Source organism: Orbicella franksi, chromosome 4 (assembly GCF_964199315.1).
Source record: "Orbicella franksi chromosome 4, jaOrbFran1.1, whole genome shotgun sequence".
Taxonomy (NCBI): domain Eukaryota; kingdom Metazoa; phylum Cnidaria; class Anthozoa; order Scleractinia; family Merulinidae; genus Orbicella; species Orbicella franksi.
The window spans coordinates 13,501,881-13,573,969 of NC_138148.1; the positions used below are offsets into that span (position 1 = coordinate 13,501,881).

The 72,089-nt window shown below is 43.4% G+C and overlaps 3 protein-coding genes, 2 non-coding genes and 1 pseudogene across 5 annotated transcripts; 3 read left to right on the forward strand and 3 right to left on the reverse strand.

Annotated features, from left to right (window-relative positions):
- The first annotated feature begins 1,751 nt into the window (after positions 1 to 1,751).
- LOC145485525 (uncharacterized) lies at positions 1,752 to 3,144 on the forward strand. The gene has a single exon (XM_081464188.1). It carries the CDS (start codon positions 1,756 to 1,758, stop codon positions 3,142 to 3,144), a length of 1,389 nt encoding a protein of 462 aa, XP_081320314.1. The 5' UTR covers positions 1,752 to 1,755.
- Positions 3,145 to 15,567: 12,423 nt separating this feature from the next.
- On the reverse strand, positions 15,568 to 18,741 carry LOC145485526 (uncharacterized; annotated as a pseudogene).
- Positions 18,742 to 25,780: 7,039 nt separating this feature from the next.
- LOC145485737 (uncharacterized) lies at positions 25,781 to 26,825 on the forward strand. The gene is made up of 2 exons (XM_081464356.1): positions 25,781 to 26,044; positions 26,263 to 26,825. Exons 1-2 carry the CDS (start codon positions 25,800 to 25,802, stop codon positions 26,516 to 26,518), a joined length of 501 nt encoding a protein of 166 aa, XP_081320482.1. The 5' UTR covers positions 25,781 to 25,799; the 3' UTR covers positions 26,519 to 26,825.
- Positions 26,826 to 31,122: 4,297 nt separating this feature from the next.
- On the reverse strand, positions 31,123 to 31,194 carry Trnah-gug (transfer RNA histidin (anticodon GUG)). Its single transcript has one exon. It is a non-coding gene; the product is annotated as a tRNA-His (tRNA).
- A 1,799-nt stretch (positions 31,195 to 32,993) lies between these two features.
- On the reverse strand, positions 32,994 to 33,065 carry Trnam-cau (transfer RNA methionine (anticodon CAU)). The gene has a single exon. It is a non-coding gene; the product is annotated as a tRNA-Met (tRNA).
- Positions 33,066 to 64,936: 31,871 nt separating this feature from the next.
- On the forward strand, positions 64,937 to 70,511 carry LOC145483432 (mitogen-activated protein kinase ERK-A-like). Its single transcript, XM_081461938.1, has one exon. It carries the CDS (start codon positions 67,791 to 67,793, stop codon positions 68,190 to 68,192), a length of 402 nt encoding a protein of 133 aa, XP_081318064.1. The 5' UTR covers positions 64,937 to 67,790; the 3' UTR covers positions 68,193 to 70,511.
- The last annotated feature ends 1,578 nt before the right edge of the window (positions 70,512 to 72,089 follow it).

Genomic DNA, 72,089 nt, shown 5'->3' on the forward strand with positions numbered 1-72,089 from the left:
CGATCTTTAAAAAATCATAAAAAATCACGGTTTGAACCGAATTAAAAAATTTTTGCGACATTTTCCCCAATTCCGTACAGAGATTTAATTAAGCGGAAAAATTTTTTTGGTGTTATAGGCACTTTAAGCACCATAGCTGCCTCGTCCAATGTGCTTGGTCTCTATACTGTTGAAAGAGCACTAAGGACTGCACTGGGCTTCGTACAGCTGGTTAGCCAAATGACGCACAAGGAACACCTGGTGATGCCAACCATTGACGGTTCGGATGTGGCGGAGTGTGCCAGTACTCTTATTAAAGAATTGGATCAAGGGATAGGTGCCCAAGAACGGAACATTGACCTAAAAGCTCTCTTGGGAGACATTGATGAGCAAAATTCCCAGCAGATGGGAGATGGAAAGGAAGAAATAGCGGAGTATGGAGATGAAGTACTGGTGGAAGAAAAGAGGGAGGTGGAAGAAAAGATGGACGTGCAAGGTCTCGTGTCTTCGGAGGATGAAGCTGAAAAAGATGAAGAGGGAGAACATGACAATGATTCCATTGCTAACCCTAGAGATGGAGATGATGGTGGCACCGTGGAGAGCAAAGGAGACCCAAAAGAAAAGACAGAAGATGTTGTTTCCAGGCTAATCCTAGAGATGAAGGTGAAGGTGGCACTGCAGAGAAGAAAGGAGACCAAGAAAAGGAGATGGAAGCAACAAAGAAGGCTCCTAAGAGGAACCACAACAAGAAGAGGAAATGCCCTCTCTGCCCTCACACTAGCACTCTCCTGCTCGCACACCTCCTGAAGAATCATCCTGTAGAATCGCCAGACACCAAAACTGCCAAAGTGTGGGTAGCAAAGGCTGATCTTCTGGCAAAGCGTCAATCCAAAGAGAAGAGTAATAAAAGGCCTACTTCATGGTGTCAATGTGGCTACAGAGGATGTGAAAAAGTCACGCACATATCGCAACACTTGCATCAATTCCACCAGCTTGGAGACCCTGACACCATTGCGACTGCCAAGAAGACTTTTGTTCGTATATCAGGCCCATCTCAGAAGAAGAATAACACGCCATCATTGTCATTGGTCAAATCCAGTGTCAGTATCAAGAAACCCTCTGGCTCCAAACGCCCGCTTCCATCTCCCAGTATCAAGAACAAGTCTTCATCAGTTGCACCTGCGCCAAAAAGAAAACTGCAGCTGTTCCCATCAAAAAGGCCACGTTACTTGACAAGAGCGAGGGTGAAGAGACAGAGACATCAACCACCACTGAAGAGAGTGACTACTCCCTTCATGACGACTCCGCTGAAGACGACACTCCAACTGAGGAGGACAGGGAGGACGGGGATGGCTCAGATGTTCCCAGCCAACTATCGGAGACCGCCAGGCGCTGGAAGGAGTACTACCGCATGACTTCGGACCGAAACAAAACCCAGCGGGGACATTTTCTAAGCCAGTTCTATTTCTTTCTCATGCATGGTGTCGGAGGCAACATTCATGAAGAGCAAACACTGTTACACGTCCGGCAAGTGCACATGATCCTGGAGGCCATGGACCCAGATGGCAAAGACCTCTGCTGTCTAATTTGCAACGACAGCATGGACATCTGGACAGAGTTTCTTAAGCCAAACCTTGACGATGGAACTTTGAAAGGGAACACATTGAAAGCATACTTGAAATCTCTAGAACTCTTCAGGCAGTTCATCGAGAGGCGTCTTTTACAAAAAGACGTACTTGACTGACAAGGAAAAAAAGTCTCTCATCACCTTGCCAAATGTTGTCAGACTATAGCAAATCCATTCGCCGTCTCACAGCCACCCAAACAACCACTAGGAAAGTCGAAGAATCATTTACGGCAGTGGAAACAGCTGATGTGTGCAAATTTGCCCAGACTGAATATGTGCGAACGGCAGTACGGCTGATTGGGGACGTGTCGGATGGATTCAGAAGTCTAAGCAAAAACGAGTTCGTGCAAGTGCGTGATTACCTAATGGTCACTACCTTATTTGAGAATACAGCTCGCCCTGACCCATTAGAGGATTGCTTGCTAGACAGGTTTTGCCGTGCCACGCACGTGAAAGACAATGACCAGTACATAGTGATAGTTGACGAGCACAAGACCACCAAGCATCAGGGACCTGCCGAGCTGGTTCTTAATGCGCAACTCTACCATATGGTGAAAGTATACGCAGATGTTATACAACCAGAGTTTGCTGTCAAAAGTGAAAAACATCTTTTCGTCAAAGAAAATGGCGAACGATTTCCACATGGCACCATCGGGCGTCGGGTAGCTGAAACGTTTCAGCACGCTGGAGTATGTACAGAGCGTCGTGTAACAGCCACAAGTATACTCAAACTGTTCAGCTCAGCAGCAGACAAACTTTCGGGGGATGCTAAGCGAGTTGTCGCATCTCACATGAAGCACAAAACAACAACTGCTGATAGAAATTACGTCCTCAGTCTTAATGCTAGAAAGGCCACTTCAGCACACATCATGAAAAAAATTATACAAGGAGCTACAGACTCTCCCAAAGGCAGTCCAACCAAAGCATCCACTTCTGCAACTAAGGCTGTAGAGTCTGATGATGAAGACGATGATGTCCCCTTTAAGGACCTCAAACTTAAAAAGCAACAGTCTACTGTTCCTGACAAGTCAGATGAGGCATCAACCTCCAAGTCCACTTCCAAACCTGCAAGCCTGACTGCAGAAGACTGTCTTGTGGCGAGGAGCGTATTCAAGAAAGAGATCAAGCGAGGAGAGTTTCTGTCTGAGCAAGAAGTGCTGGCACAAATGCGAAATGACAACCACCTCAAGAGTCTGGTGGTGCAGCCGCGTAAAGTGAAGAAAGTGTACGACTTTGTGCAGTATCGCACAAAGCTTGCCAGGACTCTCAAAGATGTAGTTGATCAACCAGATGATGATGGCGTTAAAACCCTACCTGACACTGGTTCAGTGTCCTCAAAGTCACGTAGGCAATGGGATGCTGATGCCGTGGAGGTCTTAGAAAACTTCTTTCACCCAATTAAGACTATGCCTCTGCGAAGAGAAATAATGCATCTATTTGAAACCGACAATGTTCTCAAACACATCTCTGCCACTGAAGGCTTAGAACGCTGCTACGAGAAAATAAAGACATTGTACAAGAAGTGTTCTCAGAAATAGTAAAATGTAATTGTAAAATTACTCTATCGTTCCTGTACTATCGTTAAGTTTTGAAAACAAAATACAACATTGTACAAGAAGCCTTCTCAGAAGTAGTGAAATGTAATTGTTAAATTACTCTATTGTTACTTTGCTATCGTTTAGTTCTGAAAAGAAGACGCACGATTGTACAACTAGCGTTCTCAGAAGTAGTGAAACCTAATTGTGACATTACTCTATCGTTATTTTACTATCGTTTAGTTCTTAAGAGAAGACACATTGTGCAAGAAGCGTTCTAAGAAATAGTGAAACGTAATTTTGAAATTACCTTATTGTTGTTGTACTATCGTTTTGTTCTGAAAGAAAACAAAAAATATAAGAAATATTGTTCTGTTCTGTTGTTGAGTTCTGAAAAGTAAACAAAAAAATATTATAAAATAAATGTCATTGTTGTTAAAATAAGAATATTAAAAATAAAATAACTGTTGCGTTTTTAACTCCACCATTGCCTGGTCCCAAGTCCAGGATGACACAGGAGGACGGTTGGGTGTTGGCTATATTGATGCCACCCCATAAAAAACAACAGCAAGAAAGGGAGCCATTCTTCGGGTGTCAAAGATCAACAAAAATATAGGTTGAGCTGCGCATAGGCGGCAGAGAAGTAGCGAGACATACCCAATGAAAGCCTGTCCAACATCTCCTTCACTTCCCTGCTCCTTACATTTGAGGTCCTTTTTCTTCCACAATACTGTTTAAGAATAAAATATTAATAACTCATCCTGAAGGCCTGTCGTTCTTGTGCCCTAACAAAAACAAAAATAGGCTTTGAAAGCGCATGTGCGCCCGAAAAATCAACTAGCAAAACAGAAGTGGACGCAAAAAGGGCACTTTTTAAAAATTCATAAAAATTTCAGATTACATAGGAATGGAATTAAATTAAAACCATAGCAAGTCACACAACAAGCACTACATAAACCCTAAAAACCAAGCCATTCCAGAAAGGATTATGGGTTGTTAGGCAAAGCGCACCTAAAGGCAAAGTGCACTTAGGCATGGTGCAGTAAACGATTAGGCAAAGCGCACCTTGGAGGTTAGGCAAAGCGCACAACTCAGGCAAAGTGCACAGATGTAGGCAAAGTGCACCTGACACTAAGGCAAAGCGCACCAGGAACATGGCATATTACCTGAGAGTGGTAGAGTTCCAAGCAGCTTGTCCTAGTGTTTGATACCGAAAGTAGCCCAGAAGGACCCAAAATTATTAAAATTATCAAAATTAAAGCGAAGTATAAGTGAAGTTTGGTAGAGCACAATAATGGCCGTCCACCCACCATGAGCACGTGGACACCTTAGGGGCAGTCTAGTACCTGCTGGATACACCCCCTATCCCTTCTGGAGTAACACAACCGCGTCGCTTCTTGACAAGCTCCGGTCAATTGTCTACATACACTTTCTGCATGAGGGTTGCAGAGCTCAAGCTACAGGGTGTAGATTTCACATCTCACCTTTATGTCACGGAAGTTGATCCTGTCACGGGCCTGGTACACCATGATAGAGCTGACCACAACCACCTTCTCAAAAGGATTGCACAGCATTTAAGGAATGGGAGTTACAGTGCACTCAACTATAAATCATTTTCAGATGTTCTGGCTGATCCCGAGTGGCCTGACGTATGCTGCTTTGGTTGGTAAGCAAAAGCAAAGTGTGAAGGATGCAGAGAGGCTCTTGTCATACCATGTGGTAAATTCTCTTGAGAGGCATGGTCATAACTCAGAAGCTTGTTATGTGCAGACCATTGCACAATGGCATGAGGCATCAGATGGCAGACACTCGAGCCAGCTGCAGAGGTCCCGATATAACTACCAGATGCTCAACTTCATTCTAGATGAGTGGATGCCTTGGCATAGTGAGAATTACCATCTCTACCATTGACATTAACAGGTATCTTGAGAGTTTGGAATTTAAAAAAAACGCTGAACAATAACAATAACAGAAATCTAATGAGACAAACATTTTCGTCTTTGTTATACCCTTACATTTGCCTTAAGTTTTTAAAACCAACTGGGCAATGATGGTGAACAAAAGTGTCACTCAGCAATGCACACATTCAGTTTTTATTACTAAAGAAAGCGAAATACAAATGATTGCAATGACATTGCAGTTTTATTTTTTCCATTTTATATACATGTATATACACTGTATATGAAAGAACCCCTGACCCTGTACACCCCAGATAATCATATTTCAGGGTGAATAAATGTTTGAAAGAAAATTTGCCCCGAGTGGGATTTGAACCCACGTCCCCCCACATACTAGTCAGGTGTGATATTCACTACACCCTATCCCCTACCTTGTCACCTTGAAAGAAAATCTCCTCGGAGACCACGTTCTATTCCACATAAAATCACATCTTCGATTGCCGTGTTGCCAGCATGGTTGTCCTGATGGTGTAGTGGATATCACACCCGACTAGTGTGTGGGGGGACGTGGGTTCAAATCCCACTCAGGGCGAATTTTCTTTCAAACATTTATTCACTCTATATATATATCTAACCGAATTTGCAAAAACATGCCCACATTGACTCAGACAGTCCCAGCGGCCAGAAGTCCTCTGACCACCCCCCTGGCTAGGAGATTGGCAAATCACGCATGCACGTGGCGTGGATCACTCCAGCAGGGTGCCATGTCAACACAGAAGCCTCAAACAAGGTCAAACAACTGGGTAAAATACCCAGAAACACAGTCAACATCAAGCTTATTTAACACTGAAAACTCAAGTTCTAACTAGTTCAGGGTGTTAGTAAAAGACACTCTCCCCTCCCTCCTGCTTTTGACAGCTGGTCCCCAGCAAGCCACCAGCAGATAGGCCAGTCATTGGGCCATGTGCCCAGCCTAGCCCTGATGTAGCCCGCCCTGGGTTTAAGGTCACTGGCTTAGCCTGGATTCAAAAACCTAGCAGGCATGTTTTTGCCAATTTGCATATATATATAAATATATATAAACTCACACAATGGAGAATGGGCTTCCGTTTTCAACACTTTATTCAAGACCCGACACATTTCGGCACTAACCTTCCTCAGGGGTCTTCACATGTAATTGTTACAGAGTCTTAATTGGTTAATTGTGTGACGTAGTACAATGTGTGTAACTTATATATATATAATATATAAAATAGATCTTCTCCTACGGGCCACAAACTGAGGAAAATATTTAACAGAAATACTTTGAAATTCAGGTACAGCTACATGCCCAACGTCAAGCAGTTTATAGATGGCCACAACAAAGCCATATTGAAGAACACCGAAACAGCACAACCACAGCAAGACGAAGGGAAAAAGTGCAACTGTAGGAAAAAAGAAGAATGCCCACTGGATGGAGAATGCCTGGTGAATGAAGTTGTGTATCAAGTCACGGTTAATACCCAAGACACAAAGGAAACATACATCAGTCTCACAGCAAACCAGTTTAAGGCAAGATACAGAAACCACCAAATGCCATTCAGGCATGAAAGGAGAAGAAATGAGACTGAGCTCAGCAAGCACCTGTGGAAGTTAAAGGAGGAAAACAAAGACTTCACAGTCACGTGGAAGATCCTCGCTAAAGCAAAGCCATACACGAACCTTACAAAACGTTGTAATCTTTGCACTACTGAGAAGTTCTTTTTAATAACTAAGCCACACATGGCAACCCTAAACATGTGCAATGAGCTGATTTCAACATGCAGGCACCGGCACAAGTTCATTCTAAGGTACAGTTAATCAAAGCACAAATCAAAGTTTGTAAATTTAGCACGAGCACTCGGTGCGACTTAGGTATTGCAAGCGTGCGCTGTTCATTTCAACTGTTTTCATCACGCGAGCATATTATTTCAACCGTTATGTTAACTGTTGTCATCACGCGATCATATTGTTGATGTAGACCTAACGCTTCAGTGTGAAATGGAGTTTAACTGAGGAGTGGGTTACCTTTTCGGTGACCTACGAAACAGTTCTGTATTAAACATCCATCCACTCACGATTTGAGTAGTTCACCTAATTGTTTATATATAGAAAGTTAAAAAATTGTGAGGACGGACAACTTCTGACGTAAAAAAGATTAAAAAATTTAATAAAAACGTTTCGGTCAGAGACCTTCATTTATTACAACTTTTTAATAAAAACGAGCTTTAAATAAGATTAAGGTGGTAGTGATTATGTAATTACAAGTGACAGCTAATAAAAAAATCTCCTCCGAGCAATTTCTTTTTAATCTTGTGGCTACTTTTGGAGTAGCCACAAGATTAAAAAGAAATTGCTTGGAGGAAATTTTTCTCGCCGAGAGAACAGCTGAGTACAAAGGGTACCTTGTTAACCAGGGTCATCCCTCTAAATTAGTTTCTGATCAATTCTCCAAAGCCTCCACCATTCCTAGAAATGATTTACTTAAGACTCGTGGAAAGGAAGCGAAGAAATTGTTTCCATTTGTGATTACATTTAATCCAAATTTACCCGACGTGGGCAACATAATCAGAAAGCATTTGTTCATTCTACAATCCAACCCCAAATTAAAAGAACTTTTCCCTCCAAGTTCTCTCATACCATCTTGTCATCGGTCAAAAAATCTCAAAGAATTATTAGCACTATCTCGTTTCAAAACTGTCGAAGAGGGACAAATAATTCATCAAAACAATGGTTGTTTCAAATGTGATAGGAATAGATGCGACCTGTGTCAAAATTTCTTTGTTGAATCCAAATCATTTCTTAGTTTTCAGACGGGCAAAAAATACACCATTCATTCTAGGCTTTCTTGTGATTCAAAAAATGTAATTTATTTGGCTTCTTGCAAGAAATGTCCCTTGCAATACTTGGGATCTACCACTACTGATTTTAGAATTAGGTTTTGCAATCATAAGTCTGCTATGCTCACAAACAAAACAACTTGTGAAGAAGCAATACATTTTAACAAAACCCCACACACTCTAGGTGACTTTTCGTTCCAATGTATTGATCAGGTACAGACCCCAAACAACTCTGAGATCGAGGCTCTCCAAAATATCCTCTGATAAAGAATGCTTCGATAATGCTAAGGGCGTCTATCAAGAGGCGCTTAACAAAAGCGTATACCACTAAAACCTATCATTCAATGCCACACCGAACCAGACACCCCGCCCACGAATAAACAGACAACGAAACATCCTGTGGTTCAATCCACCATACAGCAAGAACGTGGAAACAAACGTCGGGAAACGCTTCCTTTCACTTATTGATAAGCACTTCCCCAAATCTAACCCACTTCATAAAATTTTTAACCGTAACACACTCAAATTAAGCTACAGCTGCATGGGTAACATCTAAACAATCATATCTAACCATAACAAAGCTGACATTAACAAATCCACATGCACTAATGACCAAATGAAAAATTGCAACAGCCAGAAATGTACCAAGTGTTCCATGGATGGAAATTGTAGCATAAAAAGCGTAATTTACCAGGCCAAAGTCACCACACCAACCACGAAAGAGACATACATTGGACTCTGTGACACTGCATTCAAATTAAGATATCGTACTCATGTATGTTCTTTTCGAAATGAGTGGTACAAACACGCTACTGAACTAAGTAAATACATATGGAGCCTGAAAGATCAGAACATTAAGTATGACATCAAGTGGCACATAGTTAAACAGGCTAGGTCTTATTCGAATGTTACCAAGAGATGTAATTTGTGTTTGTGGGAGAGATTTCTCACCTTATGTAAACCGGAAATGTCAACTCTGAACAGCAGAAATGAGCTTGCATTGTGTTGCAGACATGCTAGGAAATTCTTGCTGAAAAATGTTATCATCTAATCAGCGATTAAGATCCCACGTGACGTGACACGTGACACACAACACATCTAGTATGTAATTGTATTGTTCTGTATTTTCAAATATCTTTGAATGTAACCGTTTTTTCTGGCAGTCGCCTGATGATTGCCTCGCATGAGGCATGAAACTCGGAGTAGCGATTTAATGACCATATAACCTAGCTCTTAAGTTTTTACTGTTATATATACATATATATACGTATAGCTTATATACTGCAGCTACAAAATTGTTTCAAGGAATTAATGGACAATATACAGAAAAATTTACAGCTGACTTAATAGTGTTGGTTTCAAGGCCTGTTGCTGGTATAAGAGGATTCTCAAGGGAGACTGTTGTAGAAGCTACAACAAATATTGAGAGCCAGGAGCTCAGGCGCACTCAGAATCAAGAAAATTGGGTACGAGGAACACCCCTATGCTGCTGAGACAGATGACTTCGAATCCTACTTCTGTGTCACCCATCGAGACCTTGGTTAAATTTTCACTTTGAAAATGTTCAAGGCCTACTGGCCAAAGAGTGTAAGGTAAAAACATTCATAATCTTTCCTTTAGTATGGTAAAGTGTTAATCAAGATGAGGGTACAGAAACTACTTTGAATCAATAATGATTATAATTGTTCCCCTGCTGTATGTTGCCTACAAAAACACTATACCCATGAGGTCTAGGGTGCAAAAAAAGACAACTTCCCCTCATCACACCTGCATAGCAGGCAACTTTCATGAACACACAAATGTTTCCCTCTGATAAATATCCACAAGTTAAAACATAAATTGTTATTGGTGGGGTGTATGGTCTTATTTGGAACATTGCTTTCTTTTTTAATTTCAGGGAATTTTGCAAGAGGATGAACGCAGATTTACCGTTCTGTTATTGGACATTAAATGAGCGCTACTCTGAAGAGTCCTATCCTTCATTTGACATAAGGCCAGAGTTTGATGAGGATGGAAATGATGCACATAACCACCCACTGCGCCTACAGACTGCGCATCAATCAGAGAGAAGACGGCTCCATCTTTGTAGTTGGAAGAGTCCATCTCCCTGCTCGACATTGGCAGACCATCCATCAGTCATTTTACAGGCCAGGATATTACCTTGCCTCACCCCGGTGAGGTGGCTTGTTTGTACAAGTCAACTTTGTAAATGCTTTGGTTTGTTTTTGTTTTCCTTTGCAATTATAGCTTTCCATGATTATGTATGTAAAAGAAAGGAAAAAATCCAACCAAGAATAAATTAAAATCACAATATAGATAATCTGGTATGTGGAGGAGCAATTTTGTTTGAAGAAATGTTTTGTGTGGGTGGTAAAAGTTGTATATTATGCAAAGACAAAATATAAAGTAGTTGAAATGAAATGTATTTACTCCGCGAGTAAAGGCAGGAACACTTTGATTTGACTTAGACATGTTTATTGTGCTGTGACAAAGGTTGAAATTAAGTATATTTTATTTAACCTTGCAATTTAGATATGTATACACAGTTTCAAGTATCTGTTGCTTTTGTGACACTTGTGATATTTTTTCTTGTATTTGTAGTTTTAAATGCAAACAAGGAATTTGTAATGTGACCCCACCCCCCGGTCCTCACTTTGTTGCATTGCATAGCTGTTTTACTCGGGTAAGGTAGTCTGAGACATAGACAGGAATCCACCAGGTTTGAATTTCTGCTTTTAGGCCCGGTTCAAACGTCGAACTTTACATGTGCCGAACCTAATACCAATTTGGGTCGACCCAAATAATTAAGTTCGGCAGTTGATTCAAACGTCGAACCTTATTTAGTCGAACTTAATTGCAAAAATAAAAGAGACACTAATGCAAACGGCGGTTATTGCTGACCAAAATGGCACGAACAGTGTGGGAAAGACGAATTGTGGAAATGAAGAGCTTGCTTTTCTTGCAAGTGCGATCAAGGAGGGTAGCACAAGTCGAAGAAGGCGACTCCAGATGCAGTTAGCCTTTGACAACCGAAGACGATTTTTAAATTTGGTTTGCCTTGTATTATTGCTTATTCCCGAAGGAACATCACAGTTCAACTGTGACGAGTCTCGTCCAGTTCAATTCGTTCCTGTCGTCGGTTTCTTCAAGATTCATTTATTTTGTCATTTTCTCTCAAAAACATGACTCGCAGTACGCCACCGGACTGCCTGCTTTCCAACCCGCTACACTCTTATCGCTTTCAAATACGGAACACCGCAAACAAAAGTGGTTTATGCACATGAAGCGAGTATTTTTTGTACTCTCGAAGCAAGAGGAACACATATCTTCCCGCTCTTCCCGCCATTTTGTTCCAAAAGATCAAAACAAGCTGTGTACGCATGACAAAATGGGAAACATGCAGAACTCTGGGTAAAAATTAATTAATTTAATGTATTTGTAATGTATGCATTAGGTTCGGTACATGAAAAGTTCGACGTTTGAATCGGAGTCGCCCCGTAGTCGAACTGACCGACTGGCCATGTCGAACTTTATTCTTGGGTCGACCCAAATAACATGAGTCGAACTTAATTGATTCAAACGTCGATCTCGTCATGTACTTAATTGGGGCTATTAGGTTCAGCTCATGAAAAGTTCGACGTTTGAACTGGGCCTTAATCTGCGCATGAGGGATTGTGGAGATTGATCGCAATACAGACTTATTAGTTGCGGTTACACATCGTCCTTTTACCATGGTTAAAAGGCTCTTTACCTCTGGAAACTCATAAATCATGTGTGACCGCCATTTCCCAAGGTAAATTTACTGTGGTCTATTTCCATGGATACATCAAAAAGAACAAAGCTTTTCTTTTTTGCTCATTTTGCGTTTAAATATAACAGAAGCCAAGGAAGATCTATAGTACATTTTCTTACATGTGTTTTGATTCCATCCCTAGGCCTAGAAACAACCAACAAGGAGATTTGTACAATGGATTTTTATTCAATCGAAACCGCCAGCTTGATGGGACCAGTGAAATGCCCAGTTTTCAAGATGCTTTTCAAAGTGCTCCTGTTTTTTTACCCTACGAACTATGGCAACATTTATGGGCCAGGACCGTCTTCATATCCAGCTGATCTCCAGGATTATACATCTTCTTCGCCTGTAGCTTCAGAAAGTTCAGGATCACCTCAGTCGCAAAGTCCGGGAGCCACTGCTCAAGGTGATTTCCGCGCAAGCAGCAAATGCTGGGACAGCGCAGAGGTAAAAATACTTGTGGGAGCATTCAGAACACATTACGATGGCCTTAAATCTGCCAAGAGCAGCACAGGAAAGAAAGCAATATGGGAGAAAATATACGCAGAGTTTAAACAAGCCTGCGAAGAAGCCAGCATCTGCACGGAAAAAACCTTGGCTCAGGAAAAAGAGAAATGGCAGGCACTTTTTGAAAAATATAAAACTGTTTGTCACAATAATTCAAAAACCGGACGAGGCTGAGAGTCCTTTGAATTTTACGAAGTTATGGATGAGTTTCTAGGTTGCTCCGATAACGCAGACCCTGCGTTGTATGTGAAACAGCTATACGAAATACAGATAATGCCAGTTCAAGTGCCTGGGAGGAATCAACTAGCAGTGAGTTGAGTGAGAGGGGCAACACTGAAAATCAGCAAGAAGTATCCCACGATGAAGCACGAAGAGCAACGGCAGCTGCAAGCACCAAACAGCAGAAAGCAAGCGTAAATAAGGGACGGAAGAGAAAGCATGGGCCGACAGATTTAGGAGACCGTGATGAGGAAAGTGAAGTCATCCAAGTGTCAATCGTCACTTCATGAAGATGGTTAATTGTTAAATGTTATGACATCATAAGCATTATATTATCTTTGTACAAGTAACGTGTAATCAGTCTTAATCTCTTGTAATCGCGTTCAAGTTAATTTCGTTAGACCAAGCTCTTTTCTCATGGCTCAAGCAGATCCCTCAGCATCTTCAATGAATCTTCAGCCAGGGCGCTCCACAAGACAGCCTAAACCAGCTAGGAGGGATCCTCAGTTCATTTATACAGATTTTCAATGCCTTTAGCCAACCTAGACGACGAACGTGATCTCCCAGCAGCATCTTTGGTTGCCGACTTCCAGGATGTCTCAATGCTAAAAGGAACTAAAAGGAAAATGAAGCATTCAATCTCCACAAAAAGTCCACAGATTCTAGATCCCGACTTTCCATATGCAGATATCCAAAGTCGGCTATACGGAATTCATCTACCCGATCAAGATCAAGAGGCATCCCCTTCGTCTGATCCTAAACTGGCGGATACTTCTCCATCTACAAGCAACGGCCCAAAGAGCCATTCATTGTCACCAGCACCTCCCAAATGTGACCTCAACCAAGAGATTTGCCTGGTCCAACTTCAAAAAGAGAAGCTCACTATGGAGTGACATTGACCGGCTTTGTCAATTTATCTTACAACATGGCCAGGGTTGTTTATTGTACAAACTTGACCTTCAACGAGCTTACAGACAGCTACCTATCGACCCCAAGGATTACTTTTACCTTGGCTTTCGACACAACATGCTTTACTTTGACACACGCTGTCCTTTCGGATTAAGGACTTCCACAATGATTTGCCAGAGAACAACTAAAGCAGTGCTTTATTGTTTTACAAAATCTGTTTTTTCGTTGATGTTTATCTTGATGATTTTTACAGCGCAGATGTTCCAGCCAGGGCTCCACAGGCTTTCCAGAGGTTAAAGGAGCTGCTACACGAACTCGGACTCCAAACGTCACCCAACAAAGATTGTCCACCTTCCACCAACATGGTTTGCCTCGGCGTGGAGGTTGATGCGGAACATCTTACCCTCTCCGTTACTGAAGATCGAGTTCAGGATCTTCTTGCTGAACTGTCTTCTTGGTCTTCGCGAGAATTTTACACTTTAAAGCAGTTGAAGTCTCTTCTCGGAAAACTCCATTTGTGGCTGCTTGTGTCAAACCAGGTCGCATTTTTATGTCATGCTTATTGAACAGTCTACACGTTTTTCCATCAATGCATGGAAGGCTCAAGGTTTCAGCAGATATGAAAGCCAACATCGCCTGGTGGCTGGATTTCCTACCTATTTTCAATGGCACTTTTTTAATCAAACCCCTGCATTGGGAGTTTGACGATTTGCAGTTCACCACAGATGCATCCTTGCACGCTGGCAGTGCGACTTGTCTCAACAAATGTTTTACTTGCGAGTTCCCAGAAGACATTGTTCGCAGTGCACAGCACATCACTGCCTTGGAACTTTACACCATTGTGGTCGTGGTCAAGTTTTGGGCTACCAAGCTTCACCAGCGCAAATTTATTGTTTCTTGTGACAACGAAGCCACTGTGACAGTGGTAAACTCTGGTAAATCGAAAGATCCTTTCATGCAACGTTGTTTACGCCAACTATGGTTTACAGCTGCTGTGTATGATTGTGAACTGACTGCTTGCCATATTCCAGGTGTTCATAATGTTTTGGCTGATGTATTAAGCTGTTGGCACGCAGACTTGTCTTACCACGAGATCTTTTATGCCTCTGCTGCTAGTTTAAGCAGACAGTATACATTTAGAACTGTGCCTCCTGATTGTTTTACTTTTCAAGTCACGTAATCTCGTAGCTTTTCTAGGTTGTGCATCGATTATTTTTTTTCACTTTCCACAGTTAGTGTTTCAGGCGTTTTAGTGGCGCTATTCGCTCATTTTTTTTCCTTTTCTCTTTTTTTTAGGTAGTCCACAAGGTCTCCAATTTTGGGATGATTTTGCACATAGGCTAATTAGGTTAGCTCATGCTAATTCAATGCATAAAAATATGCAGTTGCATCTTCGAGTTTTTACTGAGTTCTGTCACAGTCTCGGTTTGCACCCGTTTCCCGTTCAAGCGCTTTCCTCTGAGTTACAGGTCGGTCTTACAGCACCGTCCAAAACCATGTTGCCAGTATTAAGCATTTTCATTGTTTGTTAGGTTTTCCTCCTGGGTGGGACACTTTGTATTCCTTTCAGCTAGTGTTACGTGAGTGTAAGCATTTTTTGGGGGTGGCCACAGCGGGCAAACTACCCATTACTCCCATTCTACTTTTGTGTATGGTTTCTTTGTTTGACACCAGCAAGCCACTTCAGGCGGCTATCCAAGCTTTGTTTTTGGTAGCATTCTTTTCCTTTTTACGAAGTCTAATTTAGTTGCTCAATCGGATCGCATTATTTCCCCTAAAGTACCGCTGCGCTCCGACTTTCATGTGTCGCAGTACGGGGCTTTTCTCAATATTCGTGCGACTAAGACCATTCAGTTCTTCCAGCGGGCTTTATGCGTTCCACTTCCTAGTATTCTGGGTTCTCCCCTTTGTCTCGTTGTGGCTCTTGCACACCACCTTCGTATTAATGTGGTTGGCCTATCAGACCCACTTTTTTCAGTTAGGTCAGGTTCTACTCAGTCAACGTGTCCTCTTACTTTTTCTCATTTTTCCAGTTTTCTAGCCCGGGTTGTTGCAGCGCTAGGCTTAGCCTTGCAAGATTACTCGCCTCATAGTTTTTAGCGTGGCAGTGCGACTTTTGCTTTCGATTGCAATGTTCCCGCCGAGCATATTAAGTTTCAGGGTGATTGGAGCAGCGACGCATATTTAGTTTATTTAGAGATGTCTCCAGCTCAGACACATCGTCAGTAAATTCTATGGCTACTAAAATTCATCAGTTGTCATCGCAGTAATTTTGTTCCCGTAAATTTTTATTTTGTTTTCTTTCACATCTCAGTCAATTTCAATATATATTTTTCTTATCATTTTACCTTTAACCACATACCACTTCTTGTTTGGGTTTGGTGTTGGAGTTACATTGTCATCAGCTCTTGTATCTTAGTTTTTAGTCTGACAATAAACTCTTTGTTCCAAACTAGTGGTCTGTGGTTAAATGTAAACAATTGTGTCAATCGTCATCTTAGGAGGATGGTTCATTGTTAAATGTTATGACGTCATAAGCATTATATTATCTTTGTACAAGTAACATGTAATCAGTCATAGTCTCTTGTAATCGCAGTCAAGCTAATTTTGTTACCCTAATTCCCTCCCACCCTAAGGTGTTGGAGTTATATTGTCATCAGCTCTTGTATCATAGTTTTTAGTCTGACAATAAACTCTTTGTTCCAAACTAGTGGTCTGCAGTTAAATGTAAACAATTCTGTTAAAAGCACAACAAGAAGTGATCACGAAATTGGAAGAAAAAGACCAGAAAATTATGGAAGCAATGCTTAAGTTTCAAGGGGAATCCGAACAATACCATCAGCAACTCTTTGTTTCCGTTCTTGGGAAGATTGGAGACATTTTTGCCACTAAAAAATAAACCCATCGCTATGAGTGCTGTCTACAAATTTTAATTGGTTATTGTCCTTGCACTACATGGGATTTGTGAACTTGTTACTAATATCTTGATGATGTAACCATCCTTTATATTTACATGATGATATATACGACACGAGAACATTCATTTCAAACATGACCAGTTACAAGTTAATAGTAAAAAAACGACAGTTCGTTTCGATTTTAGAGATATATTTTTATAAAATTAGTATCAAAGCATTGATATTTTTGGATGAAATATGTACTACTCAGTGCATTAAAAATATAAAACACTTTTAAAATGTTTCTATTTCTTGGGGTATTGTATTTTACCACTAAAGTGTGTTCCTCGTCTAAAGATTAGCTAAGTAGTCTACCAGTGCTCTTCTAATGCCTTGAGCTCCTCGCGAGGGTACTCCATTATCATCATTGTCGTCATCATCATCATCATCGTCATCATTGTCGATTTCATAGCGATCCCCTCTTATAATGCAAATGTTATGAAGAATACAGCAAGCAATTATAGTGTCTGGAATTCAGTCACTGTCTTTGTTTAACCATTTTTGTAGGACTCTGTCTTCCCTTTGTTAAGCCATATGCGTGCTTGGAAACAATTATAGCTTTTGACAACTCCTCGTTAAATTTCTTTTGTTCTCGATTGAGTGCTCCGTTATCTTTAAAGGGACAAAGCAGCCATGGTTTTAACAGATATGCAGAGTCGCCTGTATCACCCATAAATGTAATAAAAACCATGAATGTAATACCAACCATAAATGTAATAAAAAATAACCATAAATGTAATACTAACCATAAATGTAATAACTTTTAACCACAAATGTAATAAAACCACTAACCATAAATGTAATAAAATTTGCCCATAAATGTAACAAACTGAACAACCATAAATGTAATATGGCTTAACCATAAATGTAATAAACTGGCTATGACTTCCAAATCAAGGGGCTACAAACTTGTCATTCTCTTTGTGCACTTCTTACTTCAGGACACGGGCCTCTTGCATCAAGTTAGTATTTTAATTAACCCAGAGACCAAAACCGAAGAAGTTATAATTATGGTCTGCGAACATTAAGGAAGTACCCAAGTATGATTAGAAAGTCTATATACCAGAGCGTTTGAAGTGCTGGTGGTTGATGATATTCCATCCATTTGAAAGAGATTGAGGTTCTCTTAATTTACGCCCACTCTTGAGTGCCTCATTAATTCTTATATATACATTCTGGAATTCTGGAACAAAACGGACTTCATCCGGAAATCACACGACAGACGGATTTGTCCGGAATAAGGTCTACTTTGATCTCTGGGCCGAGATTAAGAGTCCGTTGTCTGTATTATAGAGGTGTCACACACACTATGTCACTCTTTATAGCAAAACCTTACTGGACCTATACTTTGGGGTCTAAATTTCTTTAGTAAGTTTGGTCTCGTTAGGGTGTCTCGGGAAAAACCGCGATATTTCACGCCGTATGGGCCTCGTTTAGGACTGCACACAAAGAAATAGTATTTTTGTTTCTTTAAGGAGTCAGGCCTTTAGGGGTCTTATTGAAAATTTCAAGTCAATTTCACGAAGAATGAGAATGGCAAGTTTGTAGCCCCTTGATTTGGAAGTCACAGCCAGTTTATTACATTTATGGTTAAGCCTTATTACATTTATGGTTGTTCAGTTTGTTACATTTATGGGCAAATTTTATTACATTTATGGTTAGTGGTTTTATTACATTTGTGGTTAAAAGTTATTACATTTATGGTTAGTATTACATTTATGGTTAATTTTTATCACATTTATGGTTGGTATTACATTTATGGTTTTTATTACATTTATGGGTGATACAGTCGCCAACAATGAGTGGACGTATAATAGTACCATTAACATCTACTGTTGGTTCAGTTAAAATCAAGTCATTTTCTGCAGTGTCAAACAGCTGACTTAGTCTGAGGACCCTTCCATCACGTTAACTCCCGGGATACCCGGTTGAAACAGATAAAAATAGTCCTGTAGAATTGACAACACCTTGCAAAACATAACTGTAGAAATATTTACGGTTGAAATAGTCCTCATGGTTTGTTTTGGGAGCTTTTATAGGAACATGAGTGCCACCATCTGCCCCCGTTATATTTGGAATCTTGCTCCATTCAGAGAATCCGTTTACTTTGGCTTGCACTTCAGCCCTAGTAGTTGGAAACTTAATGTAATTGCCCTTCAACAGACAAAGCTGCTGAACAAATTCATGACAGCATTCAACAACAGCTGATTTGGAAAGTCCAATCATCAATCTACATGAGCGGTAACATTCACCAGTCGCCAATCTCCATAAACTTGCTCCCAATCTTTTCTCGACAGGGATGGCATTTCTCATATGGGTATCTTGTCGTTGAAGTGCTGGTCCAACAAGCTGGCATATGTACTCAAAAGTTCCCCTAGTAACTCTGAAATTTTCTTTCCACCAATGATCCAGTGCATGATCGTTCAGCAGCTGCTGAAACCACATGTATGGATGTGGAAGAACCCAAACACTTCTGGGAGCGTGTGCACATGCTTGATTATTTCGCTGTGCTATTAGGTAGTTGATACTGGGCGCTATGGCGTTAATAAAGCGCAAACAGAGTCTTTGCCTTCTAATTCTTCACTGTATAAAAAGCTGATAAAGCAAGGCATTAGAGGACTGTTGAAACAGTATACATAACAGTAGCGAGACGATGCTTGCAAGCTCCCTTGAATTATCCATTTTCGCATTTTGCGCCAAAACCAGTCAAGTTTGTAAGATTGACCTTGGTAAAGTATTTCATGTGACCACAAACACCTCGGTAACATAATTCCTGCAGTAAGTTTACCTTGGTGTTATTTACCTTGGGAATGCTATTTACCTTGGTATGTGTAACCACAACTATTGTACATCCACTTGATGACAGGAGATTTGTTAATACCAGATTCCAAATGGCATTGGGTCTGGTCTGGGTTACCTGGGATGGCCTCTGTTAAGTAACAATTACCCTGGAAATTTGATTGCATTAGAGTATATCTATTTAAAGTGGACAAAGTCCGGGATTTTTTGGGTAAAAGTACAGATACCTTTCAAAGAGAAGACAGAATTTATACTTTGGATAAATACACGTAGGAAATGATAAAAATAAAATTGTGAAATTGAATGCTGTATATGACTTACATTTTCTGTACTGTTCTTTTATTTAACTCATCAACCAGCTCATCAGCTAACATTCATCAACCCTAATTTTCGATCATCACTACACGAAAAATGAAGGCAGTATAAACTGAACAAATTACCACTGAAAATTTCACACATTCTTAATCTCTCAGATACAAGAAATATATGGCGGTTACTGCTAGGAGCCCACGTGACTGATGGTAAAAGTTTAGGGTTTCGGTTGTGGAATAGCAGTTCTTTATCTCTGCATATGTCATACATGTATTTATTCGCTCACGCAACCAAGTGGGTCCCCTAAAAGAAGTGAAAGCCACTTTTACTTGCATTTTGTACTTCCAGAAAATATTCATACCTCCCCCACAGAAGGGATTTTTTCCAAGACCCCTCCACTCCTCTGGAAATTCAGATTAAACTTGATACATTTCTTTAAATTGTTGGTCTTAGAGAACCCCCTACCCCCCCCAGGAAATTCCAATCCCTTCTGTGGGGGGAGTATGCATATTTTCTGTTGCTGCACATTGCAAGTTGGACCTACTATGCTGGTGAAAACCAGAACTAGAAAACTAGAACCAACATCACATGAATGATAGGAAGTCAAATATCCTCATTATATTTATAGTCATCCCTGTTTTTCATCCATTATCCTATCTTGGTTATTGTCACTGTAGCAAAGTACTTGAAACTAGCTATAGGAAAAATGTACTGATATTTGATGGAATTAATTGACATGTTTGTAATTTCCTTGTTCTTGATGGCCTGGGTGGCTTTGGCAACTTTTATGCCAGGAACATAACCAATTGGTTTTCACGAATCTTCAGTAGAAGCACGCACAAGTATGGCATTCTCCTCTCTTCTGTTCACTGGTTCAAAACTTAACTTGACTGGCACTGGCTCCTTGTTAATCATTTTTTGTTTGCAAATTTTAAGGGCATTTTGAAAATGTTCATGAAATGAGCTGCCTTTCAAAGTAAATGTTTCTGTGAATAATGTTTCTCCACAATCACAAACAGTGTTTTCAGGAGCCAATAATTCAGCGGTTTCACTGTCATTGACACGATTGGATACAAGGTCGAATTCTTCATCAACATACTGTAGTTCTAATTCTTCTGCTTCTTCTCCTTCTTCTTCTAAGCCGTCTTCTTTGTTTATATGAGATAAGTCAAATAACAACAGCCTTTGTAATCTGGAAGCAGCTGTTGTAGCTGAAGTAGCAGCACATGACAACAAAACTTTTCCCTGCTTTGAAGACTTGGCACAGTTGCAATTCACTCTGTTCAGGTCTAAATAAGGCATAGAATAGATCTTGTTATCAGAAGATGGAATCTTGGCTTTAACTGAACACTGTGAAGCAAAGAAAGAAAGATTAATTTTATTAAAATCCCAAATCAGGATCACTTCGCCATCATCTTCAACTTCATCTGGGTGAATCTGCAAATCGGTCAAAAAATTGCACATGAACTCACCAACAATATTTTCCTAAACAGGCAGTAAATTTTTTATTATATTTTGAAATTCTTACCGGGTACCTGGAATTTAACACTGGATATAACCTCTATAACGCAAGGTAAGACAACATCTTTTACTTCATCAAGCACTCATTTGCACTCGGGGGAAACAACCATGCGCCGTTCCGACAGAGATTCAGGGAAACTCACATGTCCAAACAAACATTTTAGCTTCAGAAAAGGTAAGTTAGGTATCGTGAGTTCAGAAACATATCCGGGATCGACACAATACAAATAAAATAACTTAGATTTCTGGAACATTGCCACTTACCACATATCCTCCTCGATCGCGTCCATCTTGAAATGACAGAATCGCATGACCTCGGACCGTTAATATGGTTAGAAGTGATGCATTCTGGGATATATGGTTTATCCTCCTTTTGCCTGAAGAGGATAAAACCTTTAGTGGCTCTTTAGTTTTGAATTTGAGAATTTGATGACGTCACGTGCACACACACTGACTTTATCAATATTTGCAAATGGTCATACAAGAGTTTTTTAAATGAAAAAAATTTTGCGTTAATAAATGTCATTGTCTTTTTCTCAGTAAAATGCTTTACATGCAGTGGACGGGGGCACTCCTACAGGGAGTGCCCCTCAGAGATGGCCAAATTGATCATGTCTTGGGGCCTCAAGTTCAACTCCCCTTTCCAGTTCTCAAAGACTTTTAGATTGAGGTTTGAGAAATGTACACATCACTGGTTTTCATTCTCCAAACCATACACCAGTCAACAGCATGTTTTCCTTGGCCATTCACTTCCTGTAAGGAAGCTCATGTATAATTATAAAGACTGGCCAAATGGATACTTGGGATGATTTAAATGCAGAGACACCATCAGTATTCATTATGAATGAAATACTGTCTTTACAATTCAAAATCCCCTTATCGCAAAGTTCTTTATAGAGAACACCATCACAGACATCAGTTATCGTATCATCTGAACTTTTTCTCCTTGAAAAACAATGTTGAATTTCTTCGTAAAAGATTTCCCTTGAGAAAAATGTACATAGCTGATGAATAACAGGGATTTCAATAAAATATGATAAAGCTCCTTTCGTGGTCAAGTCCTTGAGACAGCCGCCATTTGGACAAACAGTCTCAGTGTGCTTGTTTTTACTTACATAAGTTAAACAGAATGAACAATAATAATGAAAGTTATACTTAATAGTGAACAAAACCAATAAAACAATGGTGCTTCCAATTGTAATTTTTGCCAAAGGATAAAGGGGAGCTTTGTCGTCGTCACTGGACTCGCGGGCTTCTTGGTGCGGAGGCAGAGAATTTGAACTCACTTCTCTTAAAGTTTCAGTTTCATGCAGTTCAAAAGCTAGGTTTTCCTTCACATCAACATAGACATCTTCTCTGTTGTACTCTCCACTCAGGCCACATTCACTGCATGAATCACAGTGGCTTGCCTCCTCTTCATTGACATCATTTACGATGAGATAATAGATGGGGAACATTGCTCCCATGTTGAAACGTTTCTAAACAAAGTTTCCAAGACTTCGTCGGAGGTTTCCATAAATTGATCGTGACCTGTGGAGGTTTCCAGTTCACGCAATCTAAACTCGTCACGACAGCCTCCAGTGTCGTCAAGCTTTGGCATTTTGCGCAAAGGCTCTTGTATCTGTTGAAATATTTCTTCGTGGTGATATGAGGATGAAACCCCAGCAATATGACCACTATCTAATTGACTGTCACCGTCAAAGACACCTGCACTGCTGTTAATACTCTTTTCTCTGAAAATAGGAACAGAAACATCTTGAAACAAAGACGGTAAGGTGCCACCGTTACATGTGCCTTTCGTAAGATCATTTCCCGCTCATGTAGAGTGTGTAGGCTCAGTATTACTTGCATCCTCAGTACTTTTCCAACCTGAAGCAACAGCCATAAGGGGTATTTTTGATCTCTTTAAATCCTGACAACATTTCAAACTGGAATAATTAAACTCTTTGTATCAGTTCAGCTCGGGACAGAAGTCTAGATAACTTGGTTAAGCAAGAATGAGCATGGTCTCAATCAACACCTTCTATGAAAGAATGTTTGCTTTGCACGTGTCAACTTACCTTGCATTCCTTTTGTTGGTTGCATCAAATTGCTGCCATTACAAAAAACTTCTGGCGCTTATTTTATAGTTGACTTTATAGTGCACGCATACGGAGGATCACAGCTAGGCTTTAGTCTCACTTCAGGTCCTTCAGAAGGTCGCTCTGCAGCATAATGTACACTTGTCTCTATTTCGATTCGGACAAAAGCATTAGTGTCTTGCCAGAGCAAATGTTAAGTAAGAATTGACTCGACATTTGAGGCAAGAAATGAGGTGGATGTACATTGGTGTGATGGAAGGGAAAAAAGGAACAGCTCATAGCCACCATATTAAAAGTTGGGGACAAAGGTAAGCATTTTGTTTGCAGTAAAATATAGAAGTCATCTAGCACTCAGGTAGCTTGCTTTGAGTCACTATATTTGTTAGATCAAATTTGAAGCAATCTAAAACCGGCTGCAATATATTTTCACTGATATCAACTGCCCCAGTTTCGCATTTATTTCATGTGCTCTCACTGTCAAGTGGACCCAAGTGATCTGTACACAAAATTACATCAGGTGTTCAACTTTTTCTATCTAGTCTTATTGAGAACATTTTACATTTATTGTTTTCAAATCAGCTTTACAATTTTTTCCCATTTTGAGAAGTGTTCTCGCAGACGCGCGCTCTTCAGTATTCACGCTTAATTCTGTAATTATGCTAATTAAGTTCAACAGCTTTGTTTGAGGTCACTTAGGGTCGCACTATCATGCTAATATGACAACCTTTTCACAAAAATAAACGAGACTAGAGTACTGTAACAGTAAATTCCGCTTTACTTTATTTCTTGAGCCGAAGGCTGGCACGTACACAGCATCTATGTGGCAAATGAAATAGATTCTCAAATACACCAATTAAATTGCGATTAAAGGAATACACGGGTAGCTAAAGGTAATTGAAGTTTTCCTTTTTTACATTTTTCAGACCAAAAAAAAGCACTAGAAGAGTATGCAGACCTTGTCGACAAGAATATTCGGATATTGTTGAATGATATAAAAGCCCCCAATGATAATCTCGACCAACTTAGCAACATTTCAATTCCCTGACAAGTCTTGACAGCTCTAAGTGTAAAGGAACAATTACCCAACAGCGGCTCAAAATCAAAGCGGCCTCGCAAGCAAACAGCTCTGATGACAGAAAGTCTACACCAAGAAGAGGAGCCCTCGCCAAAGAAAACACAAAAGAGAAAAGAGCTGACTTCAAAAGATGGTAAAAGACAATCGAAAAAAGGTTTAGCCAAGAAAGCTGAAGAAGGATCTGCTATCCTAGGTGGCATAGAGATACTAAACAGCTTACTAGTACTTCAGATGAATTTTCCTTCCAGGAGCCAGGAATCCACAGCTTTGCAAAATAGTCAGCTATCCTTAGTACGATCATCTCCAAATCTGAGTCAGCTACCATCAGTACATACTACTCCACAACAGAGTCAGTTCCCCTTAGTGTTGCCCTCAGTTTAGTGTTCTACAACAGAGAGAGCTGCCCATAAAATCTGCTCAACCCTCAAACCAGCTGCCCGTACATTCTGTACCACAAAACAAGCCAATTCAATCAGTTCTGCAAAACCAGCCTCCTGTTCAGTCTACTCCACATCCTAACCAGCTGTCCGTACCATATACTTCACCCTCAAACCAGCTGCCCGTATACTCTGTACCACCAAACCAGCCAATTCAATCAGTTCTCCAAAACCAGCTTCCTGTTCAGTCTACTCGACATACTAACCAGATGTCCGTACCATCTACTTTACTCTCAAACCAGCTACCTGTGCATTCTGTACCACCAAACCAGTCTCCCGTTCACTCTACTCCAGTACATCCTAACCAGCTGTCAGCACAATCGACTCTGCCTCTTAACAAGCTGCCCTTGCAATTTCCTAATCCCCAAATCCAGTTGCTATCTCCTAACCCACCATTAAGACGGTCATCGATGCCATTACAGAATGACAATGAATCATCATCATCATATCTTCAACTTCAGCCATCCCCATTCCAAACCCGACTGACAGACACAACAGAAATCTTCTGCGCTGCTCTCAACATGGCAGATGATTTCTTATTATTAGATGACTATCCGCACATTTCTTCCAGTAGGCACAACAAAATCCACAGAGACTGTGGCAGATCAAGTCAACGATGCTTCCCCTCAAGCTATAGCAGCACTGAAACAAGAGTACAACAAGTTGATAAAAGAAAATGAAGACTGCATGAAAAAGTGGCATCTACGTGTTGTTATCCTGGTAAGTTCCCTAATAGCGATTGTTGTGATCTACAGCTGCAGTGTAAATTAAGCCAGACATTATGGGACAAATATCTGAACAACAAACATCTATTTCCTGAAGACCCAAAACAATTATTTTCACAATAGTTTTCATAATTATCTGAAAGTTGCAACAGTGAAGGAGTTGTAACTCAGTTAGATAAATGATTAATTTGTCCAGCGACAACATATATAGTTTATAGTTAGTTATGTTTACTCGTCTTCCAGGGTACATGGTCTTTGATTACCAAAATTTGAAGTGCCCCTGAGATGAAAATCAATACTTTTCTTTTGCGCATGTTTCCTCATACAATATCTATTTATGTTAAGTAGTAACTATATTTGCCAAAAAACACGAACATCAAACCTTCTATCCTCAAAATTTTCGGCTCTAAAAGTCGCCTAAAGAGCGTCTGCCATTACAAAAACTTGTTCCAGATGAGCATGCAATTTTCCAGCGGACTCGTTGGTTATGATGTCAAAGGCTTCACATTCATTTGCAATTGGTCGCTGTTTTAGCTGCTTTTGTCTGTTTTATGGTGTTTTTGTGAAATGGCTTGTGTCTCCAGAGACAAAATTTCGGATCATTCCTTTGAAAGTACTGAGGAACAGTCTTCTGAAGCCTCCGAGGATAACTTTCATTCAACAACTGATGACTTTTTGCCATACGATGAAAACTTGGAGCCGATGGCAAACGAACAAGAAGCAGCCGCTTATGTTGAGCAAGTTGCCCGGGAAGAAGAGGAAGAAGAGATTCTTTGGAGCAGGTTTTCTGGGGAAGAGGGGGTGGAAAGTTGGTCTGTATTACTATTTGTGATATTTTTGTCACTGATAGATGCAAATCTTACTTATGTACTCTTCATTTAATTTTATAGAAGAAAGTGCTTACTTGGTGATTTTATGCAGAAATTAATTTGCTCATAACGCTTGGGCTGCACATGGCTGTATTTATTCAAGCGGTATAAACAGATCTTTTTCAAACCATCACTCTAAATTTTTCCTGCCTCTGTTTTAGGTGCAAATGTTCAAATTGTTCGCTAGAGTTTGTGGTGAAGCACGAAGAGTGTAGATGCTGCATGGAAGCGATCAGATGTGTTGAAAGGATGGAGGAGTTAGAGAGGCAAGGCGACTGCATCACTTCGCATCACAGCTTCTCTGATGTTTGTTTAAATTGCTGGGTGCTACACACTGCGGGCATAGGCATTAAAACCAAGAATAAGAAGTCCTACACGACCATGTTGGCTCAGGGCGACCCTGCTGAGCACAAGTAAGTTCTGTCTCAAACTAATTTTAAAAGTTTATTATCTGTAGCGTCAAACCTTCTTATCTAAAATTCACACTGAAGCTGTTAGTTAATCCAGTACTTCCTACACTATCATCGTAACAATTTATATAGTACAGTGGAATCCTGATTTCTCAAACCTTTGATTGAAACTCCCGATAACTTGAGCCAAAAATCGTTTCACATCCCTCGGTCTTTAATCCCCGATTTCTCGCACAATTATTTTTGTTTCCCTGGCCTAATAGGTTCGAGAAATTGGGATTCCACTGTATATACATGTACTTTGTCCTTGAAGATACTACAGTTGGCATTGTTTTGAAATTTGTTCTGCTGTTGATCAAGTAAACATGCATGAAAAACATGAATAAACATTCATTCACATATTAAAACCTGCATAAATGGTAATACTTTAACCATATAATATCAGTTTGTGTTGATTTATTCCATTTGCATGTCCCCACTTCCAATTCTTGGCTTCTATTTCCACAAATTCCTCCAGTCTGTTGCCTACAGGCAATTTGTTTGACTTGTGTGGGAATATGTTGGGGCATCAAATCGTGTTCCACTTCCCTGTTGTGTATACAACAGTATTTGAAAAACATTTCCAACTGAAACTGAGGGCTATCAAAGATATGAGGAAGAGGATTAATTTATAAGAAAATTAACTTTTATTAAGATGGGTAGGAAGGTAGATAGGTTGGTGGGTACTTAGGTAGGTAGGTAGGTAGGCAGGCAGGCAGGCAGGTAAGGTACAGATAGGTAAATTGGTAGGAAGGTGGGATATTTATTGATTACACCTTCTTATAACTGATTGGGAGTAAAATAATGCACTATGTTGCGCTGGTACTGCTGCATTGGCCCTTTTTATGTCTTCTCCTTGGATTGCCACACTTTCTGCACATAGGCGTCCTCCTTCTGCCAGCAACTGTGGTCTGTTGTGTCAAAGCTTCAAGCTCTGCATCTGTTTAAAAGGAAAGCACACCCCACCAAGGAACTCATCATGTAATGGAGATTCAGTGCATCCATACATGGTAAAATGGAGAAGTTGCAGCAATACATATAGTTAAGATTACTCACTTAAAACATCTTACTGTTGATGTGGTTTTTTTTTGAAATTTGGCCAGTGAAGTGCCTGGTGAACACATCATTCAGACATTAAGGTCAAGTTGCTGCTGAGCACTAAGACCTTTCAATTAGATTATTTGAACAGTTATTTTCAACAAGATAATTTTTTATACCGTTGCATAGTCTTATTATGATATTGTAATTTGGAGGGCCACGGGTTTGTTAGGCCCTTGTTAGCTATTTAGCATCACCCTCATAAAATAAAGATTTCACTTCAAATGCATTATTCCACCTGAAAGTGTATAACACAGTACGTGCGGGTGATCATGCTTCGGATGGGAAGAGGGGGGGATGCTGGAGGTTTTCCTAATTGCATGCTTATTTGCAAAATCAAATTTTCAAATACCAGAACAGGTTGGAGGGCATAAAACTGTTTCCTTTGCTTTTCTTTGTTTGTATTTGTTTTCTGCTGTTTCTTTGTCCTCCTTTTCTAGCAGCATGGTGTGTAGAGCCTGTGGTTCCTCTTCTGCAAGTTCCTCCCTTATTCCTTTTAGCACTTCCCTTGGTGTTGTGGTCAATGTTTCATACAGTTCAGCAACATAGTCTGACAAAAACAGAAAATGAGGTAAAAGTGCAAATGAGAATTTAAGAGCCAATTCCCCTAAATACCGAGAATGAGATGACAGTCATGAAATTTCGGATTTTTTCATATTTTGCTCAGATAACCTCTATAGTCAGTTGTTTTTGAAAATACCATTCAAAGGTCCTGAAGCGCTTTAGTTTTTTCGAAATCGAGGAAAGTTTGAAAATCGCCATTTTAACTCCCAGCGGCTACCGAAAATGGCCGAAAATTGTGCATTTTCGTTTCACTCGTACAGATCAACGTGATGACATCTATCAATGAACTTTGGGTATATCATAGTTCATGTCTTGATGTTTCCAAAGCACTAATTTGATTTGGAAAAGCTGTTTTTATTATAATATTTTAGGCCGATCCAAATACCATTATCGAAGCTCTTGAGCGAAAAGGCTAATTTTAGGTAATTTCAATGCCTTGAAAAGCCCACTGGTACATTGAATTTGAAGTCGAAACTAAAATTTTCTGAAAGCCCCTGCTTTATATTCTGTTGTGTGAAAGTCGCTTTTGCGGCCCGAAAAAAGTACCCCATGGAGAGACATAAATGTGAGGTACATTTTGGAGTATTCGTCATGAGTGAAACGAACATGGAACTTATGCAGTGACTTTCATCAAGAATGAAAATAGGCAAATAAAGACCATTTTTGTCATTTGGATGCCTCAACATTGTTATTACACAAGGTTGTATTCCCTGTAGATAATAACATCGTTAAATTTTTGGAAACATTTGCAGTAAAATGAAAATAGAGGCTGGGTTTGAGTACATGTAATGTTATGCAAATTCTTCGATCAACATTAAACAAAGCACATGCATATATTTCTGGTAAAAAGTTTATTTTCCTTCCGCCAGTAATTTTTCTGAAGGTGAAAACTAGCGCACATATCCTTTAATCAATATCGGCAGTTCTAATTTCTGTGGAAATCCACAGACGAAACCTGACTTCAAGAAAAAGGAAATTTGAAACATGAGCATGAAGCTTGAGTAAACAATAGATTGCATTTGCATTGATCATGTTTGGGGTAAATATTCGAACTCGACCATTTTATGTAAACTTAAAATCTACTTTAACAATAACAGTCAGTCCTGCTCTGTGACCAGGTGCAACCAGGTAATGGTAACAAAGCACGAGCAGTTAAAAGAAACTAATCAACTGTCGAAAATTTGACACAAAGAAATTAATATCAACATATTTATTTCTCACCCGTGAACTGTCAGTTCTTGCACCGCATACAATTGCCTGTCTGGCCATCTTTCATGACCAGATGAGTCATGTTTCCTATTCCCTAATATGACACATGGCTCTGAATAGAAACTTCTAATGTGGCATAATTTTCCTTGAAGTTCTCCAGTGTATTACACCATTTGCAAAATGTTCACGGTTACACATGAGCGGACAAGCCCTCGCAACCAGTCCCGGCTCATCATGTAATCTCAGAAAGGGACTTGTCCCAGGGACAAGTCCTGGGGACTTCTCCCCACCAGCGAATTCTGATAGAACTTTACCATAAAAGGCTTTCTGGTCAATCGCAAAACGAGACAAAAGCTGTCCAGCTTCGAATAACTGCTTGTTTCTTGATAAGCACGCTTACGCGCCCTGCCATGGCGTTTTGTAAGTACTCGACTTTGGTTGGTGGTAATTGTGGCCCCAGTTCAGAAAATCTAGCAAATGTGGAGTGTATAACGATCAGTCAATGTACACAAGAAGTCAATGGCCATCTGACGTTTTGTAAAGTAAGTGACGATGGTGGCGTGGACAGTGAATCCAAACTGTGGCTTGCTCGTGCAGGTAGGGTGTTTCGCATTGTAGGCCAGTAGTAATATACGCTTGTTGGGGCCGTAACCAATCAGGAGCCAGGGATTGTACCACGTGACCACTTTTTTCCCATACATTCTCTTAAATTGTAAAATCCAAGATGGCCGCCAGGTAGGTAAAAATGGCGCCCATGCCCAAATAAGGGCAACATGTCCAAATAAGGAGAACATGAGATCGAGGTTGTCACGTGCATGTCCAAATAAGGAGAACATGAGATCGAGGTTGTTACGTGCATGAAATCGAGGTTCGTATGGGAATAAAATGGTTTGCGTGAGTGTGGAGTGAGTATTGTTGTTTTGAGATCGGCGACAAGATGTCTTCAGAGGAGGAGAGCAAGACGAAGGTGGAGGTGATTAGTATTCCTGCGGGGACGTTGCCAAAGGACATTCCGAGAGGGGAGTTTGCAGAGAGAGTGTTGGATGCCGTGCGGGATAGTCTTCTTGGAAAGATTATGAAAAGCTCCGTTAGGGACAGTACGGATATCCTCCTGAAGAAAGAGATGACGAAGCTGGCGGATGAGGTGATCCAGTTCAGACAGGTCATGTCGAGGAAGATGTTGGAGGACGAGTCTCTGGAGGAAAAGGATCCTGTGCGTTTGGAGAGGTTGCCGAAGAGTTTTGAGGCCGGATGGAAGGAGTGGAAGAGCGCTTGGGACAACAGAGAAGAGTTGGCGTACAAAGCCTTTATCGAAACGATGACGTCACCAGAATCAGAGTGAAAAAACATTTTTTTTATTTTATGCTTGTAACAAAAACTAATAAAGATCCTTTAAAGAGAGAATGTACATGGTTTGTTGCGTGATTTTTTTCATCGTCTCTAGGGCTTGCAGGTCATTGGTTCCTAGATGTACGAGGGATAGCATCATGGTTTGTGGGGTGAGAAATTCTCTGTGAAGGCCTGAGGAGGATTCGAACACGCGTCCGAAGGGCCAGACTTTGGTGAGGTCTCTTCGCATGTACCAGGGGTAGGGTAAGTGTTGGGCTAGGAAGAGGAGCGTAACGTCTTCGTCGGGGTGGGGTGCGTCCAAACGGATTTTACAGGCCAGGGGTCTCTAAAAAAGAAAAAAAGAATTTTTAATGCCCCGACCAGGAATCGAACCTGGGTCTTTGAGGCCACAACTCAACGTCTTAACCATTAGACCACCGAAGCGCTTACCTCTTTAGGACTTGGTTTTGGGAGTGTCATCGGGAGGAAGTCCGAAATTCACGGTATTGCAATGAGGGCAGTGTCTTTCGGAGGGTTTCAACCACCAGGTGTGTAGGGCTTTACAGGATCCGTGAAAGAATTGGTTGCAACAGGGTGTCAGGAAGTAGTCTTGGATACTGTGATTGGGAGTGAATCCTTCCTTACACCAGACATTCGTATTTAGGAAATCGAGACATGGAGTCTGAAAAATAGAGCAAAAAACAACTTTTTATTTGACATTCCACTTGTTATTACAGAGTGGGACGTGTGCACAGTCCTGATGACTGGCGCCCATGTTACAAGAACGATTTCACATGCTTGACACGTGACAGGGCTTCTTCATAATGGCTTCCCAGAAAGATGGCTTCGTATTTTTGGTTTTCCTGATTGGGATAGATGCCGTAGATGGCTCCGCAACAGGTAGCCCAGACGCACCCTACCCCCAGGCTTCTCTCAGGGGTCCCAACAGTGTACGTACGAATTTGTCGTGGGTCCCACGTTTACCCAACTGTAGGAGCGGTAGGCGGCAGCATGGTCTGGTTTGTTTGCATACGTAACACTGGGGTTCGGCTTCCATGTCTAAAATTGAAGTAATTGTCGGTAAGTGTTGCGTACCCAGTCTACATGAATCACCAAATCATTGGTATCGTCCTCGTCAAGTACGCCCAACCTCTCTTCCAGCCCCAGGAGATCTAGTTGGTCCAGGGCCACCCTGATAAAATCTGAAAGTCGTTCTAAGTCCCTGTACAAAGGGGTCTCTTCTTCGTCCTTCATCCACTCTCTCACCCGCTTTTCCCAGGTAGTCAACTCTGCTTTACACCGCTCTAATATTTCCATACTCACTTGGTACTTTGAGAAGCCACAGCAACGAGAGTATCCACAGTCTTCTGTAATGGGCGCTCATACAAGTTGAAATAACTCAGTGCCTTTGACGGTCCGACTCGCTTATTTTATACACACGTTATAATGGTGTCCAGTCTCCTACCGTGAGGGGGTGTGGTAGGGGGATACCCCCTATCCCCTGGGTCTAGGTAACACGTGACTTGGTCTCGATCTGTGATTGGCTGGACGGATCTTCATAAGGCGAATCCGCGCTGCCCCCGATCCTCACTCTGAGTTTTGAACTTGTATTGAGCATCATTATGGCCTTGAGGGAGATATACTTGCAGAACGATTTCAGACCTAGAAAGCCTGATACTACGTATGAGGAAGCCATTAATCAAATGCAGGCACCCTGGACCAGATTTTATGAGGACATGAACTTTCCCATCCGGGATTTGTTGGTGGGTCGACGATGGCTGACACAGCTCAAAGATTCCAGTCAGCTCGAGGTGATGCTTCACCAGATTTTATTTTTCATGGACGAGCAGAGGGAGAACTGGACCCGAAGTATGTACCAGTACCGTAGAATCGACAAGTGTTTCGGGAGAACTTTATTCAACTCGATCCGTACTATATATAAGAACATTGTATGGGACATTAAGGTGAAGCCGCCTGTGGACAGGATTACATTTCATAGACTGATGCTGTGTTACGGGTTTGAGCCCTTTCAGTCCACGTGGACTAAGAGACAGAAGAAGACAGCGAGACGGTATGTCCTCACAATTGACTTTTATTACAGTACGTTTAACCATTGTAATCAAGTGACAATGAGAGCCATGATCGACGCTGAGGATAGATTACCAAACGTGTAACTATTGTGAAATAAAAATCGGAGTGTGTTTTTTTACAAAAAAAACTGTGTCTGTGTTTTTGGAAAAAATGGGCGGGGCGAGGTTTCGATCCTCGGACCTCTGGGTTATGAGCCCAACGCGCTTCCACTGCGCTACCCTGCCTTTCTTAGTCTGGGTCCTGTCCGTTAATCAGTATGGCTTCGGCGATTCCTCGCGGGTATTCGTCGATCCATTGAAAGAACTTGCAGGTACGCTTGGGACACTTGAGATAGAGCCTGTCTGGGTTGGACTGGGAGTGGGAGGTGGCTAAGACCAGGGACTTGTTGCATAGACATCGGAAACGAGCCGGGTCGATGTTCCTGTAGCAGGGGTGGGTCTGTTCTTCGACGCGTCTCAGGTAAGTGCCCACCTCTTTGACGCCACAGGTCACATAACACTTGGTGTAGAATCTGGAAGAGGGGCATCGGTAATACTCCCAGGTACCACCGTCTGGGGTTCGCACACTTCCGTATGTCAGGGGTACCATGCAACGTGGGCAGATGGAATCTTGGGGTTTCAGTTGGTTCAGGAACTGATCGGGGTCGAATTCCTCCAACACTTGGACTTCGGTGGATTCTCCTCGGTCGTCCACTTCAGGGGGTACTTCTACAAGGTTGTCTTTCTTGAATCTGTCGAGTCCCATGGCTTCCAGGACTTGCACGGTTCGAGGAGGTGAGTCTCTGATCACGGTCATGCATCCGCCTTGAATGGCAGGTAGCTTTTCAGAGTCTATATGAGGAAGATAGAGTTAGTATCCCACCAAGGTGTTTTCTCGTAGCATGGTTTCTAGGACGTGGGTGGTTTTTCGCACGTTTTTGGGAGTCAGTCTTTGCCTTCGCTTGTAATGGTTACTTTTCATTTGGCTTTTACATTCTTGGCGTTTGATCGAGAAGGCGCTCCATGGAAGCGAGAAGCCTTTGAGAGGGACGGTGGTCCAACTGACCGAGTCCGGGGTGATTTCTTTGAAGAGGACGCGTTCTTTGAAACGTAGTCTGGAACTAGGTTTTTTGAATAACCATCTATCTAAAGTGGATTGTAGTTTACCTTCTCTTTCCACTCTCTTGGGCAGGAGCAGTTCCAGTTTCTTATGCGCCTCCTTCTTTTTGGACGATTTTCTCTTTTTCCTGTCGGGTTCGACGTGTGAATCCATGACGACTGCTGAGAAAAGTGACTCGTGATGGAATGCGTGGTTCGACTTTATGGACGTTTTTGACGACCAATCAGTGCCGTGTGGTGTGATGGGATCATGTGACGGTCTTCGTTCTGATTGGTGGATCTGAAAAAGGACGCGTGATTCGGGAAAAGTACGGAGTGAAAGTGGATCCACAGCGCGGGTATAAAAGGAGCCCGTTGGACGCAGCGAATCATTCTCGACTTGCTCTCGACGCGGTGATGACCTATAGGATTTTGACTGACAAGGACTTTGAAGAGATCCTTGAAGATCTTAGACAACAGTTGAATCGAGCTTCTGACGTTTTGGATACAATCGAAAAAGAAGGCGAAAGACCGTTTCACGGGAAGATAATTGACTTGGAGTTACGTCTTGTCTCTCCTTTGTACTATAGGCTCCAGAGGCACTTGATTGACTGGTGCGACCGTAGTTGCTATCCTCATTTGTCGGGCTTGGAGATCACGAAGCGAGCGGATCGAGAAGGAAAGAAGTTTAACGAGTTTGTCTGAGGGTGGGTTTCAAGATGACTTACTATAGCAACTCGAACCAGATTCGGGACCTCGTGGAGCAGATCGTGGATCAGAAGGTATACACTTTAAGAGATCTCGATGCCATTCCGGATGTCAGAGTGGACATGTACATTTTTGACAATCTCTTCGAACCGTTAGGTCAAATACCCGATAGTCTGTGGTCTTTTGAGCTCTTGATGAGACGTCGTCCTGACTGGGGTGGTACGATTTTGGAGATGATGAAGAACGAACATGTGTTTTTGTTCTGTGGTGAGTGGTGTCGTGTGATGTATAGAAGTGGTAGCGGTCAGTTCAAATTCATTCATTGTCGGGATCCCACCCTGGACGCCGAGCGTGCCTGTTTTATCGCCACGGATCACCTCACGTACATGATGAGCGATGTCATCCGTGATCTGTTTGAACCCTTGCAGTTCGCTCGCGACCTGTCACGACGGGTAAGGGAGTCAGACAAGAGTCCCAAGGTGGAGGAGATACTGACGTTCAACAGGTGCGCTCACAAGGAAACGTGTCTGAAGTTGGAAGAGTTGATCTACGATGTCATGCGTCAGCGTGATCTGTGGAAGGATCGGTTTTTCTTCTGTGCCCTTGAAGCCGATGAGGATGACCTGTGTGGTGATTGTAGAGAGAGTATGCGCCAAGCATTCTATGTGAAGGGGGACGAGGAGGAAGCCCTGAAGTGGAGACCCGGTAAATGCGATTGGAGAAATTGTAAATATTATGCCATGGATACCTATGAGGAAGACTGTGATAATGAGTACGGGCAGTCTTGTAAGGACATGGACTATGCTCATTACTTTTCAGATTTGGACTAAGTCTTTTTTTCGCCTTCTTTTTCGTTTTTTAACCAATCAGAGTCGATTTTTACGTAAGAACCAATCAGGCACAACGTTTTTTGTACATATAAGAAAGTGTGAATAAAGAATTGGGTTCAAATCATTATGTCTCATGTCTTGAGTTGGTTGATCTCGAGAATGTGTACGACCATGAACGATCGATGGTGTTGGACGACCTTGTGCTCCAAGTGCACTAGTGTCTACGAGCGATACGGTAAGGGTGAACCCATCCCCTACAATTTCAGCGATTCGCCCTTGGAGGTGTTTGACTATACCGACGTCGAACCCAACGTGATGCGTTTTGTGGTTTATATCTTGTGGTTGAAACGGCAACCCGATTCATTTAAGAAGTATCTCGAGGTACAGGAGCAACGTTTCGAGTTGTGGAGACAGTGCGTGTATAAACTTTATCGACTATGAAGAAGAAAGGTCAAAAGAAGAAGCAAAAGCCGCTTTCGACCGGAACGTTATTGGGACGGTACCGGGATCCTTCTAGACCCGGTAGTCTAGGCGGTCTGACGCGGTTCGCCCGGGCCAATAAGATCTCGGTACGACGTGCTCGCGAGGTCTTGCAACGGGATTTGGGGTACACGTTGCACAAACCCAGACGTCGTCGTTTTCCCACGGTCCCGGTGGTGGTGTTCGGCATCGACGAGCAGTGGACGGCCGACCTGATCGAGGTGATCAATATTTCGAGGTACAATCGAGGGTATCGTTACCTCTTGACGGTGGTGGACGTGTTTTCCAAGCACGCCTGGGTCCAAGCCTTGAAGAGCAAGACGGGTAAAGCGGTGACGGAAGCCATGGCCAAGATCCTGAAAGGAGGTAGAAAACCCCTCAATCTCCAGACGGACGACAGGAAGGAATTCTACAACAAGACATTTCAGGATTTGATGAAGCAGAAAGGCATTCATCATTTTTCGACGCGCGGGGATACGAAATCCAGTGTGGTGGAACGGTTCAATCGGACCCTGAAGGACCGTATGTACCGGTACTTCACCGTGAAGAATACGATGACGTATGTGCCCGTGTTACAAGAGTTGGTCCGAGGGTACAATCGCTCGTATCATCGCAGTATCAAGATGGCTCCCGATCAAGTGACTTTGGGCAATAGCGAGGACGTGTGGGAGACTCTTTACGGAAAAAAGAAAAAAGGGACATTGAAGAAACCGCAACTCAAAGTCGGGGATCGTGTGAGACTGAACAAGAAGTTCGGTCAGTTCAAGAAAGGGTATTTACCCGGATGGACCGAAGAGGTGTTTGTGATACGTCGAGTGCGTCCTGGGAGGGTCACCACGTACAAGGTGGAAGAATGGGACGGTACGGCGGTCGAGGGTACGTTTTACGCGCAGGATTTGCAAAAGGTGAACGTGAAAGACGACGATCTGTTCCGCATCGACAAGATCGTCAAACGAAAAGGGGATAAAGTCTTGGTGCGTTGGAAAGGTTGGCCAGTCAAGTACGACAGTTGGGTGGATAAAAGGGGCTTGTACGTGACCCAAAAGCCCAAGACGAAAAAATGAAGGACTTTTACATGCAGTTGATGAGCAATGCCAGCACGAGCGAGTTCGCGGACAACAAGGCCAACAGTTTCAAGAACCGTCTGCCGAACCCGTTGCATTTGAGAGAACCTGACTGGAAAGTGGGTATCAGCGACCTCTCGTTTCCGTCCGCGACACGTAAGATGGGTTTGAAGAGATCTATTCTGTTTGAATTCTGGTGGATCGATATGGTGAACGCGTCCATAAACCTATACACGCGGGTCCCTGGAGTGACGCGAGAAGGCGATTTGGAATTCACGCCGGAGTGGTACCGAGTTAATGAACATGATACGTGATCGATACTTGCATCATTTGGGAGATCGAACGGATGTCGACGTGACCCTGTACAAGAAAGACAGTCCCAACGAATTGCTGTACACGGTCATGCATCGGGCCGAGCAGGGAGAATGCGTCCTGGACAATTTGAGAACGTGCCGCAGTCTCCTGATCAATGGTAAACGCGTCTACCCTCAGATGAACATCGGCATCGAATTGGCCGAGAAGATGAAATGGGTCAAGATGGGAAAATTACAGAACGGACGACCGGGTTACGTCTTGGGACCCCACTTGAGGAAAGAATTTCCCAAGGGAGTCGTCCCTACGGCCACGGACTTGATCGTAGGCCAGAATGACGGGGACGAACTATTTTACAAGATCGACCCAGACACCTTACGTTTGAGTTGTTTCATCAATTGGGTCTTCACGGACCTGGATCGCAGTTACGCGGAAGCGTTTGGTAACAATCGTCGTTCCTTGTTCGTGTATTCGAATGTGGCACAGAGTATGGTGACGGGAAATCAAGTCACGGCCCTGTTGAAACAAGTGCGTTACGATCCGGACGTGGTCGACCTTCAACCGAGACACAGCCTATATCTACCGGTGCGTACGGCCGTTTTGGACATTATCGAGACTGAAGTGTCCGAGGAAGACAGACAACTGGTGGACTTTGCGTCGGGTGTGACCACGATCACGTTGCATTTCAAGAGAGAGGATGCGTGATTTTTACATCACTTTACCCAGTAACGGCAGTAAGAACAAGTTTCCGGAGAACAAGTCGAACAGTTTCAAGATCAGGTTACCCAATCCCATACACCTGGAGGGTCATGGATGGAAAGTGGGGTTGTTTAGCATCTCCATGCCAGATGCGCGAGTGACGCTGCCTTCCTTCATCGATTCTGGGGGTGACACCACCTGGATTCATATGACCTGGAGGCGATACGATCCGACTGGTCGCATCATCTATGCGGAAGCATACTTCGACACGGTTGAACTCAAAAAGGTGTTCTACGACGTGAACGGTGTTGGACTCATGAAATCCATGATCGCCTATTTCGAGCGACAACGCATCTTCGCGTTCGACGGTCCCAAAATGGGCGCCAAATATGTTGGAAACGACGGGAAAAGATCCTACATCAAGTTCAAGTGGGAGGGTGAAGACCTAGTCATGGACAACAAAGACATCGTACGTCCTCACGATAATATGATCCCTGAACTCAACATCCATGTTGAAATGGCTTTGAAAATGGGGTGGCTCGAAAAGAAAGACGGTGGTGGTTACGATCTGGGACCTAACTTGCAGGTAGAATTTATCGACGATGTCATTCCGAACATCAGCGCCCAAGGGGACATAAAAGACAAAGACGGAAAATATGTCTTTTGGAATGTTCACTCGGATAGAGGAGATGCAGATTTTCTAACACTCAGCATCTATTGCAATTGGCGTTTTCTGAACCTGAACGAAGCCTTCGAGATGGTGCTGGGAGACAGGTCACGATCCGTGCTCGTCTACACTAACGCGGGAGGTAGAAGTGTGGTGGGAAATCAAGTCACGGATTTACTGAGGCAGGTCAACTTGATTCGAAGCGGCAACGGTACTCAGTACTTCGATCCCGTTCACATTCAGTATATTCCCGTGCGCAGTGAGGTACTGGACATTATAGAGGTGCAAGTGGTTGAGGCAACTGGAGAACTGACGACCTTTGGAGCCGGCAATACGATCGTGACGTTACACTTTATGAAATCATGATCGGGGGAACTTTGGTACGGTTTCATCCCGACGGATACCAATCGGGATCTGGCATATTCGGTCAGGTTTGGAAAGGACTCAAGAAACGCGGTCCCGGCATTCTCAAGGACGTTCTGAAAGAATCGGCCATGGAGGGTCTGAAAGGTTTAAAATCGGGTGGCAAGGGAGGAAAGCCCAATTGGAAAGGTGCACTCGCCGGGTTAAAGCGGGGAGCCATACGCTCCGGGAAACGTAAAGCGACGGAAGAGTTCCAACGCGTGTTTGGTGGTAAGAGAAGAAGAAAAGACCTGTTTGGATCATGATTCCCATCTACTCGAGACGCGTGACACGTCTCCCCGGAGGGATACGTACGTATAAAGGGGGTTCGCTCTTCCGGAGACGTTCAAAACTACCAGACTACCGTTGGGTAAAGTCGGCACTGAGAAGCTTTCAGCGACGAAAAAGACGCCGTAGGCGACGATGACGGACCTCGTGGCTCACGCTAGATCGGCGGGCGTTCGTAACGCTCGCCTGGACTTGTTCACCACGCCTCCCACGGATCTCAGTATGTCCTCGCGACGTGAGGTGAGAATCAATCCGTTCAATATGGGGATCAACCCCGTGACCTTCCAAATCGATCCTCAAGAAGACTTCATCGACTTGAACGAGAGTTTCTTCGAAGTGGAGTTGGCCGTCAAGACGGCTGCTGGAGCTAATTTGGCACAAGCGACTCTGATCGGACTCGCCAACAATCTGGTCCACACCCTCTTCAAACAGATCAATGTGAGATTGAATGGGACTCTCAGCCCCCAGACCGATACTTACCACTACAAAGCCTACATCGAAGCGTTGTTGAACCATGACCGAGACGACGGTGACACGATCCTGGCACCCGAAGGTTGGTACAATTGTCTCGGTGTACCCAGTCGCGGAGAAGCCGATGTTATGACGGCCAATAAGTTGGATCCTACTCACGACGATTACAAAGCTTTACCCCAAGATCTCAAGAACATGGTTCAAAGTCGAATTCAGTTTTTTGGTGGAAAGAGAGTGACCTTGAGGTTCAAACCTTACCTGGAAGTGTTTTATCTCAGCAAGTTACTGGTACCCGGTGTACAGATCCAGATCGACATGTACTTCAATGCCCCAGCCATGTGGACAGTCCGATTGGACGGTGCCACTAGTCTCAGACTGACTGAAGCCGACGTGAAAGTGAGATTGTTCCTGTCTCAAGTGAGAGTGACTCCCTCGGTGTACCGAGAACTCATGACCAGCATGAAAGGCGGAAGAGTGGCTACTTACCCCACGGTGAGAGGTGAAATTCGCACTTACTCGCATCCAACTGACAATCGTCATTTCGAGTGCAGCAATCCTTTCCACAGTAAATTGCCTAATAGGTTGGTGGTGGTGTTGATGAGACAAACAGCCTTCAATGGAACTGTGACGGTCAATCCGTTCAGTTTTGAACAATTCAATCTCTCTTCCATCAAACAATTGGTGAGAGGTGAAGAGTACCCCTATGAGACCTTGGAGCTCAAACACGATGATACCAGTAAAGATCTGAGAGGTTACCAAAGATTCCTCAAAGCCTCGGGAGCGTTGTGCAGAGGAAAAGGACACATGGTCCAGAAAGAGGACTGGGGGCACGACAAGAGATGCAACCTGTTTGTATTTGATAACACGGCCAATGGATGTTTGGACAGTCCGGTGTTGAACCCCCAGCAGGAAGGTGAACTGCGTCTGGTGATCGATTTTGCAGCCGATCCGGGAGCAAACCTGACCATCTTGTTGTACGGCGAATTCGAGAACATGCTGGAGATCAACGAGAACCGAGTCGTCCTCTACGACGTGTACCAGTGAGAAGAAAGAAGAAAAAATGGAGACAGTAGCCTTGAATAATTTACAGTTGGATTATTTGGCACGGACGAATCCGTCGCTCTGCTGTGTTTTTCACGGCACGGTCCCTTGCGATCGGCTTCCGAGGAGGGTACCTCAAGAGGGACCGACCGCTTACATCGTGAACACGGACCCTCACGACAAACCGGGATTTCATTGGATCGCTTTGTGGGCAGACAAGAACAAGTGCGAGATCCTGGACAGTTACGGTCTATCGTTGGACACGTACGGAACCGCCGGACCGATCCAAGCCTGGTTGGACCATCATTTCAAGTACCAGATTCACAACGGCAAGAGTCTACAGTCCCTGTTCAGTCAGAGTTGCGGTAGTTAGCCCTGATGTTCCTGATCGACCGACCCGAAGGTCGTGACATGAACGAGTTCTTGAATCGTTTTAAAAAAAACGAGTTTGTGGAGAACGATCGTAAAGTAGGACAGATGTTAGAACGTCTGATCGTGGACGAGTTGGATTGGCGCAAGATTTGTAAAACCACGTGTCACCAGGACACGTGCAGTTCCTCCAGAGGAGTGCGTCATTTGTTATAAAGTAAGCTGTTCGAAATAAAAGAGGTTCATTTTTTTCGAGAAAAGGATGTTGCGTGGTGAAGTCCGATGGTTCCCTCGATTCTTAGAACTGTGTCGAAAAGAGAGTGCGAAATTGTCCTCGGACAATCCTCTTCGGCAGGTCATGGAACGCATTTTGGATTGCGATAGTTACCGTCGAGTCCGATTCATACTGGACCTGGAAAAAGATCATTGGCTTCGATACGTTCTGTTCCACTTACGCGTTGAAGCCAGACTTCAAACAAACGCTAGACGAGATTACAAGTGTTACCCGTATTGGCACGTGCTTCGCTACGACACTAAGTCCTTACGCCATCACTTTGCGAGTGCATAAAAAGGGGCGGTGGAAAATAAAACGATTCATTATGGATTTACTGACAAAACAAGACACATCATGGCTCTTCAGTTTCAAGGGCATAGACATTTGGACGACGTGATAGCCCGGTTGGAGAAACACTATGGAAAAGCGGGCGGAAAGACGCCTCAACCCAGTGAGGCTCATTTCAAGAAAAACCAACCGCCAAAACGGAAGCTCGATCTGAAAATACTTCAACCCGCCAAAAGACAAGTGTCTTTTCAACCGCCGTCTGTCCTGGACACCGGCGAATTACCGGCGACGGTGACCACGCGTAGGAAACCCAAGAGAGCCGCCCCTGCCAAGCCGAAGCTTTCCGTGAAAGAAGATAGGAAAAGAAGAATGAAAAAGAGGCATTGGTATGAAGACAAGTTCGGAGACTTGAGTAAATTCGCCAAGAAAAAACCTCGAAAAAAGAGATCGGCGCCTGCCAAGAAAAAAGGACGTCCCAAGAGAGCCGCTGCCCAGAGGGCCATGGCCAAGATCAAGAGTCGTGCCAAGAAAAAACCCATCTGTTTCAATCGTAAGGTCACCCTATTGGGTCTGTTGAAACGCATCCCAGCCGTCAAGACCCCATTGGCCAAGTTGTTCAGATAAAAAACGGAACGTCTCGAAACCCTGGACCATTTTTTCAAGATCATGGAACGACGCAAAGCGTTTCGATTTCACACTCCGTCGAGTTTTTTGATAGCGGGTCCGTCGGGGTGCGGCAAGATGGTGTTCACGACCAAACTGCTCTTGGAGAACAGCGACTTGTTCCAACAGACACCGGAGAGTATTCATTACTGCTACGGATCGTGGCAAGACGGTTTCCAAAAGCTCAAGAAGGGTGGGGTCAAGTTTTACGAAGGCATCCCCGACAGCGACCAGTTACCCCGATGGTTTCCTGGCGGGGGTGTGTTGGTGTTGGACGACCTGATGGACGAGGGCGGTAACGACAAGCGCGTGTTGGATCTCTTCACCAAACATTCGCATCATCGGAACATCACGGTACTTTACTTGTGTCAAGATCTATTCCCCAACGGAAAATTCGCCAAGACCATTTCCCGCAACGCGCATTACATCGCGGCCTTCAAGAACCCTCGGGATCAGTTGGGGATACGGAATTTACTTCTGCAATCGTTTCCCACGCAATGGCAGGAGGTGTTGGACACGTTTCGCAAGGTCACCGATCGACCTTACGGTTACATGCTATTGGATCTTCATCCAGCAAGTCAGGACGATCAACGCGTTCTCAGTCACGTATTAAAAGACGAAGGATTCGTCCGATGCCATCAGTTTGCGACATGTTGAGGAGCGAGGTCGAGTGGTTTCCGCTATTCATTCACCTGTGTAAAAACAGGCTCAAATACATCATGAATCCCCACGAGATGGACTACGAACCGATGAGACAGGTCACGGAATGCGAGAGTTACCGTCAAGTACGGTCCATCCTAAACGCATATAATGGGGAAGGTTTCGATTATTTGGTTCATAAGCAACGAGAACTCGCCGAGAAGAAGATAGAAAGAGAGAGGCACATGGATAAAAATGAGCTCTTATGGTAGTGATGATTTCAACTTCTCGGCTCTGGAAGATTATTCGCCTTGGTCTCCCTTGGCTCGAACGAGTACACCCATTCCGTCTGCAGCGGGTGTGGGTACGAGTCTGAACACGCCTCCTTCACCGCTATCGTCACTGCCGACACCACCCCTGCCCAACGTCTCGCCCGTCGGAGTAGGCACCGCTGGCGCGGCTGCGCCACAGACCAACGTCACGGTGGGTGTCGGCAGCGCTGGATCTGTGTCGCACGCCAATGTCACGACGGGTGTCGGGGCACCCAGGATAACAATGTCCACCCCTTTGTCACGAGCCGTTCGAGGAGGGAAACGACCGAGACGCGTCCCACGTCAAAATACACCGACGTCCTCCAGCGATTCCGGAAGCCACAGAAGAAGTAGCGCTAGTGGTAGCGGTGGAAGAGGCAGAGGCGGAGGCGGAGGCGGTGGTGGTGGTGGTGGAAGTGGCGGTGACTCCACACCGCCTTCGTCGATTCGATCGGGTCGCGGAGGAAGAAGGCGAGGCACCCGTGTTCTCGACCAAGCCCAGATGCAGCAACAATTGGAGGAGATTTTGCGCCAACAACAACAGACGGCGGCGGGTCGACGAATCGCAGGCATCACCACTAGGAATACGATCACGACTACCTATAAGAACGGACAACGTCCTACGGTGACTCGCAATTCGACCAGTGTACGAAACTGAGAACGTCAACATGATGAGAAGCGAAGTCAAGTGGTTCCCCTACTTCCTGCATCTATGTCGATGCTCCCGCTCTTACTGGGATGCGACCAGCATGGATCACGAAGACATGAAACGTGTCGCGGACGAGTGCGATAGTTACAGACAAGTCCAGGATATCCTGAACCAATCCGTCGAAACCGCCTTCAAGGACGAGATCTGGGAATACAAGCAACAAGCTAAAAGGATCGAACGTCCCGACAGAAAGTCAGACTATGTTTGGCAGTGGTTGGAAAAGAGTCATGAGTACTTCGGTCTGTTTATTGGATGAACCTTTCACCTCTGTGGTGGATTTGGACATGTTGAGACGTTTGGATGGACTGTACGCTTTCTACCACAAGTATTGGTGGTGTCAAAGGCAGATGTTCGGTTACTACAAATTGTGCAACGCCATTCTCAACGGACTGGCCTTACTGACTGCGGCAGCGAGCATCGTTGTGGGATCCGTGTGGAAAGACGGGTACGTGGCGGTAGGATTGACGGCTTTGGCCACGGTGCTGAAAGGATGGAACGAATTAAAGAAGTATTCGCTCAAGATGGACATGACCCAATTCGCTTACACGACGTACGAAAAGACGTTGACTGAACTGCGGAACTACGCTCTGGGCGGTGTGGAGGAATTGGATGGGTTTTTGATCAAGATGCAAACGTTGGACGACGTGGTGACGGATTTCACACCTCCCACGTACGACCGGTACCTTAGAGACTACGAAACACGATTCGTTCACGCGCCTCTATAAAAACGGTCATGCGATCCCTTCGTAAATCATTTCAAGGTGGAAACCCGACATGGCGAGGAGAAGTCGAAGGAGACGACGGCGAGTGGGAGTACGTAGAAGAAGGAGGGCCCAAACGGGAAAAGGGTTTCTCGACAGTTTAACTAGCGGTCTAAATAGAGAAAAATTGAAAAAAGGATGGAAGCATTATTTAGCCATTCGAAGAAGAGTGACTCCGCGATTGAAAAGTGGATGGATATGAATCATTGGATTCCCTGAAACGTTCAGACGAGCCTCTATAAAAAGGACACGTGATCACTTGCCTACGTCATTCAATGGGAAAAGCGCGTGCATGTCAGAACACGTCATGGTGAGACGAAGGCGAAGGAGACGTCGAGTGGGATTACGTCGAGTGGGAGTAGGAAGAAGGAGGAGGGTCCAAAGGGGAAAGGGTCTCGGTAAACTGGTCACCACCGTGGCCAGTACAGTGTTGGACCTTCTCCAAGACTTGTGAATAAAAGAGCGTGACGAGTCGACCAGACGTTAGACGCGAACGATGAAGCAGTTGCGACGACAACGTCGTTTCTTGACGGGCGTCCTGAAAGAAGCCAATCAGAATAAACGTCAACGGATGTTGCATTACGCCGACAGAGATCAGATCAACGCCATCAGCGAGATGGTTCTCAATTTGCCGAAAAAGAGGATCCCCATCGACGCGACGACTTATGGGAAACTGAAAAGACATAAAAAGGTTCTGCGCGAAGTGGGTAGACGCAAAAACTCTCTCAAGCGTCGAAGAGAGCATCTCCTGAGTCAGAACGGAGCGGGGTTCTGGAGCGGATTACACGGTTGTTTCAAAGCATGTTGTGTACGGTGAAAGGACGCGGCGAAGACGGTTACCCTTTGGAGGGGATCGACGTCATATCCAATTTCCCACCGAGAGAAGACGAGTCCAACAATACCATTCCTAAACTCGTGCAGTTGCTGCAAGATGCCAATCGTCGCGAAGCCCGATGGAAAGACTCGTACGATTACTTGAACAAGAGGTACCACGACCTGTATCAAGAGTACATGGCTTTAAAGTTCAGTGACTTCTGCCAAACCTGTCAAACGAAACGAGATACCACTGTGCGGTAAAGGCAAGCGAACCGTTCAAAGTCTTGAACTCGAGTTGGAAAAGAAAGACGAATCCATACGGTACTGGCAAGACTGTTACGAGACGGCCTTGAGAGAATTGTCCGAGTTTCCCGACACGACCCTGAGTCAGCAGAAGGTATGAACGAAGTCATGATGGTACCCGTTCACGAATTCAATCGTTTGCAAGATTATTACAAGGGTAAGATCACCCAGAGCGCCCTGTTGAACAAAGCGGGACGTTTGGCCGCCGAAGAAGATCTCATCCTGAAAGACAAACGTATCCCTGCCAGCATGGCTGTCAAGATGACCAAACCCATGGCAAACGATGAAGTCAAACTGGTGAAACGTATACGGACGGGCATACGCGAAACTCCCACGTACCAAGGAACGATAGAACCCGAAGGCATGGCCGACGCACCCCTCGAACGTCTGTTGAAACAGATCATGAAGGGCGTCAACCAACCCCGTGCAGCCCCCGTGGTCATCAAACAAGAACCCGCCACACCTTCCACGTCAGGTTTCAAAAAGGAGTTCAAATATACCAAACCATCTGCTGCCAAATCAGCCCCAGGGAAGAAGCCACCCGTGCCACCCAAACCAGCTGCTGCCAAATCAGCCCCAGGTAAACTCATGACCGAAGCGCAAAAAGAGTTCTTAAGATCCATCGGTGTCGCCGAGAAATACATAGACGACGACGGTGGTTACAGTCCCAAAGGCAAGGGCAAGGGCAAGACGTACAAGAAGGTCAAGCAGACAGAAGCCCAAAAGTTACAAGAAGGATGGGAAGATTTCGAACCTTGGAGAAAGGGACTGAAATATGACGACACTAAATAAGACAAGAAAAAAACGTTGGAAAACTTTTTATTGTTGATGTTGTAATCATTAAAGTTACACGCTTTGTTGTTTTTTTCAAAAAAGAGTCTCTTGTTTTTTGTCTTCTTCAAGTCTCACACGCCATGCCATCGTGGTACAGAGTATCCGAGGCATTCGATGTCACAAACAGTCGTTCGATCCTTATTTGGTCCCCGAACGTCGACGAAGAGATGAATAACAACCGAAACCTAATTCTGGAGGTGAAATTGAACACTCTATAAGGGGTGTTGAAATAAAACATGCGATACACCTCCATGCGTATGTGATCGTACGAAATGACACTGAAGGGAAAGAACACGGTGCCGTGAATGTACATGGGACTTCGTTCCTCCGAGGATCGCACAAAGTTCTCCATCTCGCGGTAGTACTGGAACCACACCGTGACAGGAAGGTGATAAGGCAAATGATTCCACGAACGCGTCAAGGAATTGTGCGTCTCGAAGGGTTTTCCATTATCTCTGAAATGTCCAAGGTCCTCATGAATCAATCTGCGTTGCTCGTCCACTGCGAATGAAAAAAATAAAAAAAACAGTGTCAGGTCCATAGTCCGTCCTCGTGGTAAAACGAGGGGCCGCCGGGAAAGGGTAAGAGACACAGCTGTCGAATCTCAATATCCCTTTGTCCCTCCACGCGTCTAAAGTAGAGTCTGAACCTTTGAATTCGGATCAAGTTATACGTATAGTACGGAGTGTTGTAAATGAACAGACGGTACAGATAACTTCTAATCTCTCGGGTCGGTTCCACGGGGAGACGCACGCAACCGTGAATGTACAGGTCTCGATCCCGATACAGAGTCACGAAATTTCTGATAAAGGTATAATAACGTGTCCAAATGCCGGGGTCGATGGCATACGGTAAATCATTCCACAGGTACGATCCCTCGTGATGACAGTGATAAGGTCTACCCTCACTGCGATATCGCTCCAACTCTTGATCCATTCTAACTAAACGACCATTCGCACCTGCCGTTAACGGGTACTCCTCATCGTTATCATCCTCTTCCTCCATTTCCTCGTCGGTTTCCAACACGACCTCAGGCTGAATATCGTCGATCACACGTCGGCAGTTGCTGCAGGTCAAAACCCGTCTCTCCATCTCCCCGTAGCATCGCCGATGCATGAACACGCCGCAGCAAGGAGTACGTCAGCACGATGCCAGAGAATCAATGTGAATATCTCTCTGACAAATAAAACACACTTGATGAATCGGTGTTTCTTCGGGTATCTGACCCCGAAGGCGACGACTGCGTCTCGGTGGTTTGTCGTCGTCATCGTGTGATCGGGCACGACGCCGACGACGTCCTCGTCTCGGTGATCCCTCGGGAGACTGACTTCGAGTTCGGCGACTGACGTGCCCAGATTCGGTCTCCATCACCAAAAAACCGAAGAAATGCCAAAGGCGCATCTCGCTTTATGCCCGTCATGCACCAATCAAACGAAAAAGGCCGACATCACATGATCTAGGCAGACCCGGGGGATAGGGGGTATCCCCCTCTCGGTCGGGGACTGGGTCCGGGTCGAGTGTGAACCTGGGATCCAATTTTACCGTAGGTATAAAAAGATCGGTTCGAACCGTTTCAGGTCACTCTGAGTTTTTGACTTGTATCGAGCGCTGGAAAAAAAATCATGGCACAAGAGCTGACCGACGAGGAGATGAACCAACAGATGGATCAACATGAAGAAGCAGTGAGTATAACATGCACCCTATGTAAGAAAGTCATCCTTAGAACCGAAACCTGTGCTCGTACCAAGTGCTGTCGTCACTACGTGCATTACGATTGCTTCGTCAGGGAACTCGATCATCAGTTGATGAACAAGGGAGTGACCGCTGAGAAGTTGTACTGTCAAATCTGTCGCACACCGTGTTATCTAACCCAGTTCGTGGCTTCCCTAGACAACTGACCCCATGGAACTGAGACTCGTCGTCGCCTCCTTTACCCTAGAGTTCTACCTCCGTTTGGATTTGAGATTTTGTTTCGTTGTGTTTTGCGGTTACAAATTATCACGACATCTTTGTCACGCCTGGTTCATCACCTTCCTTTCATAGAGTTACTGGGATTGGTTACCTCCCGATATCCAAGCGTACATCATCTCACTGGCCAAGTCCCAACTCGCTTACGATAGGGAACTTGGAAAAGCACTCAGAATGGCCGCATGGTTAGGCAGACCGAAACCCGTACCGTTCAACCCGAGACCCATCATGATCGACACCCCACCTATCATTCTCCGTGATCACGCTCCATCTAATTACAGAGCCACTGGGATTGTCTTCCCCCTGAGATACAGACCTATATCCTTTACCTCAGAGAGTCCCAATCTCTCGTCGAGAGGTGCGAACGTGAAATGAGGAGAGACCTTTGTAACGAGATACGAGCCTTCGCTCAGGTCAAAGAAGAATGGGGACTAGGGGCAATCCAAGTAGTTCTAGAGACATGTCTGTTAGATTATTGTCCCAAAGGAAGAATTCCAGGAATGAACAATAAGCACATGGTCGTGAATGGAATTTACACAGACGAACGCAACTTTGAGCGAGTCGTATTTTTAGGGTACGGGTTAGATCATGCTCATCTCAGAATACCTGACGTTAAGAGATCGATATCCTCACCTCCCACAGATTAACAATGACTGGCATCGATTACCTCATGAACTACAGGACTACATCATGCGCTTAGCCAGGAATCAAATCCTACTCGAGCGTAGAAGAAACAAAAAGTTACGGCGTCTTCTCAAGGAAATAATAGAATACGACAAACTGAAAGAACAATGGGGCATAGGACACATTAAGATTGTCAGGGTTCCATGTGATGCAGGATGTTGTATAAAGAAGGAGAAAAAAGACAGACACATAGATACCAAAATAATAGGATGTTATATTGACATTTACGACAAACCTAAAGAGACGTGTTTAGGTCACGATATAAAAGAGGCTAAGATAAACGCCCCCACAGCAAAGACTTTCATCTACCCTACCTTTTATCAAATACAACATGCGGACCATTATGAATTATGAGTAACCACTCTCTTACAGAGTCGCTGGGATAGGCTACCGGAAGAACTAAAGTGTTACGTGATTGACTTAGCAACCTGGCAGTGCATACGCGATCGGAGGAACAATAAACAATTGAGTCGACTTCATAGAAGAATCTTGGATTATGCCAAACTGAAAAGACTATGGGGCTACGGCCACATACAAATCAAAAGACAGAAATATACACGTAGATTTAATTACGGAGGCAGATCTCATTTCCCAGCTTTCTATGGTTATGTCAACAAGCGTAACGAGAAAAAGAGACTCTATTTAGGATTTAGTTTCATAAACGTTTTCTGTCTCTTAGAAGGTAAAAAAGCGTTATTGTCAGACCCTTTGGTTGGAAACCTGGGAGTAAAAAACTGACCAATAAAAAACGTTGTGTTCATTTCTATTCACAGAACAGACGGACCCACGACGAAGCCTTCCCCTTCGACGACGATGACGACTGGATGTTCGATCCGGCTCTCGATCGAGTGATGATCCAAACCGGAGGTGGTGGTAGCAATACAAGACCCCTCCTAGAATTTGAATTAAGACCCGTAGGCGCTCGACGTAACTGGAGAAACGTCCTCAACAAACAACGGTACGAAGCCACACTCAGACAACACAGAGACGTGACTCCCAGGGACAATCTAGGTCAAGAATTGACTCAGGCCCTTCAACGATCCATCGAGCAACAAATCGCTCTGGATCCTACCCTGACACCCAACTCCACGGTCCATTTCACCATGCAGTCCAGTGCCTTCACGCACGCCTTTCAATCCACCACCTTCACTGTGCGCGAATTCGAAGAAGGGAGTGAAAGACTAGACACTTATCTCCAGTCTCTCGCGACCAAACTCAATTCCAACGAAGAATTCACCCCCGACGACACGTTTACCATGGAAACCACCTTCATACGTACCCCAGGTCGTGGGCGTGGGAACGGAAAACGATACAAACCGAGTTGCCCCGCCGTACGGGGAATCGTCAAAAAGTCGCGCGTGACCATCCAAAACAAAGACAATCTCTGCTGCGCTCGCGCCATCGTTACCATGAAAGCCCTGGTAGATGCTGACATGAATCCGCGTGACCAAGATTACCACAATCTCAAACAGGGGCGGCCCGTCCAAGAACGATTGGCCAAAGAACTCCACCGTTTAGCCAACGTCCCCGAAGGACCTTGTGGCATTCCAGAACTGCAGCAGTTTCAGGCCGCGTTACCCGGCTACCAGCTCAAGGTCCTTTCCATCGATCCACCCCACATGCTCATCTACGTGGGACCCGAACCCTCGGACAAGATCATTCGTCTCATCAAAGAAGACAGTCACTACGACGGATGCAATTCGTTTAAGGGATTCCTAAGCAAATCCTACTTCTGCGACGAATGCAATCGAGGCTACGATCACGACGACTTTAAAAATCATTCCTGCAACGGTAAATGGTGCACCGCCTGCAAACGAAAGGACTGCCCCGATTTCATCGGAAAAAAACGACCCCTAGCACGAGGCAAGTTTCCCGAACCCACCTCCATATGCCGATTGTGCCACAGAAAATTCTTCGGAGACCAATGCTACAACTACCACTTGCAACGGCGGACCTTGAACATCCAATCCATCTGCGACACTTACAAAAAGTGTCCGGACTGTTGCCACGTCTACGAATCAAAACACAGGACAGGGCAAGGAGGTGACCGTCGTACCCCCGATCACAAGTGTGGATGGGGCGAATGCCACATCTGCGAAAAGAAAGTCTTTCTCCAAACGCACCGATGTTACATCCAACGCATCCCCGAAGACGAAGACGAACCCAAAAAGAAACGCGTCCCCCGCGACGAAGTCAAAGGTTGACCCTTCGAAGAACCCGAACCCGATGATCCAGACACACGCGTCTGGGTAGCCAGAGATCCGCCCCTTCAAGTGTACTGCGACTACGAAGCCATCACCGACGCCGAAGGGAATCAGACACCCATTCTACTCTGCCTAGAAGACGATGAAGAGGAGCAATTCTGCTCCTTCTATGGTCCCAACTGCACCGCCGACATGTTTGACCACCTCGAATCCTTCGCCGTCGACGTGGACGGTGACGATCGGGACGTCATCGTCATATTCCACAATCTCAAAGGCTACGACGGAATGTTCATCTTACAACACTGTTACGCCACGCATCGAGAAGTCACAGACCAAATCACCGTAGGCACCAAGATACTGTCCCTAAAATCCGACAGACTGACTTTCAAAGATTCCCTATGCTTTCTTCCGTTCCCGCTGGCCAACTTTCCCGCCACCTTCGGAATCCACGAACTGTGCAAGGGATTCTTCCCGCACAAATTCAACACTCTAGAAAATCAAGAGTACGACGGTCCCATGCCACCGCGAGACATGTACGATCCCGACGGCATGTCCGCCAAAAAGAAAGCCGAATTCGAACAGTGGTACCAAGAGAAAGTCAACGATAACTACCATTTCGTCTTACGGCAAGAAATGGAAGCCTACTGCGAGTCGGACGTCAAACTCCTCAAAGCGGGCTGTCAAAAGTTCCGGCAAGAATTCAAACAAAAAGCGGACTTTGACCCCATGGAGAAATGCGTCACCATCGCCTCCGCCTGCAACCGATTCTGGCGCAAGAAACTCGTCCCGCTCAACACCATCGCCTCCAGACCCCCTCGAGGATGGCATGGCGCACGATCCAATCAGTCCGTCAAAGCCCTGAAATGGCTAGCCTGGCAAGAACACTCGTTGCAACACACCGACCAAGGCGATCGTATACGCACCGTGCGAAACGGAGGCGAAATCCGACTAGCCAATCATCTCGTGGACGGATACGATCCAACCACTCGAACCGTCTACGAATTCCACGGATGTCTATGGCACGGATGCCCTCGCTGTTTCCCAAGCAAACGAGACAGATATCCCATCTACCACACCGATCGCAACCTACATGAAGTCTACGAGTCCACACTCCGCAAACACGACCTTCTCAGTCGTCAAGGCTACCAGCTCTGCGTCAAGTGGGAATGCGACTGGGACCTAGAAGTCAAAACCGACCCAGATCTCCGTCGGTTCCTGGACACGTTCGAAATCGTACACCCGCTCCAACCCAGAGAAGCCTTCTTCGGAGGGCGCACGAACGCTGTCAAATTGCATCACGTGACCGACGTGACCACAGGAGAACAAACCAAGTACGTCGACGTAACCTCGCTCTACCCCTGGGCCAACAAGGAAGGTGAATACCCCATAGGACACCCACAAGTCATCGTCAACCCCGACGACCAAGACATCCACCACTACTTCGGTATGGCCAAAGTGGACATACTACCACCTCACGAACTTTACCATCCCGTTCTACCTTTTCGGCACGGGGGTAAACTCACCTTCCCACTCTGCCGATTGTGCGTGGAACACGAAATGACCAAACCCCTCCTAGAGAAATCGCATTGTTGCCCTCACACGGCCGGGCAACGCACGCTACGAGGGACCTGGTGCACACCCGAAATCCAGAAAGCCGTTGCCATGGGATACACGCTCAACAAAATACACGAAGTCCACCATTTCCCGCCAGAACAACGCCGTAAAGGACTCTTCGCCGATTACGTGAACACCTGGCTAAAAATCAAACAGGAATCCGCTGGCTACCCGAACTGGTGTCACACCCCCGAAGACAAGGCACGGTACCTGCTACAATACCAACAGAAGGAAGGCATCGCTCTCGATCCGACCATGATCCAGAAAAACCCCGGACGCAAAGCCACCGCCAAACTCATGCTCAACTCCTTCTGGGGCAAGTTCGGCGAAAACCTACACAAACCCACTACCCAAGACGTCTACAATGCCACGCAACTCTTTGACCTCGTTTCCAATCCCTTCAACGACATACGACAAGTCAGAATCGCCAACGACGAAGCCCTAGAGGTCGTACACACCGAACTCAAAGACAATCAACCCGATAACGGACAAATCAACATCTTCGTCGCCGCTTTCACCACCTGCTGGGCTCGGCTCAAATTATACAGCTACCTGGAACAATTAAAACAAGTTCTCTACTTTGACACTGACTCCGTCATCTACTCTCACAAACCAGGTCAAGCCGATGTCCCCCTTGGCGATTACCTGGGCGAGATGACCAACGAACTCGACGATGGCGATTTCATCACAGATTTCACTGCCGCTGGACCCAAGAATTACGGTTACAGAACCCACCAAGGGAAAGTCTGCTGCAAAGTCCGAGGCTTCTCACTCAATGTACGAGGATCACGCCAACTCAATTATGACGTCATGCGAGAAAATCTACTCGACGAACTCACACAACCTCTCGAGGAACGACGCAATATCCACGTCGTCAACCCCAACTTCTTCTGGAGAAACCCAGCCACCAAACATCTCAAAGTCATCACACGGACTAAACGCTACGGACTCGTCTTCGACAAACGCGTCGTTGACACGAACACTTTCATGTCATTTCCATACGGATACACACCATTGTAATTTTTACTTCCTGTAAATCAATAAAAATCAATTTTGAAACTCACTTCCTGTCTATCTCCTTATTTGGACATGTTGCCCTTATTTGGGCATGGGCGCCATTTTTGACCTACCTGGCGGCCATCTTGGATTTTACAATTTAAGAGAATGTATGGGAAAAAAGTGGTCACGTGGTACAATCCCTGGCTCCTGATTGGTTACGGCCCCAACAAGCGTATATTACTACTTAGGCCTAACTAAGCATGCCATGGATCACCGTATAGGCCCTAAAAAACACCAAATTTTAGATTTGTGGGTGTGAGTTTACATACACTGTTACTTTCTGTTAAACTAAACAGACTATATACGCCTGTACTGCCTGTTTTAGACGGGAAAATTAATTTGTAAATCAAAATTTGGTGAAAATTCAATTTTACCTTCAAAAGTCACAGGTATGGCAAACTACCGCATACGGCAGTAGAATATTATTATACCTTATCGATTCGAAGAACAAAAACTCTTTTCAGTTCCTATATGCCTATCTAGCTGAAATCTATGTGAGCAACCCGGCCTTAAAGGCTTCTTAGTGGTCAGGCCTGGTCGCCTCAACCCTTCTCTGAAACAAGCAATTAGAGCTGGCTGCATATGGGGGAGGAACAGGGGGTAAATCTCCCATCTCCCTAGCTTTTTGAGCCAATTTTTCCCTCCTCCCTACTTTAAATATTCCATAAAATTATTTCCCCATCTGGGTCCATCCAGTTCTCCCTACCCCCAGCAGTACCTTTTCTCCCTTCCCTCCACTTTTTTCTCTGATTTCTCCCTCCTCCCCACTTTTTTTGCAAGTAATGCAAATGATTTGAATGAATCGTTTTTAAAAAAATTTCCTAATTGTCACCCTTATTTGGTCCAGCTTTTTGACTTTTGTCATTCCACAAAATAATCATCCCTCATTTTGTACAATATTTTAGGCATTTTTGAAGTTGAAGAGTCTCATTTAACAATTACGGTGTGTCCCCATCATCGCAACTTGTTTGAAATTTGTTGGTAGTGCAACAAAACACGGTACACTATTCCTTCTTCGATAGCAGCCATGGACTCGCAGGATCAACCGGTCAGTGTGGGCTTAAGAGTGTACAGTCTGCATACATCTTTCGTTCAGCGAAAATTCTTGTCCCAGTTGGGTCGCGTATGTATCTTATTGGTTCCTCAACCCACCGAACACCTGGAAAGACAACAAAAACCCCCAGGTTCACTCAGTTAAGTGACAGGAAGGTGCGAAAACCTATTATGGGTTTGATACTTGAAAACTCTGAACTTAACGAGGTTATAAATTTTCATGGCGTTTTCATTTGGATGAAAGATTTGGGCAAGGTTTTTTTATTGGGGTTCTCAGTTTCTTTTTAAGGGCCTGTTCACAAGGAGGGAGGGTTACCCTAGCAAACAGGGTAACCCTAGCTGGAGGGCAAAAGATAGTCCGGATTTACAAGCAAAATTTCACAGGTAGGGTAACCTTACAACCCGGGACAACTTAATGCGCGGTTACACTCAAAGGGTCTGGAAACAATTAGAAAGTTAACCCGGGTAGGTGGGTTAACTACCTGGAGTTTTTACAATTAAGAAAGTTAACCCGCCTGCCAGGGTAGCCCAAGCACGCAGATAGGGTAACCCGCCTACCTGGGTAACCCTAACTGCTTTGTAAACAGGACGAAGAAAAAAAGAGGAAATGCGTGAGTGCTAGGGTAACCCGCCTGCTAGGGTAACCATCTCTCCTTGCAAACAGGTCCTAAGACGTCCAAGAGGGACGTAAACAACATGCGAGCAAGAAAGGATAAGGAAAATCCCACTCGCTATTTTTAGATACGGTATCAAGCTATCCCAAGGATAATGTTACCATGCGCGGTGCCTGGATGTTTTTGTGGAAGATGAAACTATAAAGCCGCTTGGTCTCTCCGCGTGGGCAAATCTCTGGTCACGGGATTGGCTCTCTAGATCTTTTCACGATTTCTGAGGAGAGATTGAAAAGAACAGAAGAGGGATTACCCTAAGAAAAAGACCTATTTGAGGATCTTCTCTCCTGCCCTTCAATTCCCATCTAGATGCAAATGAAAGAAGACTTCCTATATGCCATCTGCCTATTTCGAGACAGATGTATGATAAGAAACGAAAGATCGATGTAAAGTGATGCAGGGGTTAGAAAACAAAAAAATCGAACTTTCCTCAGTTTTTCGTTCACCTTCCATACCATACCACTATGCGGGACTGTAGCATCACTACAGACAACAATCTAGCCAGGGGGTTGGTAAGAAGGAGACCTAAAATAAACGAGTTTTGCCTTACAAGGACAATCGTTTTCCTTTGCCTGATATTGATCTTAAATTTCCTTTTACTTGAAGCCATCTGCAGGCAGTGTCGACAGCATATTACTGAGCCTGTTGCCCAACCAGAGATGATCCCGGATCCATACCAGCAGCAGCCTACCTCACCAGTAGAATTAAAAGTCAGTCCTGACCCGCCCATCCAGGAGCAGTTGAGTGTTTACATTAGTCATACCGGAATGCAAAATGTGAAACAACCATTCAACACTGTGATTATATAATGCTGATGGTGCCAATTGAATGAACATTGAGCTGAGAAGTGCTTTTAATCTTATCCATCCAGCATGATGAGGGAAATGCTTCGTGCGAGGACCTTGCAGTCAGTTTTGGGCATTTTAATGTGACGGATGACAGCTACGTTCTCTCCCCCGAAACAGGCAGCAGGGTGTCTTCCTCTGGAGATGGTAACGAAACAGCTCCAAGGGCTTCTTCTGAGCCGCGTGAAACCTTAAATGCACTCTTAAACCAGTGTCAGATTCAACCACTCAGGCGGTCATGGACAGACTGGGACAAAGTTAATGAAAGAACTCGGAAGCATTACACTCAGAGATCTGGTGAGATTGTTTCAATAGTAATTAAGGTCATTTCACCAGCCAATGCGCCCAAAATTTGGAACGCACTACAGTCCTCCAGTATGGTAAACCAGCAGCTACGTGCTCACCAGCCTTTTCTCCCTTCAGAAAGGGCATATCTACAAGCCATGGCAGAGGGCTACGCAAATTCGTCTAGTTGGGACACCCGACGACAAGTGCTATCAGTTATGTCTGGAGTGGCTAGTTTTGGTGCCATTTCTGAGTTTATACCAGGCTTGACACAATATCGGTACACCATGGAAAACCTCCACCGTGTGCAATATGGGCGAAGTGCTCTAGTGCCTTCGCAGAGAGCCCCACGAATCAAAATAGACCTTCAACAGCTGGATCACTTCCTTGGTTTTATAACCAGCCCGCACCTTGTACAGGTTCTGCCGTTTGGCAAGGAATTTAGAGCTCTCTTCCGGTAAGATGATCGCTGTGCCAAACGTTATCCGTACGATGATTCCGGAATGCATTGTAACACAGTATATCCAGCATTGCACGGAGACCAGCTTCAAGGCACTCAGTCACAGTACACTGCTGAGGATTTTGCAGGAATGCAGTGCATCTGTTCGGAAATCTCTCCAGGGATTAGATTATTTCGTAGCTGAGGGAACACAAGCAGTGTAAAATGGGGTTGACAGGCCTGCACGACTCTCAAGCGCGTGTTTTAGCCTTTTATAGTTTGGCTCTCACAAGTATATCTTTGAGCGAACGCCCTCTTTTGTATGAAACGAGGGGCGGATCCTTGTAGATTTCGCTCAGTAATGGTTGTTGTTCTATTAAATGCCATTTTTTCATTAGGATTTGTTTTAGGTTTGGCACTGATGGTTGATATTGTGTGACAAAAGGCAAGATTCGTTTGTTTTCTCTGTTTTGGTTGGAGGGCTAGTTTCCTCTCTTCAAAGTTCACTTCAGAGAGGGTTGCTTGGATAAGATTCTCTGGGTAACCTCTCTCAATAAGGTGTGACTTGAAGGTTTTGATTTTCTCTTCAAATATTTTCTTAGAAGAGTTTGTTCTGAGAAGTCTTAAAGCCTCTCCTTTGATGAAACCTTTTTTAACTCCCGGTGGGTGGGATGAAGTAAAGTGTATATATTGGAACATTTCAGTAGCCTTGAAGTGGGTACGCACATCAAGAACTGAGTCTTTTTTGAATCTTTCGCCTTTAGAAATGTTGGTATCCAGGAATGTCTTAATGTGCATACCCACTTCAAGCCTACTGAAACGTTCCAATATATACACTTTACTTCATCCCACCTACCGGGAGTTAAAAAAGGTTTCATCAAAGGAGAGGCTTTAAGACTTCTCAGAACAAACTCTTCTAAGAAAATATTTGAAGAGAAAATCAAAACCTTCAAGTCACACCTTATTGAGAGAGGTTACCCAGAGAATCTTATCCAAGCAACCCTCTCTGAAGTGAACTTTGAAGAGAGGAAACTAGCCCTCCAACCAAAACAGAGAGAAAACAAACGAATCTTGCCTTTTGTCACACAATATCAACCATCAGTGCCAAACCTAAAACAAATCCTAATGAAAAAAATGGCATTTAATGGAACAACCATTACTGAGCAAAATCTACAAGGATCTGCCCCTCGTTTCATACAAAAGAGGGCGTTCGCTCAAAGATATACTTGTGAGAGCCAAACTATAAAAGGCTAAAACACGTGCTTGAGAGTCGTGCAGGCCTGTCAACCCCATTTTACACTGTTGATTTTTACCAGACAGGCCCCGTCACAAGCAGTGAGATCACGTACACATTGTTAATATCATTTGAGCCAAGCACGTACAAAACAAAACAACATTTAATGCGCAAAACCAACCATGTGCAGTCTCCAAAACTAGAGACCTAACAAAACACATACCGTAATTTCTGGCAGATTACCCGCAGGTAATGCGTTAATTTTTCAGTAAACTACTGTTGCTGCGGGTAATAGGGTGGTGCGGGTTATCTGATAATTTTTTAATCTTCCCGTAAGTATTTAACAGTAATTATTATAGTACTGACAGAAGATAAAACAAAGATAAGAGTCATTAAATATACGCTTGCAACAAACCTCTGTAATGCCTCATTTAAATGAGAAACACGTCCTATCAATATCTTGTATCATGCTTTATTTGCTATAAAATTCTTTTAAACGTTGATTGATTATAGCTGATGCAAGTTGGATGAAATCATACCAAAAAAATTCCATACAAACAAATTCTTCGCTACGTGTTTGTGCTTTGATAGTTTTCTTACCTTGTCAATTTCACAGCTAGTTTTTTTTTGCTTAGAAAAATTCTCACTTAAACCTTTTAACATGTCTTTTATTGTGGAAAACACAAAGCCTAACTGAAACATGATGCCGATGTTTGTCGGCACGCGTGCAGTGAAAAAATAGCATTGACTGTGATAAAAAAAATGCAATACTCGACGCATCAGCGAAATATTCCTAGCTAGCGCTGCCTTGAGTTATAGAGTATTTTCCCGTTTCAAGCAATTTCTTAGACCCAGTAGAACCTGAGATACCATAAATATCTTGGTGATCTGTTGAATTCATGGCGCCGCATAATTAGTGGAACATGATAAAAAATATAATTGTCGGCACGAGTGTAAACAAAACACTGACAAGTGAAGAAATAATACAAAAATACTCGACGCATCAGTGGAAAATTTACAGTTAGTACTGCCTTGATTTAAAAAGTAAGACCAAGTAGATCCCAAGATATTGTTTTTTTGAGAAAATTGCGGGCCGAATTTTTCAAGTCAGTTCAACTCTCAATGAATATCGAAAACAATGGGTGGGAAAATTTACTAATTGCACGCTGGAAATTGCTTTGCTAACAAAAACAATGAATAAAGTTTTCTTCGATGCAAAATCGTTATAAAAGGCTAACTGACTCAATAAGTTTTACAAACATCAATCATTTACGATAAGTGCATCCACGAGTCAGTTACGAGTTTAATACGAGTTCAATTTAAAAATGCCTGGTTTGAAACACCCACGACAAAGTTTCACATTTGAGTACAAGCTGAGAGTTATCGCCCGGGCAGATGAAATCGGTAACAGAGCAGCAGCACGAGAGTTTGAGATCGACGAATCCATGATCCGTTACTGGCGAAAGAAGAAGGCTGTAATGACGAAAATGCCAAAGCGTCAACGCACCTGCCGTACTGGTAAAGTGAAGTTTCCTGCATTGGAGAGAACTTTGAAAGAGTGGGTCATCAGCCAAAGAGAAAAGAGCCGTGCAGTCACCACCGTTATGATCCGTTTCAAAGCAAAGGAGTTGGCAAAACAGATGAATGTCGCTGAATTTGTTGGTGGTCCGAGCTGGTGTAGCAGATTCATGCGCCGAAATCGTCTATCCGTGCGTGCGAGAACCAGTGTTGGCCAGAAGCTGCCAGATGACTGGGAGGAGAAAGTTGTGAACTTTCGCAAGTTTGTTTCGCGAAGAAAAGAGGAGCTTGGCATTCAAGCAGATTGTGTTTTCAACATGGATGAAGTTCCGATGTCATTTGATGCTCCTCATTCCAGAACTGTTGATTCAACCGGTGCTGAAAGCGTTCCTGTTTCAACCACCGGTCACGAGAAAACTGGCTTCACTGTTGTACTTACGTGCTCGGAGTCAGGGAAAAAGCTCAAACCAATGGTCAGCAGAAACTTTTATCTTATTCCAAATGGACACAAACATGAAAGGCTGTCTCGCTCGATCACTTCAAATTTGTGAGTTCTCGAACTATTTAGCATAACTTTCTTTTGTTTTTGGTGTGGTTTATCTGCCAGTGCGGGTAATCTGCTGAATCTTTTTTCTCATTTTGGCAAAAAACAACCGGTGCGGGTAATCTGTCGTGCGGGTAAACTGCCAGAAATTACGGTAAGCACATTCTTGCAGAACTGGTTGTTTCTGCAATATATACCAGTACAAGCTCAAAATTCTACATATTAGCCACTACAAGAAACAGCGTCAAGCTGAGCTCACAAGGATCAAAACAACATGAATACAATTGGCTAAAACTAAATAGCCAATGACAACACAGAATTTTGGATCCTCCACACGAGTATAAGTAGGATGGGGAACACCCCCTCTCCGGATTGATAACGAGAACTCATCTCTATCAGTCCTTCCAAATAATCGGCAACTGAAGAGATCCACACGATAGGATCGAAACCGCGGTCTTGCCTGACCAATACCTGATAAGACCATGTCAGAAAACCTACTAACGTCAGAAGGGCTAATAGCAGTCCCTGGTAATTCTAAAGCCATTGAAGAGGAAAACATGGACACCTCAAGCATTCTTGAAGACAATCTTCTTGACCAGTCCGGAGATGACAAACTACCATCCTTTCAAGTGCCAAACGACACCAGCCCACAAAAACAAACCACACGCCAGAGCAGGAGGAAAAAACCATGAACCAAAGAAAGCCGCCAGAACGAACGAGAACCCTAGAAAACGTCGCCACAGTCAACCACCACAGTCAGCAGAAAGCAAAATCTTCCACGCGGAATCAGCCATCGAGTCATTGAAAAGGCACACAGACAAAGGAACTTGCCCAGAATCCCTACAATACAGGGCGAGGGCTCAGATAAGAGCAGACAATGAATTTAAAACGGACATTAAGTGTCTCAGAAAGAATGCTGAGCAAGAATTCGTCAGAGTACTAACATGTTTTCACTACCATGAAATCGACTGCGCTAGGGTCGAATTAAAAAAATCAAAGAGACCAAAAGTAGTGCAAACGCCAACTGAAAATGAGAATTGTAACAACAAACCAGCATGCTCGGCGCCAGCTGCATGTAACACTGATGTAACAATCACGAATGTTAAAGAAATTGCTGGCAGTATCCAGGCTAGTATTGCCCAGTTCAGCAAAATGATGGAAAAATTAGGAGACATTGAGAATAAACAAGTTCAAAAGTACAAATGTGTATTCTCTGACTCCCACTACAACACAGGGGCCAAAAATAATGCAAAAACAACACAAGGAAGGAATGCAAAAAGTATTCTAACGAACAAAAAGCGCAAAGAGCGCAGAAAGATCAAACAAAAGAAACAATCACACATACAAATAGAGGCGAACCAAAAACATATAAAAAACCTCTCAAACAAAGGACTCTCAAATGACCAGATCAATTTGCTGGCAAAAGGGCTCAAATTTATCCCAACACCCGTGACAAAACAAACACAAATAAAGCGTCAAATCTTGCGTGACTCCGATCAGTACGCAAGAAGAATGCGCCTCGTGTACATATTTCACGGGCAAAACAACGAACCACATCCTTTCCATGTAAAATCTACATGGGAACCACCAATACAACAATCAGTTGCCCTTGAAAGCTACCTAGAAGAGGTGAAGAGTGAACTCGCAGACTTAAAACTCACAAAGCCTAAAAATAATCTATCACTGACGGAACGCACGGCTCTCAAAGCCTTAAAGCGTGACAGCGGAATTAATATTAAAAAGGCAGACAAAGGAACAACCACTGTTGTGATGAATACAGGAGACAAAAAACAAGAAGGTCAAATCCACCTAGACAACATAAACCACTACAGGACTCTTGAAACACCCATGGTAATTTATACACAACATAGGGTTGAACAACTCATCAACGAGCTCTACCGTAGAAACCATATAGACGAAATCACTAAAAAATGGCTTTGTGAAACGCCAAAACCACCTCGCATTCCAGAATTCTACACCCTTACTAACATACACAAACTGACCCCGGTTGGTAGACCAATAATATCAGGGTGTGAAGGCCCAACAGAGAAATTATCATCATTTGTTGACAAACTACTTCAGCCTATTGCAAAACAACAGAAGTCTTATCTCAAAGATTCAACAGACTTCATTAATTTCATAGAAAAAACGAAAGTCCCAGCGGACGTTATACTTGTTTCAATGGACGTAACGAGCCTCTATATGAACATACCACAAGAGGAGGGAATCCAAACAGTATTCAGAGCATACGAAACATTCTACGTAAACAAACCTCCTATCCCAACACCACTACTAGAGCAATCGCTAAGGCTAATTCTACAGGAAAACTCATTCCAGTTCGCTGGAAAAAACTACCTCCAAATACATGGCACAGCCATGGGCACAAAGATGGCAGTAGCATTTGCTAACATCTTCATGAGTAATGTAGAAACAGAAATCATAAGCCAAAGCGCATTTCAACCGCTCATCTGGAAACGATATATAGACGACATATTTTCACTCTGGACTATAAACAGGGATGAAATATTACAGTTCATTGAACAAGCAAACAACCACCACCCGACAATAAAATTCACGGCTGAGGTTTCTGAAACAGAAACGACATTCCTGGATACGAACATTTCTAAAGGCGAAAGATTCAAAAAAGACTCAGTTCTTGATGTGCGTACCCACTTCAAGCCTACTGAAACGTTCCAATATATACACTTTACTTCATCCCACCTACCGGGAGTTAAAAAAGGTTTCATCAAAGGAGAGGCTTTAAGACTTCTCAGAACAAACTCTTCTAAGAAAATATTTGAAGAGAAAATCAAAACCTTCAAGTCACACCTTATTGAGAGAGGTTACCCAGAGAATCTTATCCAAGCAACCCTCTCTGAAGTGAACTTTGAAGAGAGGAAACTAGCCCTCCAACCAAAACAGAGAGAAAACAAACGAATCTTGCCTTTTGTCACACAATATCAACAATCAGTGCCAAACCTAAAACAAATCCTAATGAAAAAATGGCATTTAATAGAACAACCATTACTGAGCGAAATCTACAAGGATCCGCCCCTCGTTTCATACAAAAGAGGGCTTCGCTCAAAGATATACTTGTGAGAGCCAAACTATAAAAGGCTAAAACACACGCTTGAGAGTCATGCAGGCCTGTCAACCCCATTTTACACTCTTCCTTCTCCCAAAACACTAGGCTCAGCTGTTTCTTCGAGCTGCAAGCAGACAGCCAGTGAGAGCTGGGCTTTAAAAGAAGCGAAACAGGTTGAAAGATTTAATGAAAATCAGAAGTCCTACCTACAGGCCAAGTTCAACATCAGCCAGGCCACCGGGAGGAAGCTGGATCCAGAGGTTGTTGCAAAAGAAATGTGGCGTGCTCGTGCTACAGATGGGGAGAGGTTATTTCTTGTGGAGGAATTCCTGTCCCCCAGCAGATATCTTCATTTTTTTCACGCATGGCAGCTAAAGCACGTCAGCAGCCGGTTACAGATCAGGACGTGCTTGCGGTAGAAGAACAAGTGAACTTCTGTTCAGCCAGAGATTCAGTGCTATCGTCCTTGCAAATCTGCCATCCTATTGTCGTTGACCAATAAGACATCTGTGCTTTGGTTAAGAGCAGGGCAGTGAAGAAACTGAAGGTGGCGCTGTTACAAGTCTTGTGTGAGAGCCTGGAGTTGGAAGTACCATCCCCGCAAGTTAGACGTAAAGCACCTTACATAGCTCTCCTTCAAAAACTCGTAGACAGTTGCACCTGTTCTGCAATAGTAGTTTAAACACGGAATGTTGTCACTGTGATAACAATGTCTACGACCAATTTTTTTCTTAGCCAAATTTTTCCTCTAGTCACCAGTGTCATATTGTGTGTTTAGTCATGTCACGGCTGTCACGAACTCGGAATCTGTGTTGAAACGTTTGTTCACGCATGTACTTCTGCGCCCATTGGATTTACGAGCTTTTCGTTGAAATGAGAGTATGACATTACTTTAAAAGTCTGCACTCTAGATTTTACCCTAGTCTGCATTTTACACTGATCGCTGTATTACTGATATATTCGGCTATATATGGAATGAGTGAAAACACAGGTTTTTCATTAATTCATTGATCGTTCTCAAACATTTTAAGGGATGTAGTATTTCCAAATCTCTTTATTTATTTACATTTGTCCTTATTGGCCTTGGATCTGCTCCACAAATGTTTATAGTTTTGAATGCTATGAGAACGTCTTACAATTTAACTTGTGAAATATTTTTTTGCATGCTTTACAATACTATATATGGTAAAGGATACTTGTGAATGTTAGCATTGTGATTTCTAAATTTAAGCAGTTCCCATGTGTCTAAATCGCTATGAAAGCCAAATTTTTCAGCACTTTATTTTCTACGCTTACTAGTGTTGGATGACAAAGGATGTGTAATGACAGCCCCCATTTTGTCTTACAGCTCGCTCTTTTTTTGGAGGAAAACTCCAACTTGAAGGAATTGAAGGCAATATTTGAGCTGCATAAGGTAACTGAAAAACTGCTACTTGCAGGAGACCCAAATGCCACGAAAATATCAAAATGCCAGTAGGCTTTTCTACAACTAAGTGAAATTGTTGTATGTTTTTAAGACCAAAAATTTCAGAAAAGGTTAAAATAAGCCTCTCCATCAATGGCATACTTCAATCACAGGGGCAGAGGGAAAAACAGGGGCATTAAAAAAGAGAACTGAGAGAACCATTATCACAAGATACTCAGCTGTATGATGGAGTATTGCTGTGTAGAAAATATGGTAAACAGTCTATTTTCGGCTATGTTCCATGATTAACCTATGTCTGAATTATTTTTGACAGGTTTACAGTATGCAGACTGTAAAAATGATTTCAGATTCACAAATTGAAAGTATGGGACTAGCCATTGGCCAGATAGCAAAGATAAAAGCCTTAATGTTATCCGAAAACAAAGGAGCAGAGATATCCAAAGGTTTGTCAATGTATGTCAATGTGTGGAGGCGCAGTGGCCTCATGGTTAGTGCACTCGTCCATGGATCAAGCGGTCCGGGTTCGAGCCCTGACTGGGGACACTGTGTTGTTTTCTTGGGCAAGACACTTAACTCTCAGAGTGCCTTTCTCCACCCAGGAGTATAAATGGGTACCCTCTATTGTTTTAACCATGCGGTTGCTTACGAGAGCTCATTCTTGTAGGCGACCAGCTCTAATCATGATTACGATCACTTTTTCCAGTTTCTGAGGTGGTCACTTAGTACAGCTTCGACTAGTTATTAACTTCTTCTAGTTTGTCACATTTTCTTTCAATGGAAAAAACCAACACTAACTGTATCCAATATAACGTTGATACATATTTTCTCATCAGTTCAAAGAGAGAAAAGGATTAGGAATCTGGTGGACAAGATCAGAAAAAGTGGAAGCAAGGATGGGAAACAGAAATCTCATGTGGCTTGTGTCCAAGTGGCAAAGAAAACAGTGACGCAACGTAAGATGTTTATCGAATGGCTTCACCGATCCTCCGACAACTTTCAGTATAAACAAGTAAGACTGAAAGATGGTGGAGGCGTTCGTGAGTTCACCAACAGTGATGACAATGAGATCTCAGTGGATTTTCTCACAGCAAAAGGCATGAAGTTAATCTCCCTGAAGAAGTGTCAAAGTTTGGTGCCGTAGATGATATGTGTTTCAAATTAGGTAACTACGCACAGGAAAGGATGAGCATTTACTGACACCGATGGAAAAACATGTACTTTTCAAGAGTATCTAAAATCCCAGGGCCTTTATGCAAACAGGTTTCATGTTTACTTGATGTCAGCACCCACAGGAAACAGAGCAGAAAGGCCACAGATCGGCGATTCCCAAGATGAAGCAGTGGCAGTGTCTTCATATTCTGATGATAGTGAAACCTGTCATTTTCAAGAGCAGATTGCTATGACCTTTATTCTTGTAATGATTTTTCAATTCAAGAAGTGGCATTGACAGATTTTGACCCATTGGAATGTGGCTTCACCGTGGTGAAAAATGCTTTTTTGAAAGGAGTGACAAACCAACTTTGGAAGAGGGAAACGAGTCCAAGATAGTCTTTTCACAGGCTGATGCCCAACCTAGTAGCCTTATCCTACACCCTCCATACGAGGTCTGAGGCTATGATGGAAACCAGCTGACACCGGGAGTTGTATCATTGTGCTACATGTCACCAAATGCATGGTACGCCTGGTACTGTTATGGAATCAAGATAAAAGAGGGAAACAAAAATTGCTGTTTGCCGGTTTCTTCACCTGGTAGCTATAGAGTGGAGGTGCACAGTGGGGAACACAAGAAGACATCAGAGCCAGTTTTGGTTTCCAATTTGAGTGATTTGGGATCTCCAAGCTTCTCTGCTGCCGACACAACTGCTAACGAGAACATCACTCAGTTGCCTGTAGTGGAAAAGGAAAAGATAAACTTCTCAGCTACAGACAAAATTGGTTGAGTTTCTTTTGGCATTGTTTACAAAGGTGTATGGGCTGGAACCGAAGTTGCAGTGAACCATGTGAAAATATGAAATGCCAAGCGTCTTCGGTCAGTCATGGAAACGGAGGTATGACTTCACAGCATCGTTCGCCACCCAAACATCGTCCAACTTATGGCAATTTCATATCTCAAGAACTCAATTTACCTGGTCTCCGAACTTATCAAAGGGCGCAATTTAGAGGAATTACTATTCAGCGATGATGAAAACTCTGAAACATTTTCCATTCAAAGCTGTAACAAGCTCAATGTTGGAAAGTAAATTTCATTAGCTGTCATCTACTTGCATAATTTACCTCCATTGGTTCACAGGGACATAAAACCTGCCAATGTGCTGATGGCCAAGGCAACACACATCACTAAGCTGTGTGACATGGGTTTGAGCAAGTTGAAGTCTGTGCAGTCCCTCAGTCAGACCACTAGCACAGGAATCCCAGGAACTCCCTCCTATAAGGCTCCTGAATGTCTGCTTGAGAGAAAGAAAGCCACCGTCCATTCAGATGTCTGGTCATTAGCATGCATGTTAGCTGAACTTTTCACAGAGGAGGACTGCTGGGAACATCTGTTGGAAGATAAGAAAGCAGCTGCTGGAACAGAAAGTGATGGTTCAGATAGCGATATTAAGGCAATAATTGCTGTCATGAAAAAGAATGTCCTCACTCAGAGTCCCTACCAACCACAATGGCTGCTTCCCTTCAGAACATCCTCAAGGACTGTTTTAAGTATGAAACAGCAATGAGGGCGTGTGCTATTGACATTGTCAATGTGTTCTCGTAAAAACTAGCCATTAGACGTCTAAAACATATTTTACAGTGCAACTACTTGAATAGGGCCATCTGGATCAAAATTAACCAAATGTAATCAAACCGTTAATTGGTCTTAAGGTATTCCTGGAGGCTAAAGTGACATTTTTGTTTTGCCAAAATTTTTTGTCCACTGGAAAATAATTTTAAAACACAAACATATGCTAAGTTTTAGGTCGGAAAAACCAAACCCATCTGAGATATTGGCATGCGAAGTTTCGTTTCTATGTAGGTTTTCGTGGTAAAAATACGAAAAAATGCCCTGCTGTGGATCTCCCAAAGGATGGTCTTGTTGACAGCTCAACGCAACAAACCCTGGTAATCTGAAATGTGACACCCTCTTTGATCGTGATGGCAGCCGAGGAAGCAGTAAATGCGCTCAACCGTACTCTCAGAGAGAACGGGTAAATAAATCGCTTCATGTACTGAATTTTGTTGCTTTTCTGTACTTGTTAAGAGATTTACAATGGCTTTTCTGTCGTCCAGATTTCAGGGAACTCCTCCTGGCCTGGTGAGGTTTCTTCGCGGTTTTCGCCAGAGACTGGACAAGACTGCGGAGCAGGCAAGAAGGCGTTTTTTCGCCAAGTATTCGGCATATTGTGGGTAAGTACCTCAGTGACTTTTGCCCTATGATATTCACAAGGACCTTTGATGCCACGTTTACCTCTTTAATGCCATTTCTGCCTTTGTTTGGTGCGTATTTGAAGGTAATGTATGATTTCAATCTTCCACGTGGCAGTTTTGTATGTGGTTTATGGTCTTGATGGAGCCAAGTTTTCACTAGCAACGGACAAATATAATTGCTTAACACTGAGAAACGTTAAAATGTATAGATTTGTCTTTGTTGTTTGCGTTTGCCCCGTTTCTTAGCGTTTGTACGCGGTTTTATATCGACTTTTATGTTGACTTGTGTCATTCTATTTTGCTGACCGGGTATCTGAGTAGCCTATAGTTTACTTGAAAACCATTTCATTTTTCCCATCATTTTGGTGCTTTGCCTCGTGTGACGAGGTTCACAAAACATGTTTGTGAAAAGGTTTTTTTTTCCTCAACAGTTTGGAAACAAAATTGGCCTAGACCGGTTTCGGGGGAAAGCCCTCCCGACTTACGTGTATCCGGATTGCCTCTTTTAGGCAATCTGGACCATCATAAATGCATCACTGCAGGATTACCCAAATCCCCAGACGTCAGCGGTGAGTTTTTTTTTTGTCTTGTTATATCCACACCAATTTTTCTTAAATTAATGGTTCCCTTTGAGCAAAATGTAATTTCTTTGCTTTTATCTTGCCTTTAGGTTTACAGGGTGACTTTGATAGACTTGCGGGATGCAAGATGGCCCGGAGATGCCTAGGTGCATAGGTCTAGCCCAGGAGAAGAATTTTTTTTATGATTGTAATTTTAAAGAATTCTTTTATTTGTAATAAAATGATGTGGAACAAAATGACTATGTTTAAAATCATGCACAAATAATTCCATTCACCCATATAGACAGCATCAATTCCTTAGGAGCAAATTGGACCTCTGGTGTTTCTTTCAATTTAATGCCATGTTTACTAGTCACATGCTCCAGTACCATAGTGAGCACTTTCGATGGATGTATTGCACTCCCATGAGCCACAAAAATTCTCATAACCATGGAGTGGGGATATAATACATGGAGAATGTAGGTAATGAGCACTCAAAAGCTTGATTTTTCGAAGTTTCCAGGGACCCAGGGGACCATACCCCCAAGGCCCTAAGAATAATCACACCCACCCATGCAAAATCTTCCCTAGGTACCTATGCTTCATTTTGATACCCTAAACCTCACCCCCAAGAAAAAGGTGGAAAATGAAGATGAAAAATTTGAGGACTTACATGACAAGCTATATATTCAAAGTATCACTAGGTAAAAACTTGCACATCCAATTGTCTGGCCTACTCTTTGAAAAATTTACTTCTCTGTAAAACTTAACCTGTCATCCAACCTATAAAAATATAATCATCCTCACAAAAAGGAAGTTAATACAAGTAATCAACATTGAGTAAGAAATGGAACCCATGATTGAACTTTATTTTTAATTTGATCAGTTGATTAATGCAAGGCTTTCTAGCCATTCAAAGAGGCCTAAACATTTTCAAGTTCAAAGAAATTGCAAAAATACTTTCCGCAGTCACATGAAAACTGCTCTACAAAATTTTCCAATGAATAGGAAAATTCAAAATTAAGATAATAGAATCTACTACTCTTCAATTTCTTTTTAGTGGTAGTGATTATTATGTACTAGGATCCACTAGCAACTCAAATTTTGTACTAAAATATAACACAACGCTGTATTTGGATGAGAAAATGCTAAACTGTTCTGGTAAGTACTTTGTATATGGCAAATTATTATTCATATGACATAAAGTTTCACTGAGGTTTGTCATACATGACACATTATATGAAGCTTTCCTTACTAGGTACCAGGAGGGTAATATCATTGATAATCACACAATTTCTTTGTGACCCCAAGTAAACAACCTAAGTTTCTTAAAATTTAGTTTTTATTTTTATTTGTTGGACAGTCTTTGTGGCTTCTCCTCGAGTGGGTTCTACTTCCACACCACTTGCATGATTTCCCACCCACTTCCACTTCAGCTCCTTCGGGTGCAGCAACTTCCTCCGGGACTGGTGGTGGTTGAGCTGTCCCATCAGCAATGGCAGTCTGGGTAATTTTATTTCTTCTTTCCAGCAACCATTGCAACGGAACAAAAATTTCATCGATCCTCCCAGACCTTTCTTCTCAGAGGCCACAAGTACAAGTTTGCCTAAGGGAAAGTTTAGCCATAGTTCTGTTATAGACCAACAACATATAAGTTGAGAGCATGAAGACTACATAACTGTTACTGTATTTGTTTTTTATGTCACACAAATATATCTGTTTTGGTTTTGCAGCAGATTGTTTTAAATTTGGAAACAAAAATAATTGAATTCGTCCACTACATGAAGTGACAGGACTGTAACGCCAAAATTTTTTTTCTTTTTTATTAAAAATTGCCAAATTAAATACAACTATCATTTCCCCTTTTGCAAAAAAATATAACCATTGCAGAGACAACTTTACAGATATAATTGTTTGATGGAGAGTGAAATAATTTTTCAATCATTGAAATGGAGCACAATGCTTATCAGCAACCCAAAAAAGATATTTACAGGGCTATATATTTCCAAAACCATTATTGCACCTGACTGCATGCATAACCCCACACACATAAGTAAAATTTACCTCTACATCTTCCTCCTTTTGAAGGGCATTTAAAATAGGCATTGAACTCACGGACAAAAGAAATAATGCTTGGCGTCGTGGCCACAAACAGTCCTTCTGGGATACGGATGCTAAAAGATAACAGCAATTGTAAGTAACAGCGGTTTCGCAGAGTCATTGTAATTACAGTAAAGAAACTCGCACTGGAAAATCATCGGTCAAGGTTAGCTAATATTTTCACATAACATTTGTAGCTACACAAGCTAACGAAACATGAATCAAAAATTTCACTGGAAAGCACCAAGGGGAAGTGAAATAAACGTAAGTTATGGACACTTATGTAATGAGAATGTATTCATTGTTCACAGATCACAGAAATGTCAGAAAATCTCAAAGCTAGACAACTAATCGAACCATCAATCTTCAATGAAAAAAGTTATGAAATTGAGACGGTTTGTTGTAAGCTACAAATCAAGATATAAGCAGAAGTCTCACCATTCACTATTGCTTTCCTCACGAAAATCCTTTAGCAATGGTTCGTAGTCAGAGTCATCGTGGGAAGAATCGGTCGTTGATTTCTGCTCTTGTTTGGTGTTGACAATGATT

Coding starts and splice junctions, on each gene's coding strand:
- LOC145485525 (XM_081464188.1), top strand. CDS start 1,756: ATGTTGTCAGACTATAGCAAATCCATTCGCCGTCTCACAGCCACCCAA.
- LOC145485737 (XM_081464356.1), top strand. CDS start 25,800: ATGGCTTGTGTCTCCAGAGACAAAATTTCGGATCATTCCTTTGAAAGT. Junction 26,045..26,262: donor GAAGAGGGGGTGGAAAGTTG/GTCTGTATTACT, acceptor CCTCTGTTTTAG/GTGCAAATGTTCAAATTGTT.
- LOC145483432 (XM_081461938.1), top strand. CDS start 67,791: ATGGCCAAGGCAACACACATCACTAAGCTGTGTGACATGGGTTTGAGC.